Source organism: Doryrhamphus excisus, chromosome 5 (genome assembly GCF_030265055.1).
Source record: "Doryrhamphus excisus isolate RoL2022-K1 chromosome 5, RoL_Dexc_1.0, whole genome shotgun sequence".
Lineage (NCBI taxonomy): Eukaryota > Metazoa > Chordata > Actinopteri > Syngnathiformes > Syngnathidae > Doryrhamphus > Doryrhamphus excisus.
In genome coordinates, this window is record NC_080470.1 from 3089448 (window position 1) to 3150395 (window position 60948).

General features: G+C 38.0%; 3 protein-coding genes across 9 annotated transcripts in view; all 3 read right to left on the bottom strand.

The window, feature by feature from the left end:
- The window catches only part of mllt1a (MLLT1 super elongation complex subunit a), a 25526-nt gene extending 18830 nt beyond the window's left edge, over positions 1–6696 (bottom strand). For all 6 annotated transcript variants that reach the window (XM_058072918.1, XM_058072917.1, XM_058072916.1 and 3 more), the window contains exon 1: positions 6561–6696. In XM_058072918.1, the coding sequence (XP_057928901.1) occupies positions 6561–6572 (12 nt within the window). In that variant the 5' untranslated portion in view covers positions 6573–6696. The remainder of the gene's footprint in view (positions 1–6560) is intronic.
- Positions 6697–11947: 5251 nt separating this feature from the next.
- acer1 (alkaline ceramidase 1) lies at positions 11948–21700 on the bottom strand. 2 transcript variants are annotated; one of them, XR_009129859.1, is made up of 8 exons: positions 21627–21700; positions 19186–19298; positions 18946–19060; positions 17032–17170; positions 16386–16523; positions 14570–14707; positions 13532–14497; positions 11948–13118 (listed from the first exon to the last, which is right to left on the bottom strand). XR_009129859.1 is itself a non-coding variant. In XM_058073342.1 (7 exons), exons 1-7 carry the CDS (start codon positions 21631–21633, stop codon positions 14320–14322), a joined length of 828 nt encoding a protein of 275 aa, XP_057929325.1. In that variant the 5' UTR covers positions 21634–21700; the 3' UTR covers positions 11948–14319. The 2 variants fall into 2 exon arrangements, 1 of the variants encoding a protein (XP_057929325.1); XM_058073342.1 differs by having other exon boundaries at positions 11948–14497.
- A 2261-nt stretch (positions 21701–23961) lies between these two features.
- myo1f (myosin IF) lies at positions 23962–59724 on the bottom strand. The gene is made up of 28 exons (XM_058073840.1): positions 59573–59724; positions 56905–57033; positions 55347–55436; positions 53829–53923; positions 53670–53757; positions 53510–53599; positions 51565–51696; positions 51300–51434; positions 48942–49074; positions 48500–48696; positions 48344–48424; positions 46242–46328; positions 45993–46079; positions 44719–44886; positions 41473–41558; positions 41287–41368; positions 40353–40459; positions 40176–40274; positions 39955–40099; positions 39767–39881; positions 37555–37724; positions 35885–36030; positions 32649–32795; positions 32420–32568; positions 31366–31428; positions 29866–30067; positions 26832–26992; positions 23962–24656 (listed from the first exon to the last, which is right to left on the bottom strand). Exons 1-28 carry the CDS (start codon positions 59573–59575, stop codon positions 24580–24582), a joined length of 3264 nt encoding a protein of 1087 aa, XP_057929823.1. The 5' UTR covers positions 59576–59724; the 3' UTR covers positions 23962–24579.
- Between the last annotated feature and the right edge of the window lie 1224 nt (positions 59725–60948).

Consider the following 60948-nt stretch of genomic DNA (forward strand, 5'->3'; position numbering starts at 1 on the left):
CCGTTTTACGCATATATCGGATTTATATCCGGTATATGCGTAAATCGGATTTTATCCGTTATAAAAAGGCACTTCCTTGACTATGTTTCCAATGTACCTGGACGCGCAGGCAACGCTGCAAACGCTGCAAATGACGTCGTATAGCGGCCTGTCACGATTCGGCGAATCGGAGCGCCACGATGCGGCCATCCGATATATGCGAGGGAAATTTCATGGAAATGCATTGGAACGGGACTGGAGATTTTGTCCGAAATAGGCAAAATCCGTTATAAAAAATCCGATATATGCAATGAATTTTTATTGGAAATGCATTACAGAAAAATGGTTCTTTTTTATCTGTCCGTTGTGAGCGAATTTCCGATATACGTATCCGAGTCCGATATATCCGAGGTTTACTGTATATCTATCTATCTATCTATCTATCTATCTATCTATCTATCTATCTATCTATACGTATATATATATATATATACACACACATATACACATACATACACACATACATGCATACACACAACACCTCATTACTACACATGTCTGAAAAGGAGCAGGAAGAAGCGATAAGGATCGCGGATAATGGCCAAAAAATGTTTAAAACATTGCCAATATAGTTAATAAAGGTTTTATGATAGTGACAGTTTGACCCCAGAACGGACTAATTCAATTCCCATGACTCTGTATGTGAAGGATGAACTCTAAATGTTGTATAAATTGGCAGCCTAACAGTGTCCTGGAAGCGATTGTGCTCCACATTTGGATTCTTTCCACTCTAATAGAAAGAATTGTGAATTTTCTTTGTTGAAGGTAGTAGCTCGATTCCCATGGGAGGCATGTGAATGGCGGCTGAATACACGCAAGACGAGAAACTGGTGTCTCCCACTCCCAGTGGAACGGAACGGGAGTTGATTGGCTGCACAAGCCGGTAAGATCTCCAAAGATTTGTCCGGAGGGGGGAGAGAGAGAGAGAGCACATTGCTGCGATATCTTTCTCGGCCAAGAACGACAGCAAATGATACCATGCTGGTATGACAGAAGCATATGAGCAGGGGTGGGGGGGTGGGGGGGGGGGGGGTGTACGGTACGGTACATAGTGGAGTCAGAAGGCTATGTCATGTAGTGCAGCAAGGGGATAGGGAGTCAGTCGACACGATAAGCAACAGAAAGGCACTTCAAGTCCACGGAAGGAGAGAAGAATGTAAGGATTTGGCTCCAGCGGCGAGTTGCTTGTGAACAGGGATTGAGTTTGGGGGGGGGGGGGTTGAGATGAGCACTCTACTCTCTCTACTGACTATCACACAGCAACAACACACACATGCATGCAAACACACACACACACACACACCTGGCACACTGCCTGCCCATTCTGTGGCAGTAATGCCCCCCCTAAAGTCCAGACTCCACCCCACCCTAGCGTGGAGTCCCAGTAACCACCAGCGCCACCCCTCATTCTGCTGATCTGCGACTAAGTGATTAGCTGTCACATCTTCCGAAATAATAACAATATAGAGTCATTTATCCCGCAGCAAACTGCTTCGACAAATATACCGTAATTTCCGGACTATGAGCGCACCCGATTATAAGCCTCACCCGCTACATTTTTTTGTGGAAAACAGATTTTTGTACACACACAAGCCGCAACTGTATATAAGCTGCATGTGCCCACATTAAAATATGTAAACATATTTACAAAGAAAGACGGTACACAGAGAGTTTTAATAATATAACTTAATAATAATAATCTAACTTTCTTCACAGGCGGCACGGCGGTCGAGTGGTTAGCGCGCAGACCTCACAGCAAGGAGACCAGGGTTCTATTCCACCCCCGGCCATCTCTGTGTGGAGTTTGCATGTTCTCCCCGTGCATGCGTGGGTCCAAAAACATGCTAGGTTAATTGGCGACTCCAAAAATTGTCCATAGGTATGAATGTGAGTGTGAATGGTTGTTTGTCTATATGTGCCCTGTGATTGGCTGGTGACCAGTCCAGGGTGTACCCCGCCTCTCGCCCGAAGACAGCTGGGATAGGCTCCAGCACCCCCGCAACCCTCGTGAGGATAAGCGGTAGAAAATGGATGGATGAATGAATGAATGAGTTCTCCTCCTATTTTGTGTGGAAGTGGTAACTTTTTGGCTTCTTATTTTGTCTTTCCCCTCCCTCGGCCATCTCTGTGCGGAGTTTGCATGTTCTCCCCGTGCATGCGTGGGTTTTCTCCGGGTACTCCGGTTTCCTCCCACATTCCAAAAACATGCTAGGTTAATTAGCGACTCCAAATTATCCATAGGTATGAATGTGAGTGTGAATGGTTGTTTGTCTGTATGTGCCCTGTGATTGGCTGGCGACCGGTCCACGGTGTACCCCGCCTCCTGCCCAAAGACAGCTGGGATAGGCTCCAGCACCCCCGCGACCCTCGTGAGGAAAAAGCGGTAGAAAATGAATGAAATCTATTTTTTTAAACTCGTATTGGTTGAGTGTTAAGTCGATGAGTGATGAGTTTAGCAGCTCCGTTTCCTTCTTTATCGGAAATGCAAAGTTGAAATCTATTTTTTTTAAACTCGTATTGGTTGAGTGTTAAGTCGATGAGTTTAGCCGCTCTGTTTCCTTCTTTATCGGAAAAGCAAAGTTGAAATCTATTTTTTTAACTCATATCGGTTGAGTGTTAAGTCGATGAGTGATGAGTTTAGCCGGTCTGTTTCCTTCTTTATCGGAAATGCAAAGTTGAAATCTATTTTCTTTTTAAACTCGTATTGGTTGAGTGTTAAGTCGATGAGTGATGAGTTTAGCAGCTCTGTTTCCTTCTTTATCGGAAATGCAAAGTTGAAATCTATTTTTTTAACTCATATTGGTTGAGTGTTAAGTCGATGAGTGATGAGTTTAGCAGCTTCTGTTTCCTTCTTTATCGGACAGCTCGATTTGCTTTTAGCTTGAAAGCTGCGTCATATGCCTTTTCTTTTTGCATTTTCCATGATTAGGGTATGTTCACGCTAATTTAATTTATGCACAAGACAAGAAGTTGCAGTCTTCCTCGACACATATATATTCCACCGGTCTTAATCTTACCTTTTCTACTCAAGAGCCCCTGGCGGGTGTTAGAAAAATTACATAAATTGGCCGCATCACTGAATAAGCCACAGGGTTGAAAGTTTGGGAAAAAAGTAGCGGCTTATAGTCCGGAATTTACAGTACTTATAGTGATGAAAGACTTTCTACTCATCAATGAGATAAAGACGAAAAGCAAAAGAAAAGCAGAAAATTAGTAATAAGTGTGTGTGTGGGGGGGGTGTGGGCACGACAAGCTACACGACTAATCATCCTGTCATTCCAACCGCAGTGCTCTCACACACGTCTCGTGACAGCCGTATGGTTTGCACAGTGATGTGAAACAGGATAACGCAACCAATGAAGTGCACGGAGGAGAAGCAAAACAAAACAGCGAGCAAACTGCTACCTTGTCAAGTGGCTACAAAACATTTAGCTCACTGCCATTGTTACAGAAGTGATCGACTAATCATCAAAAAATGTAGTCAAGATCGTATCACTATCAGTATTTCCCATACATTTCTTCATTTGTGATGGCTCGCTACAAATACATCTGGACCGCCACAGATACAACACTGATTTTTTTTTTTTAATTGCTTGTGCGTGTTAGAAGGTGCATAAACTCTGTTTTACCTGTCCATAAAAAAACACTGAATCTCCAATTTGGTAGGAGTTTTACATCTTGGGCCAATTATGCAAATGAGCCAATATCATTTACAACCAACATTAGCAACCAACACCACAGATAGATCACAATACTGTGGGAATGGATCAATTATTTTGGTAAGCTTTTTATAACAATGACTCAAAAACTCCCCAAAAATGTGTACCACCACTATTTTGCAGGGTGGAATTGAACCCCCCAAAAAGTGTACGAGGATCATACTAATTATACACACTGAAATGAAAATTACCACAATATGTTGAATTTAGAGATGCTGCTAATATCATTTACCCGCTGCAACCAACACCACAGATAGATCACAATACTGTGGGAAACATACTGTACAGTATGTGGTATGGATCAATTATTTTGGTAAGCTTTTTATAACAATGACTCAAAAACTCCCCCAAAAATGTGTACCACCACTATTTTGCTGGGTGGAAATGAACCCCAAAAAAAGTGTACGAGGATCATACTAATTATACACACTGAAATGAAAATTATGGGTTTTATCTCAAGCGAAGTTGACGACATGTTTTAAAAAAGACATTATTATAAAGCACTACACTTCAACAGTCCTTTAAGCCCAGCCTAAATGACACATCCAAAGCTTTATTACATTATCTTTTGAGCGTACGATGGCCCTCTACAGTCTTTGCCAGCTTTCCACAGCATGCTGCTGACTCCACTGAGCTTTACCCGCTCGCCCCAGGATTTTTGTTTTCCACTGCATACAGTGCCCCTCAGTGTAGCTCGGTTGTCATAGAAATATCGAAGGAAACTGCTGGTGCCGTCATCCTCGACGTGACATAAAAAAATCTGGCATCTTGGAAAGCCTTCAAGATGAGTGTTGCCCCATCCAGCTCCCCCCTGGAACCCATTATCGGCAATCGGGCGTAAGGAGGAATTATGGCGTCTCTAAATTCAACATATTGTGGTTTATACATGCATCTTAAATGAGATGTCCAGTGAATTCAAAATGGGACACAACAATACAGGGATATTATTCTTTATATAAGTCATTCCAGACGCTAATGGAAAAGATTAGGGCGTTCAATGCGTGCACCAATTAAGCATCACTCAACTTCCTGTTGGGTGTATCTGTGCATCTCCTGATTGCAATCGCATTTAGTGACATCATACCTGGTGTTACCCTAGGCAGGCAGTCAGACAGAGACCCATCTTTCTGGTGCTATGCCATTGGTGGGCAAACTGCAACCCGGGGGCCACATTAGGCCATCCAGGCATGTTATTAAGATAAGATAAGATATGCCTTTATTCGTCCCTCAGTGGGGAAATTAGCATTGCACAGCAGCAAGACTACAGAATCAGTTAAGCAGTACAAAATACACAATATCGAAAAATAAACAATATAAACAACCCAAGTGTTAACAAAATCAACAGTTTTTCCCAGAGTCATATACAATACAGTATGTAGATAATATGAAACGAGATGAGATATATGACCAGTCTATACACTGAGATCTTGCTAGAGAGTTAATATGAGGCATTATAGAAATACTTCACATAGAACTTAGTATATTGCATTTAGAGCCCACTTTGACATTTCCAGATTCCTTTCTATCCAAACAACACACACGATGCAAAAATAATCTACTTATTGAACCATGTGAGCATACAAACAAAATATACTCACAATACCCATTCCACAAGGCATGCTGGTTAGCCTGTGGTACTCTTTCTCCCAACGTTTTTCAGCGTTTGTTGCATTTTTGCTAGATTCCAAACTATATCGAGGTCATCAGAGAAGGAAACAATGTTGTAGTTTTCATAATTCATATTGTTATTGCAGCTGGACTACCCAGCATGCCTTGCGGGCATTCGGTAAGAACAGTTTTAAGTTTGTTTAGCGCTGAGTTGTTGATTTAAGTGATGCGTTGTGTTTTCATTTTGATTCGTATATAGACAGCCTCGTCAACAAATTTTCTTAGGACCGCTGTCCTATGCCATACAAACCCATAGGATGTAATGCATGTCTGGATGAAATTGTCATTGTATGTGTAATGGATGTAACTAATAAGGGTAATTACTATTGTTTCAATGATTAAGCACTGTGTAGTATACTTGGGAAAGGTGTGACAACAAACCACTCATTGTGTGTATTTTGGACTGATTTGGCCAGTAAAAGCATGTCAATCAAGCATGAGTGAGGTTCAAGTTTTTCCACATTAAGATTTTCCTGCATACTCAATACTTCTATATTGTAAAAAAAAAAGTGCACACGGGTTAACCATTAACCAAATGTTAGCAAATATTAGTATGATATTACAAAATAGCATAGTGGTAGTTGGGTTTCTTTGCCCAGTATGGCAGGTTTCAGGCCACCACCCTGGCTAAGCAGCACAGCTAGGAAGGGACGAGCCTTTTCCCGGCGCCTTGTCGCGGCTCCTTAGCCTTTAGCCATCGGCCGACACTCCACTGGTAGGTGGACTAGCTTAGCTTAGCTGGGCACCACCGCCAGCCAAAAAATGTTTTCCGGGTAATTTTTAATTGAATTCGACTTTAAACCCAAGCAGAGGAGGATATATATACCGGGTGTGTGTATCTTTGTGTGCTAGTTTTGTAGCTTCACCTATGCAGTGGTGCTGAATGGAGCGGCACAGTGAAGCTAGTTAGCGGTAAATGCCGATGTATGAGTGGCCAGCTAGCATAGCTCCAGAGCCAAACAACTACGACTTCTATAGCAGCAGGAGCGGCGTTTTTTTTCCCCCCCTCTTCCAGCGACTACAACCGAGGATTCATTCCTGCCCTGCCAGCGAGAAAGCCGCCGGTATTTTTTTTATTTTATTTTTTTGCGCTAAAAGTTCAGAGTCCAAAAGGAACGAGAAAAGCCACGGTACCTGATTCTCCATGTTTTCTCTGGCCTCAGTGGTTGTTGTATTTATTTACAGCGGCGTTTTTGGAGCGTCTACCCTGCCTCGGCTCCTCATTGTGTGTCAATCCAGCCGAGAAGCGGAAGGCAGACGACTCCCCTCCCCGTCCAGACGGTCCGCTGGCAGGCAACCAAAACAGAAAGCTCTCTCAGCCAATGGAAGAGCGGGGATTTCCGGTGTTCTTGAAAACAGCCAATCAAAGTCACCAAGAGGCGGGCTTTTACATTTCCTGCAAATACAAATAAAGGTTTTTGTGATGGTATTCTCGAGTGACAGGGCATATGTCCCAATGGCTGCAGCGCTGATTCAATTGTAAAAAAGCACATGGTTGTTAATTGATAATGAATTATTAATAGTACTATAATCAATGCATGCTATTAACGCTTCGAACTCATTGTTTCATTTATACTTAAAATGTTGTGGTTATACTACACTATTTTGACATTTTAATGTGAAAAAAATAGCTTTCCATGCTTGGCGGGGTGAGATTGTAATAATATTCCAATGCACAGTTATGGAGAGAAATTATGTATTCAGAAAATCGACTAATGCACTTTATTTATTGATGAGCAATCCTCTTTATGGTGCAAACAGGAAACACCATTTCAGTATATTTATAAGTGCACTGAAGGTTTTGATAGTCTGTATTAAACAATATTATGACCCAGCAGTGGCGGAGTCAGACATTTTTCATTGGAGCGGCCAAGGTGAGACAATGACTCACATAAGTTGATAACTGAAATGTCTGGATGGCCATGGTTTGAACACCCCTGCACGAATCGGAGTTTATCAGGATCAGCATTGTAATTGCCAATAAGGATGCACTATTGTAAAAAAGGTCTTCATATTCACATGCTCGGTCAAAAGGAGAAGGCCCAACGTGGTCAAGTCCCTGCGGTGCCACACTTTGAAGTGAGATTATTGGGCCTCAGCTTTGGCCCGCAAGGTCACCACTCTCTCACTGGCTATGGCTTCCTGTCTAAATAATCCAGTTTGCCTCCGAGTCAAAGCAGAGGAGAAGAAATCCCACCTTGGCTTTCAGACAAGGTGTCTGACTTGCATTGAGACATCAAGTCCTTAATCCTTCTTTTCTTTTGCAAAGAATGGAACAAAGTGAAATAGACCATTTGTATAAAATGTTGACTTACGTGTTTTTCATAAGTTGTGCTTTTCTTTCATTGTATTTAATTATAACGGTCATTATTATTGTTATTATTATTAGGTTTCTTTGCAGTTACATAAGGAGTGTGGTTGGTATCCATTTTCACTTGAAGTTACAAACAATTTTGTTCATTTTTGGCCCTTTGTATTGAGTTGTGGACTCCTATAGAGCAGCTACACACAATAACCAGCACAGAAAGCTTTCTACATCTTCCAGAATCTGCACCTATTCCAGCTGTATATCTTTGGTTTTCCCAAACAGTCTGTTTTAGGGTGGAATCGAACTCGGGTCTCCTAGCTGTGAGGCCTGCGTGCTAACCACTCGACCGCCGTGCATCCCCAACCTTGTTATGCATCTTCAAAAATGAACCAAATAACATGAGAGTCATCACACAGCAACTTAACACCCAAATTGTATACTGTACAAACACTATATTCATTCATTCATTTTCTCCCACTTTTCCTCACGAGGGTCGCGGCGGGGGTGCTGGAGCCTATTCCAGCTGTCTTCGGGCAAGAGGCGGGGTACACCCTGGACTGGTGGCCAGTCAATCACAGGGCACATATAGACAAACAACCATTCACACTCACATTCATATTATTAGGTTTCTTTGCAGTTACATAAGGAGTGTGGTTGGTCTCCATTTTCACTTGAAGTTACAAATGTGGTTCCTTCCCTTAAATAGGACCTATTTTGTTCATTTTCGGCCCTTTGTATTGAGTTGTGGACTCCTATAGAGCAGCTACACACAATAACCCGCACAGAAAGCTTTCTACATCTTCCAGAATCTGCACCTATTCCAGCTGTATTTCCTTGGTTTTCCCAAACAGTCTGTTTTAACTTTGAATTCTTACCCATGGCCCGCCTCTGGGCACGCCCACTCCACTCTGATTGGTCACACTCCCAAAACAAAGCAGGGCAGGCAGATACATTGTAATCGGGGGTCCTCTGGCTCACTGTGACATCACAGTGAAACGATTCTAGAAAAAAAAACGTTCTTAAACTGAGCGTTCAGAGCCAACCTAAACTTTTTTCAGATTATCTGAAACTTTGGCTTTGTTTAACACGAGAATACAATATTTATAATTTTCATAATAATAATTATTATTATATAATTATAAATATAATTATAAATATATTTATAAATATATTTATAAATATATTTATAAATATATTTATATATTTATATATTTATATATTTATTATTATTATTATTATTATTATTATTATTATTATTATTATTATTATTATTATTATTATTATTATTATTATTATTATTATTAGGGCAGCACGGCGGTCGAGTGGTTAGCGTGCAGACCTCACAGCTAGGAGCAAGGAGGACCAGGGTTCGATTCCACCCTCGGCCATCTCAGTATGGAGTTTGCTTCGGTTTCCCCCCCACATTCCAAAAACATGCTAGGTTAATTGGCCAAATTGGCCATAGGTATGAATGTAAGTGTGAATGGTTGTTTGTCTATATGTGCCCTGTGATTGGCTGGCCACCAGTCCAGGGTGTACCCCGCCTCTCGCCCGAAAACAGCTGGGATAGGCTCCAGCACCCCCGCGACCCTCGTGAGGAAAAAGCGTTAGAATGAATTATTATTATTATTATTATTATTATTATTATTATTATTATTATTATTATTATTATTATTATTATTATTATTATTATTATTATTATTATTATTATTATAGGTCAGAAAAGTGGAAAAAAGCATAATGGGTCCCCTTTAAAAAGCCACTAAAGTCACCAACCCTCCAGTCACATTTACAGTGTTGTGGCTTTTGTATTATAAGTCACATGGTTACATTCGCACACATCTGAAAAGGAGTGGGAAGAAGCCAAACTTATTTAATCCTACCCCTTCTCCGCCACAAATTCAAAAACGAATACAGAAATAGACTTGAGTCCCGCATTATTGAGGTAGACTGTCCTCCAATAACAATAACTATAAGTCAAGTCTCATATAATATTTTAGGGGTCACAGACGCCACCGGAAACTATTTACCATCACTAATGCAGCCTTCATAGTTAAGTCCTAAATTATTCAGCATCAGCATCACTGACCTCTGAGTCTGGAACTCATTGATGCTAACGTGCATTTCATCTCCACTATTTATTTTGAACGCTGAAAATTGGATCGCCTCCCGGTCTCCATTATTTATCTTGCATGATTATGAGCTATATTTCCTTACTGGTGATGATGATGGAAATATTGAAAATGATACTATATACATAAGATTGACTCAAGAAACTAGAGTACTTGTTATAATAATGTTATTCTAATCTATATTCACAATTTGCATTGACTTGCAACAAGGTTTTGATGACTTCTCCTCATTTCAGCAGTTTTTTTTCCCTTAGAGAAAAGCAAGAATAGAATGTGTGGTGATGGAAAACCTTGTGTTTTAAGAAAAGGGAGTGGAGTCTTTGATGTGAGATTATTGGGCCTCAGCTACGGCTCAAAAGGTCACCGCTCTCTCTCGCTGCCTGTCAGAAAATGCTGACTGAGTGAAGCTTCGGTGTCAGACTAGCAAGTGAGACGTCAACCTTTTGATCCTTTTTTGTTGCAGTATGGAAAGATAGGAAAATGACTTGGTCATTGTCACTGTATTATTAAATGATTCAATTCCTACATTCATTTTCTACCACTTATCCTCACAAAGGGGGGTGCTGGAGCCTATCCCAGCTGTTTTCGGGCGAGAGGCGGGGTACACCCTGGACTGGTCGCCGGCCAATCACAGGGCACATATAGACAAACAACCATTCACACTCACATTCATACCTATGGACAATTTGGAGTCGACAATTAACCTAGCATGTTTTTGGAATGTGGGAGGAAACCGGAGTACCCGGAGAAAACCCACGCATGCACAGGGAGAACATGCAAACTGCACACAGAGATGCCTGAGGGTGGAATTGAACTCGGGTCTCCTAGCTGTGAGGCCTGCGCGCTAACCACTCGATTCATTCATTCATTCATTTTCTACCGCTTATCCTCACGCGGGGGTGCTGGAGGCTATCCCAGCTGTTTTCGGGCGAGAGGCGGGGTACACCCTGGACTGGTGGCCAGCCAATCACAGGGCACATATAGACAAACAACCATTCACACTCACATTCATACCTATGGACAATTTGGAGTCACCAATTAACCTAGCATGTTTTTGGAATGTGGGCGGAGACCCGGAGTAATCCCACACATGCACGGGGAGAACATGCAAACTCCACACGGAGATGCCTGAGGGTGAAATTGAACTCGGGTCTCCTAGCTATGAGGCTATGAGAATATTCATTCATTCATTCATTTTCTACCACGCAGAGATGGCCAAGGGTGGGGAAAGACAAAATAAGAAGCCAAAAAGTTACCACTTCCACACAAAATAGGAGGAGAACTCATTCATTCATTCATTTTCTACCGCTTATCCTCACGAGGGTTGCGAGGGGTGCTGGAGCCTATCCCAGCTGTCTTCGGGCGAGAGGCGGGGTACACCCTAGACTGGTGGCCGGCCAATCACAGGGCACATATAGACAAACAACCATTCACACTCACATTCATACCTATGGACAATTTGGAATCACCAATTAACCTAGCATGTTTTTGGAATGTGGGAGGAAACCGGAGTACCCGGAGAAAACCCACGCATGCACAGGAAGAACATGCAAACTCCACACAGCGATACCTGAGGGTGGAATTGAACTCCGGTCTCCTAGCTGTGAGGCCTGCGCTCTAACCACTCGATTCATTAATTCATTCATTTTCTACCACTTTTTTCCTCACGAGGGTCTCGGGGGTGCTGGAGCCTATCCCAGCTGTCTTTGGGCGAGAGGCGGGGTACACCCTGGACTGGTCGCCGGCCAATCACAGGGCACATATAGACAAACAACCATTCACACTCACATTCATACCTATGGACAATTTGGAGTCGCCAATTAACCTAGCATGTTTTTGGAATGTGGGAGGAAACCGGAGTACCCGGAGAAAACCCACGCATGCACGGGGAGAACAAACTCCACACAGCGATGCCTGAGGGTGGAATTGAACTCGGGTCTCCTAGCTGTGAGGCCTGCGCGCTAACCATGGATAGTCCTAGTGGTTATTTTCATCACCACTTATATATACTTCAGGAAGAAATGCATGAGTGCTAAAAAGCTTGAAGCTCCAGAGTACATTTATTTTGTTGTAATGCCACATTAGAACCGTAAGGGGTCACTGTTGAGCTTCTGTAATGCTGGAGTTTCTTTAAACCTTTCCCTATTGAGGACACCATATAGAAAAGCCACACTTTGGACAATATTATTCACATTATGATGTCTATAAGAAGTACATAAACACACACCAATTTTGGATTGCAGGAGGTTATTTTCATGCACAACAATTCAGCAGTACACGGTATATTATATTATTAATATATGAGGTATATTAAACACATTTTTCCCGTGTGGTTTCAGTATTGCGATGTCAAAACGGAAAAACATTACACGTGGAATTGAATAAGTGTACGGAGCTATAACGGTATTGACCATAAATAAAATACAAACAAGATATTCACGACATAATATAACATAGTTTCACCTCTTGTTGCAGTCATACAAAGTAGTATAGTACAGTATAGTATAGTACTATAGTACTATAGTATTGTTATGATTTGTAAACATACCAAACAAGGCAAACTCTCAGTACAAACTGACTTTCACCAGAAGACATTGGCGTATGAGGAAATGCATTCATTTTGTACACTGCGATTACTTCAGCCCCTCATTGGAAATGTGCTTTGTTAGCATCATTTACGATGGTAAACTATTATACTGTATAAAAGGCACTATCTATGCCGAGTTGGTCAAATTAAGCAAATAATTGCATTTCATTCATTCATTTTCTACCGCTTATCAACAAAAAGGATCGCGGGGGGTGCTGGAGCCTATCCCAGCTGTCTTCGGGCGAGAGGCGGGGCACATATAGACAAACAACCATTCACACTCACATATGGACAATTTGGAGTCGCCAATTAACCTAGCATGTTTTTGGAATGTGGGAGGAAACCGGAGTACCCGGAGAAAACCCACACATGCACAGGGAGAACATGCAAACTCCACACAGAGATGGAGGGTGGAATCGAACTCGGGTCTCCTAGCTGTGAGGCCTGCGTGCTAACCACTCGTCCGCCGTGCATCCCCAACCTTGTTATGCATCTTCAAAATGAACCAAATAACATGAGAGTCATCACACAGCAACTTAACACCCAAATTGTATACTGTACAAACACTATATTCATTCATTCATTTTCTAACACTTTTCCTCACGAGGGTCGCGGGGGTGCTGGAGCCTATTCCAGCTGTCTTCGGGCAAGAGGCGGGGTACACCCTGGACTGGTGGCCAGCCAATCACAGGGCACATATAGACAAACAACCATTCACACTCACATTCATACCTATGGACAATTTGGAGTCGCTAATTAACCTAGCATGTTTTTGGAATGTGGGAGGAAACCGGAGTACCCGGAGAAAACCCACGCATGCACGGGGAGAACATGCAAACTCCACACAGAGATGGCCGAGCGGAGAATCGAACCCGGGTCTCCTAGCTGTGAGACCTGGAAAAACAGCAACAGAGTCAACTATAATGGGTAATATGAATGGAAAGATGACTGTAGGGGTGTTATTTCATGTCTAGAGGGCTCTATAAATATTCATCCATTTTCTACCGCTTATCCTCACGAGGGTCGCGGGGGTGCTGGAGCCTATTCCAGCTGTCTTCGGGCGAGAGGCGGGGTACACCCTGGACTGGTGGCCAGCCAATCACAGGGCGCATATAGACAAACAACCATTCACACTCACATTCATACCTATGGACAATTTGGAGTCGCTAATTAACCTAGCATGTTTTTGGAATGTGGGAGGAAACCGGAGTACCCGGAGAAAACCCACGCATGCACGGGGAGAACATGCAAACTCCACACAGAGATGGCCGAGCGGAGAATCGAACCCGGGTCTCCTAGCTGTGAGACCTGGAAAAACAGCAACAGAGTCAACTATAATGGGTAATATGAATGGAAAGATGACTGTAGGGGTGTTATTTCATGTCTAGAGGGCTCTATAAATATTCATCCATTTTCTACCGCTTATCCTCACGAGGGTCGCGGGGGTGCTGGAGCCTATCCCAGCTGTCTTTGGGCGAGAGGCGGGGTACACCCTGGACTGGTGGCCAGCCAATCACAGGGCACATATAGACAAACAACCATTCACACTCACATTCATACCTATGGACAATTTGGAGTCGCTAATTAACCTAGCATGTTTTTGGAATGTGGGAGGAAACCGGAGTACCCGGAGAAAACCCACGCATGCACGGGGAGAACATGCAAACTCCACACAGAGACGGCCGAGGGTGGAATCGAACTCGGGTCTCCAAGCTGTGTGGCCAACGCAATTTACAATGGGGGTTAAATCACCGTGAGTGTACATAATGAAGTGTCAATCATATGACATTTTCGAGCTGATTTTTTTTCCAGTGCTGATTCATCACAGTAGTTATGATTGACAGGGTGTGTTGCTATGCTAGTTATTTAGCATCGCTTTAATGTCTTGCTTGTGCCTTTCAGGACAATATGAGGTAATCCAAGCGCCCACTTATCACAGGGCCAGTACTGCAGTCCAGGCATTGAGTAGGGGATCTCGTAGTTGGCATCCAGGTAAGCGACGAGTGTCGTCGCATACGCAACAGCTATCGCGATCAAAATGTGCCTGAGGGGATCAAAAGTCGAGGTTGGTTTGGGAAATGTAATAAGGCATAAACACGCAGAACATAAGACTTACCATATACCGTGCAGGTAACAGAAGTTCAGCCTCTGCCAAAATCCACAGCCAAAACGATCACTAATCCAGCAGGAGATAGCCAGTATCCACCAAGCCACCGACAGCTTGGCTAGTCTTAAAACCTTCTGGTCCGTGCAGCTAAATAGACAGGATCATAAGGACTGATGAATCACTATTCCCTCGTATAGTCGTGTTTAAACGATGCCAGAGTTTCAGATAATGAGGTTTTCGCATTTGGAAGTGATCCAAGAAAAAAGTTTGGGATGGCTCAAAACGCTCGGTTTCAGAGGGCGGTGCCAAACTGTTCCTTTGTGATGTCACAGAGGAGCAGGCTTCCCTATGGCAATCTCTACTGATTCTCTTATGATTCTGTGTTTACATTGCTAGCATTCATTCATTCATTTTCTACCACTTATCCTCACGAGGGTGGCAGGCGTGCTGGAGCCTATCCCAGCTGTCTTCGGAGCACCCTGGACTGGTGGCTAGCAATGGCTTATAAAAAGTGTTTCTTCGGGTGTAAGGGAAAGACACATTTGTTTACGATTTCTAGCGATGCTACCATTAGTGGTTGGAGTTCCTGATTACCTACCATTCATTCATTCATTCATTTTCTACCGCTTATCCTCACAGGGGTCGCGGGGGGTGCTGGAGCCTATCCCAGCTGTCTTCGGGCGAGAGGTGGGGTACGCCCTGGACTGGTAGCCAGCCAATCACAGGGCACATATAGACAAACAACCATTCACACTCAGATTCATACCTATGGACAATTTGGAGTCGCTAATTAACCTAGCATGTTTTTGGAATGTGGGAGGAAACCGGAGTACCCGGAGAAAACCCACGCATGCACGGGGAGAACATGCAAACTCCACACAGAGACAGCCGAGGGTGGAATTGAACTCAGGTCTCTTAGCTGTGAGGCCTGCGTGCAAACCACTTGTCCACCGTGCAGCATTTGAAGCTGCTAATACATTCAAATACTGTCCTGTCTATTCATCAAATACAGTAACAATGGGCATATTTCAGATATAGCTGCCTATGGTGATTAATCAAGATTAATTCATTTAAAAAGTGTGATTCAAAATTGTAATCACTTGACAGCACTCGTAAGAATTTATCTAAACGTCACAACATAGGTCAAATATTTACGTGTACCATTGTGTGGAGTTTGCATGTTCTCCCCGTGCATGCGTGGGTTTTCTCCGGGTGCTCCGGTTTCCTCCCACATTCCAAAAACATGCTAGGTTAATTAGCAACTCCAAATGGTCCATAGGTATGAATGTGAGTGTGAATGGTTGTTTGTCTATATGTGCCCTGTGATTGGCTGGCCACCAGTCCAGGGTGTACCATCCCGCCTCTTGCCCGAAGACAGCTGGGATAGGCTCCAGCACCCCTTGGGACCCTCGTGAGGATAAGCGGTAGAAAATGGACGAATCAATGAGTTCTCCTCCTATTTTGTGTGGAAGTGGTAACTTTTTGGCTTCTTATTTTGTCTTTCCCCACCCTTGGCCATCTCTGTGTGGAGTTTGCATGTTCTCCCCGTGCATGCGTGGGTTTTTTTCCGGGTACTCCGGTTTCCTCCCACATTCCAAAAAAAACATGCTAGGTTAATTAGCGACTCCAAATTGTCCATAGGTATGAATGTGAGTGTGAATGGTTGTTTGTCTATATGTGCCCTGTGATTGGCTGGCCACCAGTCCAGGGTGTACCATCCCGCCTCTTGCCCGAAGACAGCTGGGATAGGCTCCAGCACCCCTTGCGACCCTCGTGAGGATAAGCGGTAGAAAATGAATGAATGAATGAATGAATATTCTCATACCTTTTCATCTCAATGGCGAGGATGTAGAGCAGGTGGAGGCCAAAGCAGTTGAGAGCGTAGGCATTGGCTGTTGGTCTGACAAAGGAGGTGACTGAAGTGACGACTGTAAACGCCAGGACGAGTCTTGCGAAAGTGGACCTGTTGATTGATCGATTGATTGATTCATTCATTCATTGATTCATTGATTCATTGATTCATTGATTCATTCATTCATTCATTCATTATTCAAGTGTTCCCTGATGCCAAAATGATGCTGAACTGGACAACAAGATGAAAGCTCGTCGGCTCGTGCTGCTTAATTCTCATCTGAGAACCACGGTTCGATCCCCGGGCGTGTGCAGAAACAAACCAGTCGAGTTACACAAGCCGTCTTGGGGTTAAATATTTATGAAGGTTGGGCGGAGTTCCATTCTAACGAGCCCCTTTTTTGTCAGTTTCAGCTTAGAACGGTCGTACTGTGTTGTGTTTTGTTGACACTGACTCAAGTCGGAGCTGTCAGACAGGCTCCTCAGCCAGCGCAGGTTAGGTTTCGGAGCGCTCTCGCCTCGAATGAATAAAAAGCTTTTATCAGAAGGTATTAAGAGTAACTGAGCACAACTGTTGTGTGTCAGAATGTGTCATAGTTGTTTATTCGATGTTGCGTTACCTGTTTTTAATAAAAGACGGGAACAGCCTGCGTGGGAACCATATGGCGTACCCCACCGCCAACGCCCACAAGATTGACAACTCATCCAGCATCTGGCCCACAAAGCTGAGAGTCATGTGAAAGTAGGCAGAGAAAAGTCCTACAGGAAGAGAACACATCATTTTCATTTATTAATAATTAAGATTTCGGTCCACTAAGTGGGAAATTAAACAATTCAATTCAAATGGAGTGCAGTTCTTGGTACAACCTGCAGAGGCGCTGTTAGTTCAGTCTAAACTAAAGACAGGAATAAAGCAGCATTAAGCATTCACAGCTTCACAAATTAGTGTTATTTTGGTCCAAAAAAATTCACTTTTTCCTCAAAATAAGGTATTTTTTCTGCAGAAAAAAACATGTATTTTATCATTTGTGATAATAAGTGTAGAATATACAGCATACATGTACCATTGTTTAAAAATAGTTTATGTTTTTTTGCCTCAGTGAAAAGATTTTTTCATCCAGCGTTCAGATTTCACACTATGTTCAGCAGTCCTTGAACGCACCTGAGTGGAGGCAGCCCCAAAACATTCATTCATTCATTCATTTTCTACCGCTTTTTCCTCACAAGGGTCGCGGGGGTGCTGGAGCCTATCCCAGCTGTCTTCGGGCGAGAGGCGGGGTACACCCTGGACTGGTCGCCAGCCAATCACAGGGCACATATAGACAAACAACCATTCACACTCACATTCATACCTATGGACAATTTGGAGTCGCTAATTAACCTAGCATGTTTTTGGAATGTGGGAGGAAACCGGAGTACCCGGAGAAAACCCACGCATGCACGGGGAGAACATACAAACTCCACAGAGAGACGGCCGAGGGTGGAATTGAACCCTGTGAGGTCTGCGCGCTAACCACTCGACCACCGTGCTGCCGCCCCAAAACATATTCAATTAATTCCAACATAGCAGTATGGGAGAAGTGTGTCAATAAATCGATGAACACACGTCACAGCACACAAAAATGGTGCATTCAAGGGCCACTGAAGAAAGTGCAAAATCTCAATGCTTGACAAAAAAAAACATGTGAAACCTGCTTTTTTTTAATGGTATATGTATGCCAAATATTTTACCTACATTATGACCTTTGGATAAATTATTATTAGAGCTGTCAAATGATAACAATTTTGAATGAGATTAATCACAGTTTTTAAATGAATTAATCGTGATTAATCACCATAGGCAACTATGTCTGAAATATGCCAATTGTTACTGTATTTAATGAACAGAAAATAAATGACAGGACAGTATTTGGATGTATTAACAAACGCTTCAAACACTGCATGGCAATCAAGTGGTTAGCATGCAGGCCTCACAGCTAGGACAGCCGAGTTCAATTCCACCCTCGGCCATCTCTGTGTGGAATTTGCATGTTCTCCCCGTGCATGCGTGGGTTTTCTCCGGGTACTCCGGTTTCCTCCCACATTCCAAAAACATGCTAGGTTAATTAGCGACTCCAAATTGTCCATAGGTATGAATGTGAGTGTGAATGGTTGTTTGTCTATATGTGCAGCCTGTGATTGGCTGGCCACCAGTCCAGGGTGTACCCCGCCTCTCGCCCGAAGACAGCTGTGATAGGCTCCAGCACCCCCGTGACCCTCGTGAGGAAAAGTGGTAGAAAATGAATGAATGAATATAGTATTTGTACAGTATAAAATTTGGGTGTTAAGTTGCTGTGTGATGACTCTCATGTTATATAGTTCATTTTGAAGATGCATAACAAAGTTGGGATGGGATAGGCTCCAGCACCCCCGCGACCCTCGTGAGGAAAAGCGGTAGAAAATGAATGAATGAATTCTAACCAAAAGGAATCATTCCATGATACCGGTGTGCCTCAGGGATCGGATGCGGACCCACTTCACAGTAGCAAACTTACCCACAAATAACATCATAATCCAGACCAGGTGGATGGCTAAGTTCCTCTCTTTGGCATAAGGATGCAGCAGGTAGAGCATGATAGGCGCTATAATGAAGAAAATGAAGCTGCTCGTCTGCAAAGAGGGGAAAAAAACCAAACAATTTCTCCTTAAAACAAACAAACCCAGTGAACGTCCCATTCATTTTGTTAGACTATAACATTGTTTGTTATGAATATGAAGATGAACATGAATCTCACAGTGTTGAAGAACTCCACCACGTGTTCCGAGTGTTTGTAGTTGTCTTCACACCAATCTATCTCTGAACTCTCGTAGGAGAAAACTCCAGCCATTCTTTCACTTGAGTAGAAACCTAGTCCAGGGTCCGGGTACACAACAATATGAACAATAAACCCATCACAAATACTAAAAACATAGAGTGGGGACTATCAAATCAAAATCAAATCAACTTTATTTGTATAGCACTTTTCCTGCATAGTTAAATTACCAAAAAATTAAATTAAATTACCACAATTAAAAGGAAAAAACAAAGAAACATAAGAAAGCCCCTCCTTAAAAACAAAACACTGGAGTTAAAAGCTGAAGACTAAGAGCATACAATAGGACTAAAAAGATAAAAACAAAACACTGGAGTTAAAAGCTGAAGAATAAGAGTAAAAAAATAGGACTAAAAAGATAAAAAGAAAACACTGGAGTTAAAAGCTGAAGACTAAGAGCAAAAAAAATAGGACTAAAAAAATAAAAATATAACACTGGAATTAAAAGCTGAAGACTAAGAGCAAAAAAATAGGACTAAAAAGATAAAAACATAACACTGGAATTAAAAGCTGAAGACTAAGAGCATAAAATAGGACTAAAAAGATAAAAACAAAACACTGGAATTAAAAGCTGACGACTAAGAGCAGAAAAATAGGACTAAAAAGATAAAAACATAACACTGGAATTAAAAGCTGAAGACTAAGAGCAAAAAAATAGGACTAAAAAGATAAAAACAGAACACTGGAGTTAAAAGCTGAAGACTAAGAGCAAAAAAATAGGACTAAAAAGATAAAAAGAAAACACTGGAGTTAAAAGCTGAAGACTAAGAGCAAAAAAAATAGGACTAAAAAAATAAAAACAAAACACTGGAATTAAAAGCTGAAGACTAAGAGCAAAAAAATAGGACTAAAAAGATAAAAACATAACACTGGAATTAAAAGCTGAAGACTAAGAGCATAAAATAGGACTAAAAAGATAAAAACAAAACACTGGAATTAAAAGCTGACGACTAAGAGCAGAAAAATAGGACTAAAAAGATAAAAACATAACACTGGAGTTAAAAGCTGAAGACTAAGAGCATAAAATAGGAATAAAAAGATAAAAACATAACACTGGAATTAAAAGCTGAAGACTAAGAGCATAAAATAGGACTAAAAAGATAAAAACATAACACTGGACTTAAAAGCTGAAGACTAAAAGCATAAAATAGGACTAAAAAGATAAAAACAAAACACTGGAGTTAAAAGCTGAAGACTAAGAGCAAAAAAATAGGACTAAAAAGATAAAAACACAACACTGGAGTTAAAAGCTGACGACTAAGAGCAAAAAAATAGGACTAAAAAGATAAAAACAAAACACTGGAATTAAAAGCTGAAGACTAAGAGCAAAAAATAGGACTAAAAAGATAAAAACAAAACACTGGAATTAAAAGCTAAAGACTAAGAGCAAAAAAATAGGACTAAAAAGATAAAAACAAAACACTGGAATTAAAAGCTGAAGACTAAGCGAAAAAATAGGACTAAAAAGATAAAAACATAACACTGGAGTTAAAAGCTGAAGACTAAGAGCAAAAAAATAGGACTAAAAAGATAAAAACAAAACACTGGACTTAAAAGCTGAAGACTAAGAGCATAAAATAGGACTAAAAAGATAAAAACATAACACTGGAGTTAAAAGCTGAAGACTAAGAGCAAAAAAATAGGACTAAAAAGATAAAAACACAACACTGGAGTTAAAAGCTGACGACTAAGAGCAAAAAAATAGGACTAAAAAGATAAAAACAAAACATTGGAATTAAAAGCTGAACACTAAGAGCAAAAAAACAGGACTAAAAAGATAAAAACAAAACACTGGAGTTAAAAGCTGAAGACTAAGAGCATAAAATAGGACTAAAAAGATAAAAACAAAACACTGGAATTAAAAGCTGAAGACTAAGCAAAAAAATAGGACTAAAAAGATAAAAACATAAGAAAAGTTTAAGAATATTAGTTAAAAGCCTGATTAAAAAGGTGTGTCTTTAATCTTTTTTTTTTTTTTTAAACTAGGTGACCGACACTTTGTTGGTGGTTTATGGAAATCAATAACAACTCTCCCTTCTGTTCCGTGTATTCAAATATGAGAAATTTGAATATAAAATGTACTTTCGCAAAACCTGAATGAAAAATACATTTATATCTATGATACCCAAATCAAAGCCGTGCTGATTTGGTTTGAAAAAACATATAATGCAAATATTATAATAATATTTATCATAGCGACCCATAATAAATAATATTAATACAAGCAGTAATGTTAGAATTATGGTAAATATCAGGCTAAAATGTTATCAGAAATATACATACAAATGTTTCTACTATAAATAAAGCATATATAGAAATATAATATAGTAGATACATATATACTATATTGGAATATGTGTTACCTCCCATGCTGTTGCTCCCTCTTCCAGTGCTTCCAGTCTGGTCTCCAGGTGACTCAACCCAGGTGTATTTTAGCAGGGTGGAGCCTCCAGAGCTGAGGCACCACACTGTGATGTCGCAGTTCACATCATCAACAATATAGACCGACCCCCTCCCCTCCCTTAAAAAAAAATAATGTTTGCATACGTAATAAAAGACAAACATTATAGCGTTCAAAAGTGATGAGGTTAATAACAGGTGAGGCAGGTATCACCTCTCTGCACAGGTCTTTTTTTTTTGGCGGGGAAGAGGATGGACCGGTCCGTCTACTTCTGCTATGCGTGTGTGTGCGTGTAGCAAGTATTACTCATATAATCTATCTATTTGCAGTCTGTTACTTTCAAGGGATTTCCAGGTTTTGCAGGTAGCTGCCAAGTATGTTAGTAGTAACATTGGAGTTATGCTAGCTTGGCCCAGCAACAACATGTACTGTAGATCTGATTGAAATCATAAGACCAGTTGAAAAATTGCTACAATATGCATCCACTAAAAGTCAAGTTGGGTGGCACGACGCTCGGAGACCAGGGTTCAATTCCCCCATTGGCATTCTACATGCTAGGTTAATTGGTGACTCCAAATTGTCCATACAGGTATGAATGTGAGTGTGAATGGTTGTTTGTCTATATGTGCCCTGTGATGATGATGGCTTGGTTTGTTTGACAGATGAGGAACAGTATCACAAGTGACACGATAATTGATAATTCATACCTATCTACCTGTATGTAATAATACTGGTATATAATGGTGTTTGATGCAGTTGATCAAAGTGATGATGATGGCAGGGTTTGTTTGACAAATGAGGAACAGTATCACCAGTGACATTTTGATGAGTTGGTACAGCTAGGAGACCCGAGTTCGATTCCATTCTCGGCCATCTCTGTGTGGAGTTTGCATGTTCTCCCCGTGCATGCATGGGTTTTCTCCGCCAATTAACCTAGCATGTTTTTGGAATGTGGGAGGAAATACCCGGAGTACCCCCCCCCCCCCCCACACACACACGATAATTGATATTTCATACCTATCTACCTGTATGTAATAATACTGGTATATAATGGTGTTTGATGCAGTTGATCAAAGTGATGATGATGGCTTGGTTTGTTTGACAGATGAGGAACAGTATCACAAGTGACATTTTGATGAGTTGGTACAGCTAGGAGACCGGAGTTCGATTCCACCCTCGGCCATCTCCGTGTGGAGTTTGCATGTTCTCCCCGTGCATGCGTGGGTTTTCTCCGGGTACTCCGGTTTCCTCCCACATTCCAAAAACATGCTAGGTTAATTAGCGACTCCAAATTGTCCATAGGTATGAATGTGAGTGTGAATGGTTGTTTGTCTATATGTGCCCTGTGATTGGTCGGCCACCAGTCCAGGGTGTACCCCGCCTTTTGCCCAAAAGACAGCTGGGATAGGCTCCAGCACCCCCTGCAACCCTCGTGAGGAAAAAGCGGTAGAAAATGAATGAATGAATGAATGAAGTCAAGTTGACGCCAAAAAATTACAGAGGATCCGATTGGCTGTCGGTCCTCGACCCAAAGCAGTTGGTACAGCTAGGAGACCCGAGTTCGATTCCACCCTCGGCCATCTCTGTGTGGAGTTTGGAGTTTTACAAGAATCTTATTTATGTCTTAAATGACTTGTTTTATGTTATTACATCTATTTTATTGGGTGATATGAGTGTAAGGGTGACTATAGGGGTGTTATTTCATGTCTAGAGAGCTCTAATAATGTTAAAACAAATGTATGTAGGAGGTCGTAACGGGTTTTCTATGCTCTAACTACAAATACATTCAATTTATAAATTTATATTAAATTAATATAAATAAATATTAATATTAATTAATTAATAATTATAATAAATAAAATAATAAAATAATAAAATAATAAAATAATAAAATAATAAAATAATAAAATAATAAAATAATAAAATAATAAAATAATAAAATAATAAAATATAAATATAAAAAATAAATATACAATATAATAAAAATAATAAATAAATAAAATATTAAAAACAATAAATAAATAAATACAATTTAAAAAATAATAAAATTAATTAATTAATATCAATAAATAAATATAAAACAAATAAATTAATTAATTAATAAATATTACATTTATAAATAAGAAATCCTACTTGGCGGAAAATTTAAATATCACGGTCGGGTCTAAAACTAATGAACCACGATACAGCATTCAAAATAGCATAATAGAATCATTAAACACCAAGTTTGACGCATTAAGAAACAATTCCAGGCGTTGTATTGTAACAAAACATCACATTTTACCCAAAACTTAAGGGAAATTATTTGTGACACAATGCCTTCTGCAATCGCTGCAAATACGTGGGGTTGCAAATGCTCAGTACTTTAATTATACATACAGTATATTTAAAAAAAACAAAAAACGACAAATCAAAATCTACAATATTCTGGTATTAAAAATGAGGCAAGATAAATGTATGAATTGGGAATGGCTCTTCACTAAAAGCGTCCATTAATCCAGAGATGTTTGTTACAGTACAAATGTTTTTACATACAGTACAATACAATACAGTATTGAAAGAAAACATAATGCTAATGCAAACATGCATTTGGTAACACTGGCAACAGCATAATGCAATGCGGTAATTAGGCTGGTTATTCTCAACGGACTGTAATTTAAGATTAAGGTCATATTGTATAGAAGAAAACGAGGTGTCAATCGGGAGACGAGTCAAAGATCTTGTTACTAAGTCCTTTTGAACAGCAAAGTGCGAGACGACAACACAGATGAAACCTGACACATCGCAGGATCTGCGTTTTACAGTCATGACAATAACAGCAATGGCTCCTGTCTCCAAAGGGAGGAGGCGTGTCCAACTTAAACGGCCATTTTTCCATCATGCTTAAATGTCCACCAAGCAACCAGGAAAAATGTTTATATCTTTTCCACATAGTTACCAGGGAAGAGACCTTCTTTTCCTCTAATCCTGCCAGTCCACCATCCTGATGGATCTAGAGAAGGATAGAATTAAAACGTAAATCAGATGTTACTACCCCTGACAAGCGCAGCACAAAGCGCATCACAAAGCTAATGTTAGCATACAAGCTTTTTGTTGCTATTTTCATGGGTAGATGCATATATAAGCACCACTATCGTGCTAGGCTTTAGCATGCTACCGTTAGCAAGTTAACATTGCTAGCATGCTAATATTAGCATAGTAGCGCTTTTAGCGGTTTTCATTAAAATTGAACACTATCATGCTAAGTGTTAGCATGCTAACATTAGCATTGCCACATGCTAACATAGCATAAAAGCATATTTAGCCATTTTCATAGGTAGACACTATTATGCTAGGTGTTAGCATACTAATATTATAACCTTTATTGTCATTGCACAAAAACACAGTAGTGAAATTGCCAACGAAATGTCGTTGCCTGGCTCCCATGTTAGCATTGCCAGCGTTTTTTGCAATTTATATGAATACAAACTTAAGCAGACACTAACATAAGCATACTAGCATTTTATACAATTTAGGCATAAACATAAACTTAAGCAGGCACATAGCACTATTATACTAGGTGCTAGCATGCCAACATTAGCATAGTAGCACTTTTAGCTGTTTTCATGGGTTGACACTAATATTGAACATTATCATGCTAGGTGTTAGCATGCTAACATTAGTATTGCCGCATGCTAACATAGCATAAAAGCATATTCAGCCATTTTCATAGGTAGGCACTATTTTGCTAGGTGTTAGCATACTAATATTATAATGTTAGCATTGCCAGCGTTTTTGCAATTTATATGAATAAAAACTTAAGCAGACACTAACATAAGCAGACTAGCATTTTATGCAATTTAGGCATGAATATAAACTTAAGCAGACACATAGCACTATTATACTAGGTGCTAGCATGCCAACATTAGCGTCGTACCATGGTAGCATACAGTAGTTAAACAAACATTTTTAGCATTTTCAAAAGTAGGCACTTTTACAAACACTTAGCATTATTCTATTAGGTGTTAGCATGTTAGCATTATTGAAGTCATTCAAACCCTTGAATTAAAACATAAGTCAGACGTTACTACCCCTGACAAAGCCCAACGCAAAGCCCAACGCAAAGTGCAGCACAAAGCTAACATTGGCATACTACCGTTTTGCTGCTATTTTCATGGGTAGACACATATATAAACACCACTATCATGCTAGGCTTTAGAATGCTAACTTTAGCAAGTTAACATTGCTAACATGCTAATATTAGCATAGTAGTATTTTTAGCTGTTTTCATGGGTAGACACTTATATGAACACTAAGCACTATCATGCAAGTTGTTAGCATGCTAACATTAGCATGTCAGCATTGCTGCATGATAACATGATAAAGCATATTTACCCGTTTTCATAGGTAGAAACTATGATGCTAGGTGTTACCATGCTAATATTATAATGTTAGCATTGCTAGCGTTTTTTGCAACTTATATGAACCTATATGAATATAAACTTAAGCAGACACATAGCACTATTATACTAGGTGCTAGCATGCGGACATTAGCATGGTGCCATGGTAACATACAGCAATTATACAAACATTTTTAGCATTTTCCGAAGTAGGCACTTATACAAACACTTAGCATTATTATGTTAGGTGTTAGCATGTTAGCATTATTTCAGTCATTCAAACGCTTCCACGGTTTGTTTTCAAGGTATGTGGTCAAGGAATATAAATATGTAGATAAAATGAAAGTGGGGCGGCACGGCGGTCTAGTGGTTAGCACGCAGACCTCACAGCAAGGAGACCAGGGTTCAATTCCACCCTCGGTCATCTCTGTGTAGAGTTTGCATGTTCTCCCCGTGCATGCGTGCATGCTGCAATTTTCATATGCAGACACATATATAAACACCACTATCATGCTAGGCTTTAGAATGCTAACTTTAGCAAGTTAACATTGTTAGCATGCTAATATTAGCATAGTAGCATTTTTAGCTGTTTTCATGGGTAGACACTTATATGAACACTAAACACTATCATGCTAGTTATTAGCATGCTAACATTAGCATGTCAGCATTGCTGCATGAAAACATAGCATAAAAGCATATTTAGCCATTTTCATGTCTGCGTTCTCTGAGTGCTTTTCCGGTATTGTGGTACTGCATGTTCTTTACAGCCACTCTCCAGGTCCACGCACCTTCTTTGACAAGGTCAAACACATCGTTGAACTCGAAGCTGATCTCGTCGGTGTCCTGGCCACTGTACTGATATAAAGCCCTACAGCGCGGTCCCTGAGGGCGAGGCTGGGGTTTGGGAGCAGGAGGGGGACGCTGACCAATACTCTGTTTCCTCTGTTTTCTGTCAAAAGGAGAGAAAGTTCATTTCACTTTTTGTAATTCCTGTGCCTTTTCTATATCAGAATAAGAATGCAATTTAGTCATGTAAAGTCCATTCAATGAAGGTTGAGCTGGAGCCTATCCCAGCTAGTTGTTAGCATGCTAACATTAGCATGTCAGCATTGCTGCATGATAACATGATAACAAAGCATATTTAGCCATTTTCATAGGTAGAAACTATTATGCTCATATTATAGACACATAGCACTCTTATACTAGGTGCTAGCATGCCAACATTGGCGTCGTACCATGGTAACATACAGTAGTTATACAAACATTTTTAGCATTTTCAAAAGTAGGCACTTTTACAAACACTTAGCATGATTATGTTAGGTGTTAGCATGTTAGCATTATTTAAGTCATTCAAACCTTTGAATTAAAACAAAGCGCAACACAAAGCGCAGCACAAAGCGCAACGCAAAGTGCATCGCAAAGCTAACATTAGCATACTACCGTTTTGCTACTATATTCATGGGTAGACACATATATAAACACCACTATCATGCTAGGCTTTAGAATGCTAACTTTAGCAAGTTAACATTGCTAGCATGCTAATGATAGTATCATTTTTAGCTGTTTTTTATGGGTAGACACTTAAATGAACACTAAGCACTATAATGCTAGTTGTTAGCATGCAAACATTAGCATGTCAGCATTGCTGCATGATAACATGATAACAAAGCATATTTAGCCATTTTCATATGTAGAAACTATTATGCTAGGTGTTAGCATGCTCATATTATAATGTTAGCATTGCTAGCGTTTTTGGCAACTTATATGAACCAATATGAATATAAACTTAAGCAGACACATAACACTATTATACTAGGTGTTAGCATGCCAACATTGGCGTCGTACCATGGTAACATACAGTAGCTATACAAACATGTTTAGCATTTTCAGAAGTAGGCGCTTATACAAACACTTAGCATTATTATATTAGGTGTTAGCATGTTAGCATTATTTAAGTCATTCAAACCTTTGAATTAAAACAAAGCACAACACAAAGCGCAGCACAAAGCGCAGCACAAAGCGCAACGCAAAGCTAACATTAGCATACTACCGTTTTGCTGCTATTTTCATGGGTAGACACATATATAAACACCACTATCATGCTAGGCTTTAGAATGCTAACTTTAGCAAGTTAACGTTGCTAGCATGCTAATATTAGCATAGTAGGATTTTTAGCTGTTTTTCATGGGTAGACACTTAAATGAACACTAAGCACTATCATGCTAGTTGTTAGCATGCTAACATTAGCATGTCAGCATTGCTGCATGATAACATGATAACAAAGCATATTTAGCCATTTTCATATGTAGAAACTATTATGCTAGGTGTTAGCATGCTCATATTATAATGTTAGCATTGCTAGCGTTTTTTGCAACTTATATGAACCTATATGAATATAAACTTAAGCAGACACATAGCACTATTATACTAGGTGTTAGCATGCCAACATTGGCGTCGTACCATGGTAACATACAGTAGCTATACAAACATTTTTAGCATTTTCAGAAGTAGGCGCTTATACAAACACTTAGCATTATTATATTAGGTGTTAGTATGTTAGCATTATTTAAGTCATTCAAATATTTGAATTAAAACAAAGCGCAACAAGAAGCGCAACACAAAGCGCAGCACAAAGCGCAACGCAAAGTGCATCGCAAAGCTAACATTAGCATACTACCGTTTTGCTTCTATTTTCATGGGTAGACACATATATAAACACCACTACCATGCTAGGCTTTAGAATGCTAACTTTAGCAAGTTAACATTGCTAGCATGCTAATATTAGCATAGTAGCATTTTTAGCTGTTTTTCATGGGTAGACACTTAAATGAACACTAAGCACTATCATGCTAGTTGTTAGCATGCTAACATTAGCATGTCAGCATTGCTGCATGATAACATGATAACAAAACATATTTAGCCATTTTCATAGGTAGAAACTATTATGCTAGGTGTTAGCATGCTAATATTATAATGTTAGCATTGCTAGCGTTTTTCACAACTTATATGAACTTATATGAATATAGACTTAAGCAGACACATAGCACAATTATACTAGGTGTTAACATGCCAACATTGGCGTCGTACCATGGTAACATACAGTAGCTATACAAACATTTTTAGCATTTTCAGAAGTAGGCGCTAATACAAACACTTAGCATTATTATATTAGGTGTTAGCATGTTAGCATTATTTAAGTCATTCAAACACTTGAATTAAAACATAGGTCAGATGTTACTACCCCTGACAAAGCGTAACACAAAGCGTGTTACTAAGCACTATCATGCTAGTTGTTAGCATGCTAACATTAGCATGTCAGCATTGCTGCATGATAACATGATAACAAACATATTTAGCCATTTTCATAGGTAGAAACTATTATGCTAGGTGTTAGCATGCTAATATTATGATGTTAGCATTGCTAGCGTTTTTTGCAACTATATGAACCTATATGAATATAAACTTAAGCAGACACATAGCACTATTATACTAGGTGTTAGCATGCCAACATTAGCATAGTACCAGGGTAATATACAGTAATTATACAAACTTTTTTTGCATTTTCCGAAGTAGGCACTTATACAAACACTTAGCATTATTATGTTAGGTGTTAGCATGTTAGCATTATTTCAGTCATTGGCATGCTATTAAAGATGTCTTAGGACAGATTGGCTGTAGTTTTATTGACTTTGACCATTTTTTTCTGTTAATTAAATATTTATTTTGAATGTGACTTTTCACCCATACTAAACAGTCCAGTTAAGTCTCAGCTGGGGTGATCAATAACCCCGCCCCCAACTTCCTATTTCCTATTTCTCTCACCCTGACATGCCCTCATCCGGCACATTAAGGAAGTCCATGTTCCCCTGGTTATTGTGGTTGTGGGTTGACGCTCTGGCAGTTCTCTGAAAGCCCAGTTTGGGTAGGGCCGTTTGTGGAGGCCGGCTCTGTTTGTGCGGGGAGGAGTATGTGATGTCTGATTGTTTGGGTCCTCTGGAGAACTGCTTTGCTCCATTCTGGTAAGCTGTGGAAAAAGCACAATAGATTTTTTTTTTTGTCCCACCCAACAAGGAACCCTTACAGCAGATCATTGTATGCACATAAAGGAAGTATAATACAATGGAGTTAAATTCTTCAAAGGTTGGACAATCTTTGAAAAATGCAACAAACCTCATGAAATATGCCGGCCTACCTTATGACTAGGGATGTCCGATATTGGCTATTTTGCCGAAAATAGATATCCCGATATTGTCCAACTCTCAATTTCCAATACCAATATCAGCCGATACAGATACCGATATGTGTAACATATCTCCTGTGGTGTGTTGTATACATCATTTTATAAATATCGGTTTTCATGATCGGGAAAAAATAGCGGTTGATATCAGGAAAAAAAAATTTTTTTCAGAAAAAAAATCAGATACCTATATCTGAAAAAAACAATTTTTTTTCAGAAAAAAAAAATCAGATACCAATATCTGAAATAAATATTTTTTTCAGAAAAAAATCAGATAACAATATCTGAAAAATAGATTTTTTCAGAAAAAAATCAGATACTGATATCAACAAATAATACATTTTTATGCTGATATTGGTATCTGATTTTTTTCTGAAAACAATATTTTTTTTCAGATATAGGTATCTGATTTTTTTCTGAAAAATGTAGATACCAATATCTGAAAAATAGATTTTTTTCAGAAAAAAATCAGATACTGATATCAACAAATATTACATTTTTATGCTGATATCGGTATCTGATTTTTTTCTGAAAAAAAATTTTTTTTTCAAATATAGATATCTGAATTTTTTTCGGAATTTTTTTCTGATTTTTTTCTGAAAAAATATTTTTTTTCAGATATAGATATCTGATTTTTTTTCTGAATTTTTTTTCGATTTTTTTCTGAAAAATATGTTTTTTTCAGATATAGGTATCAGATTTGTTTTCTGAAAAAAAAAATCAGAAAAAATAGGTATATAGGTATCTGAAAAAAATCCGATACCTATATCTGAAAAAAAATCAGAAAAAAATAGGTATATAGGTATCTGAAAAAATCAGATACCTATATCTGAAGAAAAGAAAAATTCAGAAAAAATTCAGAAAAAAAAATTACACACCGCTATCAACCAATATTACATTTTTATGCTGATATCGGATCCTGATATCAGGAACATTAAGATTCCAGCAGCAACATATGTATGTGGCATACAGGACAGTCATAATAATAATAGCGCCACAGCATACAGAGTCAAAATAAAAAATAGAATAATAAAGTAAGACTGAAAACAGTCATTATTGTGCATCGTCCATTAATAAAAATATACCTCTGCTGGCTTTGTGATTTTGTCCTCCACCACGTGACTGTGGACCACCCTTCCGAGTTGGTTCTGAAAAATGTGTTTAAATACTTGAAATGTATATAAATGTTTATTAGATTTGTCATTATTTATGTCGACTTACTGGAAGACATGGGTAGCCCATTCAGCATAAAAATGTAATATTTGTTGATATCGGTATCTGATTTTTTTTTACATCTATTTTTCAGATATTGGTATCTGATTTTTTTCTGAAAAAATATGTTTTTCAGATATTGTTATCTGATTTTTTCTGAAAAAAATATATTTTTTCAGATATAGGTATCTAATTTTTATTCTGAATTTTTTTTCTGATTTTTTTCTGAAAAAAAATATTTTTTCAGATATAGGTATCTGATTTTTTTTCTGAAAACTTTTTTTCAGATTTTTTTCTGAATTTCTTTTCAGATATAGGTATCTGATTTTTTTTCTGAAAAATACATTTTTTCAGAGAAAAATAGGTATAGGTATCTGAAAAAAATCAGATACCTATATCTGAAAAAAAGAATTTTCTGAAAAAAATTCAGAAAAAAAATTCAGAAAAAAATTAGATACCTATATCTGAAAAAAAAATTTCAGAAAAAAATCAGATACCAATATCTGAAAAAAATATTTTTTTCAGATATAGGTATCTGATTTTTTTCCTGAAAACTTTTTTTCAGATTTTATTCTGAATTTTTTTTCAGATATAGGTATCTGATTTTTTTCTGAAAAAATACATTTTTTCTGAAAAATATATAGGTATCTGAAAAAAATCAGATACCTATATCTGAAAAAAAAGATTTTTCAGAAAAAAATCAGGAAAAAAATTCAGAAAAAAATAGATACCTATATCTGAAAAAAAAATTCAGAGAAAAATCAGATACCAATATCTGAAAAAAAATCTTTTTTCAGAAAAAAATCAGATACCAATATCTGAAAAATATATTTTTAAAAAATCAGATACCGATATCAACAAATATTAAATTTTTATGCTGAATGGGCAGACTAATGACTAGATTTGTCATTATTTATGTCGACTTACTGGAAGACATGGGTAGCCCATTCCCTATTGTGATGGTGAGCGTCTTCCCTGCAGGCTTGAGCTGGGCCTGGTCCCCCATTCCATTCTGGAACACCACCACCCTGGAGCCCCCTCCGCCCCAACCTTCTTTCTTCACTCTGAACTCCAGTCTGGGTGGGAAGGATGAGTGAGTGTTTACGTGCATGTAGTATACATAAAAAAACTACTTCCTGTGTGTTTTTTTTCCCACCTGTCGGTGAAAGATATTGGCAGTTTCCTCCTGGTCAGGTCCTCGTAGCGTTTGGACAACAAGCTGAGGAACTCCGTCTTGAAGTTGGACTCCAGCAGACTGTCGTACTGCGTCTCATGCAGGATAAAAAAATCATCCTGTCTCGTACTGAAGAAACACACTGTGCTTTTATTTGACTAACAAATATGTACAATTTGCTTCAATATGCATATTTGCTGACCCATACTTGGCCTTAGTCAAACACAAAACAACAATAATTTAATCATTAATGTTTAAAAAAACATAATGGAGTGAGAGTGAGCGACTATATTAGCAAGGTAATCGGCTGCTAACAAGGATGCTTTGTGATAAAAATGTATGAAGACCACAGTGGGACTAAGAATCCGACAAGACGCATGTCATAGTGGACGCTAACTGGATAACGTATGCAAACTGAGGCAAAATTGTGGTGTACATTTTCCACCTTAAGCCAAACGAGGCCTACCAAACGCAAGCCAAACACATATACACACACATGTATGTATATATACTATATATATATTCATTCATTTTCTACCGCTTTTTCCTCACGAGGGTCGCGGGGGTGCTGGAGCCTATCCCAGCTGTCTTCGGGCGAGAGGCGGGGTACACCCTGGACTGGTGGCCAGCCAATCACAGGGTACATATAGACATATAGACAACCATTCACACTCACCTATATATATATATATGTATATGTATATATATATATACACATACATACATATATATACATATATCCATACATATATATACACATACATATATACATACATACATATATACATACATACATATACATACATATATACATATATATACATACATATATATACATACATATATACATACATATACACATATACACACATATACATACATATATACATATATACACATAAATATATACATATACGTACATATATACACATATACATATATATACATATACACATACAGTGAAGAAAATAAGTATTTGAACACCCTGCTATTTTGCTATTTCTCCCACTTAGAAATCATGGAGGGGTCTGAAATTTTCATCGTAGGTGCATGTCCACTGTGAGAGAGATAAACTAAAAAGAAAAATCCAGAAATCACAATGCATGATTTTTTAACAATTTATTTGTGTGATACAGCTGCAAATAAGTATTTGAACACCTGTGTATCATCTAGAATTCTGACCCTGAAAGACCTGTTAGTCTGCCCATTAGAAGTCCACCTGCACTCCATGTATCATCCTGAATCAGATGCACCTGTTTGAGGTCGTTAGCTGCATAAAGACACCTGTCCACCCCATACAATCAGTAAGACTTTAACTTGTAACATGGCGAAGACCAAAGAGCTGTCCAAAGACACCAGAGACAAAATTGTACACCTCCACAAGGCTGGAAAGGGCTACGGAGCAATTACCAAGCAGCTTGGTGAAAAAAGGTCCACTGTTGGAGCTATCATTAGAAAATGGAAGAAGCTAAACATGACGGTCAATCTCAATCGGAGTGGAGCCCCATGCAAGATATCACCTCGTGGGGTCTCAATGATTCTAAGAAAGGTGAGGAATCAGCCCAGAACTACACGACAGGACTTGGTCAATGACCTGAAAAGAGCTGGGACCACCGTTTCCAAGGTTACTGTAGGTAATACACTAAGACGTCATGATGTGAAATCATGCATGGCACGAAAGGTTCCCCTGCTTAAACCAGCACATGTCAAGGCCCGTCTTAAGTTTGCATATGACCATTTGGATGATACAGAGGAGTCATGGGAGAAAGTTTTATGGTCAGATGAGACCAAAATAGAACTTTTTGGTCATAATTCCAATAAGCGTGTTTGGAGGAAGAAGAATGAAGAGTACAATCCGAAGAACACCATCCCTACTGTGAAGCATGGGGGTGGTAGCATCATGCTTTGGGGGTGTTTTTCTGCACATGGGACAGGACGAGTGCACTGCATTAAAGAGAGGATGACTGGGGCCGTGTATTGTGAGATTTTGGGGAACAACCTCCTTCCCTCTGTCAGAGCATTGAAGATGGGTCGTGGCTGGGTCTTCCAACACGACAACGACCCGAAGCACACAGCCAGGAAAACCAAGGAGTGGCTCCGTAAGAAGCATATCAAGGTTCTAGCATGGCCCAGCCAGTCTCCAGACCTGAACCCAATCGAAAATCTTTGGAGGGAGCTCAAACTCCGTGTTTCTCAGCGACAGCCCAGAAACCTGACTGATCTAGAGAAGATCTGTGTGGAGGAGTGGGCCAAGATCCCTCCTGCAGTGTGTGCAAACCTGGTGAAAAACTACAGGAAACGTTTGACCTCTGTAATAGCAAACAAAGGCTACTGTACCAAATATTAACATTCATTTTCTCAGGTGTTCAAATACTTATTTGCAGCTGTATCACACAAATAAATTGTTAAAAAATCATGCATTGTGATTTCTGGATTTTTCTTTTTAGTTTATCTCTCTCACAGTGGACATGCACCTACGATGAAAATTTCAGACCCCTCCATGATTTCTAAGTGGGAGAAATAGCAAAATAGCAGGGTGTTCAAATACTTATTTTCTTCACTGTATATATACATACATATATACACATACATACATATATACATATACATATACACACATATATATACACATACATACATATATACATATACATATACACACATATATATATATACACATACATACATACATATATACATACGTATATATATATATTTACATACATATACATACATATATGCATATATACACATATACATACATATATACATATATATACATATACATATATATACACATATATACACATATACATATACACACATATATACACATATACATATGCACACATATATATACATATATACACACACACACATATATATACACATATACACACATATATATACATATACACACACACATATATATATATATACATATACACATATATATACATATACACACATATATACACACACATACACACATATATACATATACTATACACACACATACACATATATACATATACACACACACACACACACACATATATACATATACACACACACACACACACACACATATATATATATATATATATATATATATATATATATATATATATATATATATATATATATATATATATATATATATATATATATATATATATATATATATATATATATGACTGGGATGCAAAACAATTCACCTGAGCGAGATGCCACCGATGCTCCCAAACTCCAGTTTTCGCTTTAGCACCTCCTTTATTTGCCCTTTCTCCGGACCTTTCTTGACTTTCTCTCGACCAATCAGATAGATGCCCTTGGGGGTCAGGATCAAATCTCTCTTGATGGACTATTTTGTGAGGAAAAGAGGAAGTGAGAAAAATGAGCAATGCCAGAAAGGAGAAGAAGCTGGGAAGTGTAGTAACTGGGTGAAGTTCAAACAGTAAGTGTTTCAAGATGGGGTGCGTTCACACAAGTCCTATACTCCCAACTCAAGATCAGAGAATAGTACTGAATTTCGAAGTACTATACAAAAAGTATACAAAACTGTGGTGAGACCATCCATGTTGTTTGGTCTAGAGCAGGGGTCTCAAACTCGCGGCCCACAGGACACTAGTTTGAGGCCCCCCGCCTTGATATGAAAGTTTAATGTTAGTGCGGCCCGCGCAAGTTTGATATGGATGCTGTATGGTATCATGTACCCAGAAAAAATTATTACGTTTGATTAATGTTCATGTTAAAGGTTAAATAACTGTTAATAGTTATCCTCCCTATCCGTGTGGAAGTGGTAAGTTTTTGGCTATTTAAGTTGAAAGGAAATAACTTGAAGGCTACCGTTTAGGTCCCTAGCTCTCTAGTTTGCGAGTTAGCATGTGTCTCAAGACCCTGCGGTTGCGCAATATGTTGTAAATAAAAAAAAGTATAAATGTGACTATAGTCGTGTTTTGTCATGTCTACAGGGCTCTAATAATGCTTTGTTCATTTTAATCTGAAAAAAATAATTTGTCTACCCACCAACTATATGTGGTTTCTTAAGTTTTTATTATTTGCAGTTTTATTATTATTATTATTATTATTATATTTATTTATTTTTTACAGATTGACTGATTTTCTTTATTCTTGATTTGTTTATTTAGTTTTCCTCTTATTTTGTGTAGAAAAATAAAAATTAAGATATTTGAGAACAGTGGAATGTTTTATCAGAGCTTTTCTTGTAGAAAATTGGAACCAAAGCAAAGGTTATTAATTTTTCTGTTTTTCATAAATGCGTTTTTTTTTTTGAAAACCTGAGGCGGCCCAGTCTCGCCCAGACCCTAGCTCCAGTGGCCCCCAAGTAAATTGAGTTTGAGACCCCTGGTCTAGAGACAGTGCCCCTGAGGAAAAATACAGGAAGCAGAACTGGAGATAGCAGAGATGAGGATGCTGAGGTTCAAATTGGGAGTGACCAGGATGGATAGGATCAGGAATTAATCCATCAGAGGCACATTACAAGTTAGAGGCATTGGAGACAAAGTCACAGAGGCCAGACTGAGATGGTTGGGACAAGTCCAGAGGAGACCTAGTGAATATATTAAAATATATTATACGTAGAAGAAGACCAAAGAGGAGGTTTATGGATGTAGTGAAGGAGGACATGAGGGTAGACAGATGCGGAAGACAGGGATGGATGGAGGAGATTGATTTGCCAAAAGAGAAAAAAGAAGAAGATATTCAATTCGAGTGACGAGTGGACCAAAAATGTAAAACAGATACTTGGTGGTCAAGTCCAGCCTTGACCAAAACGAACCATGCTAGCAGAGCAATTGGACTCTAGAACAAAAATGTGTGAGCGCACCCGAAGTTCAATATTTGGTATGTTCATCCAAAGTTTCACCTTGAACCTTCGATCAAACTTGTTGACCGAGTCCGCAAAGTCAACACGCTCCCTCTTGGCTAGGAACTGCCTCAGCTCAGGTCTCTGTTCTAGACCCAGGTAGTCTCCGACAAAGTTCCTGTTGATGCTGTTTTTCCTCCTCTGTTTGGAGTTGTATAGGATGTCCGAAGCTGTTGGGGTCAGAATGGACAAGACATAATGATGAACTAGGGCCTTCGGGGACAGGGTCAGGTTCTATAAAAGCAATCTTCACTCGATAAATGTACTGCAAAAAAAGGTCAGTAAGGATAATTCATAATGCCGCCTACAGAGAACATACTAACTCCTTATTTCTAAAATCACAAATACTTCAACTTGCTGATATAGTTAATCTTCAAACAGCTAAAATAATGCTAAATAAGGCTAAAAATAACCAATTAGCTAAAAATTATTTGAAACACTTCTATGCTAGGACTACATTATGCTAGCCATAGCATTTCAGTATGTGGAATCAAACTATGGAATGGATTGAATAAGGAAATCAAACAATGCACAACGATGAGCCAATTCAAGAAACAATACAAGCAGTTGATGTTTGCTAAATACAAGGATGAAGAGTCTTGAACCAGTCATGATGTGCTATATATATCACTACTACTACTACTACTACTACTACTACTATATCACTACTGACACTTACTATGGTACCCATTATGTCATTGGATGGTCATATCACCTTGTACTTTGGTACAGGACAAAAAATTAAATTAAATTAAATTAAATTAAATTAAATTAAATTAAATTAAATTAAATTAAATTAAATTAAATTAAATTAAATTAAATTAAATTAAATTAAATTAAATTAAATTAAATTAAATTAAATTAAATTAAATTAAATTAAATTAAATTAAAATTGTTAATTTAAACAATAAAATAAAATAAAATGACATTAAATTAAATTACAACTGTTAATTTAAACAATTAAATTAAATTAAATTAAATTAAATTAAATTAAATTAAATTAAATTAAATTAAATTAAATTAAATTAAATTAAATTAAATTAAATTAAATTAAATTAAATTAAATTAAATTAAATTATTAATTATTATTAATTGTTAATTTAAACAATTAAATAAAAATAAAAATAAAAATAAAAATAAAAATAAAAATTAAAAATAAAAATAAAAATAAAAATAAAAATAAAAATAAAAATAAAAATAAAAATAAAAAAATAAAATAAAAATAAAAATAAAAATTAAATTAAATTAAATTAAATTAAATTAAATTAAATTAAATTAAATTAAATTAAATTAAATTAAATTAAATTAAATTAAATTTAATTGTTTAATTAAACAATTTAATTAAATTAAATTAAATTAAATTAAATTAAATTAAATTAAATTAAATTAAATTAAATTAAATTAAATTAAATTAAATTAAATTAAATTAAATTAAATTAAATTAAATTAAATTAAATTAAATTAAATTAAATTAAATTAAATTAAATTAAATTAAATTGTTTAATTAAACAATTAAATTAAATTAAATTAAATTAAATTAAATTAAATTAAATTAAATTAAATTAAATTAAATTAAATTAAATTAAATTAAATTAAATTGTTTAATTAAACAATTAAATTAAATTGTTTAAATTGTTTAATTGTTTAATTGTTTAATTAAATTGTTTAATTAAACAATTAAATTAAATTTAATTTAATTTAATTTAATTTAATTTAATTTAATTTAATTTAATTTAATTTAATTTAATTTAATTTAATTTAATTTAATTTAATTTAATTTAATTTAATTTAATTTAATTTAATTTAATTTAATTTAATTTAATTTAATTTAATTTAATTTAGAAAGCAGGAAGTGAACAAATGTAACAGTTACTGATTGTAAAAGTACCAGATGGAGGGGTAGGATTTAATAAGCTTTGCTTCTTCCTACTCCTTTTGGACATGTGGAACTGGGAACTGATTATGTGATGCATTCAATTGTAATCTGATGCATGTTCAAATGAAATAAAACCATTACCATTATCATTTTAATTATCATTATCATTATCATTATCATTATCATTAGCATTAGCATTAGCATTAGCATTAGCATTAGCATTACCATTACCATTACCATTACCATTACCATTACCATTACCATTACCATTACCATTACCATTACCAAGACCAATGTGACAGTCAATGCGTCATTGCCGCATGGTTTGAAACCCACCCTCTTCTCTCATCTGTTCATACTTCTTCCTGGCACTGTATCTTCTCCACGCCTTCTGAATGGTCCTGGCGAAAGTGTCAAACTTCCTCTCCCTCATTTCCTCAAGAAGGAACAGCTAGGAAGAACACATTCAGGTTCTTACACACAGACATCTATATAAGTCTATAGTCTGAAGTCGTGTTTATTACCGATTCTGGGTTTTTAACAAAGATTTTGGTGCGGCCCATCTGGTATTGGTCCATATCCATATTAACAGAACGGAGGAGGTGAAGGACCCCCTGCTGCTCCGGACCCCTCCAATGAGGCCATGTTTGATCAGTCAGAATGGCATACCTGGTAAGGTATGGATCAGTTGCAAAAACTGAAAATAATCAAACTATACTACTCGGTGGGTTTCTTTTGTTCAGACCTTTGCAGGAATTTAGTGAAGACCCTGCGGTACGCAAAACCAGCTCTTCGTACACGGATGTTTTCTCGAAGTCCCAGGTATTCCACTTGATGCTTAACTCTGAAAAAAAAAACACAGCAAAAGATGAACAAAAAATGGGTTATGTTTGTGTGTGTGAGTCCAGGTTTTGACACTAACCTGCTCTCCTCCCAGTCTTTGGGCCTTTTAGTCTCGTTGGGTTTGATACAGCGGATATAGTGGGGGGTACACCTCATTAGCGTGTTCACCAGGTCGTTCGCTTGTCTCTGTGTGCAAAGTAAAAGTCTGGACCAACTGGTTCAAGACTCTTCATCCTTGGATTTAGCAAACATCAACCGCTTGATACATTATATCATTGGATGGTCATATCACCTCGTACTTCGGTACAGGACAAAAATTAAATTAAATTAAATTAAATTAAATTAAATTAAATTAAATTAAATTAAATTAAATTAAATTAAATTAAATTAAATTAAATTAAATTAAATTAAATTAAATTAAATTAAACCAGGAAAGCAGGAAGTGAACAAATGTGACAGTTACTGATTGTAAAAGTACTAGATGGAGGGGTTATTAAATTAAATTAAATTAAATTAAATTAAATTAAATTAAATTAAATTAAATTAAATTAAATTAAATTAAATTAAATTAAATTAAATTTAATTTAATTTAATTTAATTTAATTTAATTTAATTTAATTTAATTTAATTTAATTTAATTTAATTTAATTTAATTAATCCTTGTATTTAGCAAACATCAACTGCTTGATACAAGGATGAAGAGTCTTGAACCAGTCATGATGTGCTATATATATCAATACCACTATTATTTAATTAAATTAAATTAAGAAAGCAGGAAGTGAACAAATGTAACTGTTACTGATTATAAAAGTACCAGATGGAGGGGTAGGATTTAATAAGCTTTGCTTCTTCCTACTCCTTTTGGACATGTGGAACTGGGAACTGATTATGTGATGCATTCAATTGTAATCTGATGCATGTTCAAATGAAATAAAACCATTACCATTACCATTACCATTACTTTTGTCTTTGTTGTTTAAAAGAATGCAAAATAGGTTATTCCATTTTTTTACCTTGATCTTGGAGCCGGCGGTAGTTGGCCTGCTTTTCTTGTCCGTGTTGAGGTTTTCGGGGAACAAGCTGCGAATGAAGTCACTGTGGCGGCAATATTCAGTAATATATATTCAATATTCAAGTAAACGTAGCTGCAGTGAGCGTGTTATATTATTATATATCGTATATTGCCGGTGAAGACCTACTGTTCACTGCTTTGCATCAACTCGATAAGGTCAGGGAAAAGAACGTCACGGTTTCTCTCACAGAAGCCGTTGATATCATACGACACCTGAGATGACAACAGAGCCTTAATGCTAATACTACAGGATCAATGGAATTACAGTGATCAAACGGTAGCTAGCAATATACAACACAAGTACTACTACAAGTTTAAAATTAAAAACATACATTTTAATGTTTTCTCATAATGCATCTAATTCAAGCAAAGCATTCATTAGTACCTGCCGGGGTGCTGCAATGACGTCAGCCTCCCTCTGGGCTTCCCTGGGGGACAGAGGCAGCATTGCGATGCCATCCATCCATCCATAGTACCACTTGTCCTCCAATGAAATGCTTTTATACTCGTATTGGTACTTGTGCTATATATTTCCCAGCGACCTTTGAGTGTTAAGTTGCTGTGTGATGAGTTTAGCGTTTTTTTTGTAAAATGACAAAATCAGAGTATTATACTGTCTAATGACCTCCTGCAATTTTCAATGGGTTGTTTTCATAGCTCATGATTGGCTCCTGTCAAATCTTTGTCACGGATTTGTGCCACAATATGCTATTTTATGTCATTTTATAATCCGGTGTGGCTTATATATATACACATTTTTTTCCTTTACATTTAGTAAGTGCAGCTTAGACACTGGGATTAATGGTAATTAAAATTAAAAAAATTAAAATTTAAAAAAATTAAAAAAAAATTAAAAATTAAAAAAAATTAAAAAAAATTAAAAAAATTAAAAAAAAAATTAAAAAAAATTAAAACATTTAAAAAATTTAAAAAAATTTAAAAATTTAAAAAATTTAAAAAAAATTTAAAATTTAAAAATTATTTTTTTAAAAAATTTATTAAATTTAAAAAAATAATTAAATTAATTAAATTAATTAAATTAATTAAATTAATTAAATTAATTAAATTAATTAAATTAAAATTGTTACATGGTTGAATACGGCCTATTATTAGATAGAAAATATTCACATCTGGGGAAATATTATGTATGTTTAGCCTAAATTAAGCATACAAAATGTCTAAACAAACTAAAATACAAATATAAGGCATTCAAGAGACGCATTCTGAGACATGGATGAACTGTAGCTTTCTCTACTGGTCACTAGGTGTCAGTAGTGTTGCCGGGGCCAACATAACGGGGGGCACAATAATCAATAATAATAATTTTGCGGCCTTTATGTACACAAAGCTGAACTCCGAAACTCGGACGTCAATTCCTGTTCACTTTTATTTCAGGTACACTAAAGTGTTCATGTGTTGAGGGCTCTATTAATGTTAAAAAAAATGTATTTAGAAGGTCGTCAACTTATAAATGTTCCAGTTATAAACAAGGAATTCTACTTTGTGGAAAGTCGGTTATCACAGTCGGGTCTGGAAGGGATTACTGTATAGCGTTTTACAGTAAAACTGTTTACCTTGTCAAAGCTTCAAGGTCCAGACCACATCAAGATCAAACCCGTCACACACCAAAAGCCTTAATTATTTGGTAATTCTAAACAGATTGTATCCAAACTTTGTGGAGTTTTTGGTGGAAACTGACCTTGACTTTAAGGGAATCATTCAGTCAAAAATCATGGACATGGACTCAAATTACTTCTGCATATTTTGGCAATATACCCTCACACATTATAGGGACAAAAGTTTGGGAATGAAGACGTGAAGGCCATACAATGTAGGTCTAGTGGTTAGCGCGCAGACCTCACAGCTAGGAGACCCGAGTTCAATTCCACTCTCGGCTGTCTCTGTGTGGAGTTTGCATGTTCTCCCCGTGCATGCTTGGGTTTTCTCCGCCAATTAACCTAGCATGTTTTTGGAATGTGGGAGGAAATACCTGGAGTACCTGGAGTACCTGGAGTACCCAGAGTACCCTGATTACCCGGAATACCCCCCCTACACACACACACACACACGATAATTGATAATTCATACCTGTATGTAATAATACTGGTATATAATGGTGTTTGATGCAGTTGCAAGTGATGATGATGGCTGGGTTTGTTTGACAGATGAGGAACAGTATTACAAGTGACATTTTGATAAGTTGGTACTGTATTGCGGAGACAGGAATCACAAACTTTGGGTAGTATGGATGATTTTTCTAATTTACAATATGACTTTATCTCTAGGGCTGCACGGTGCTTGAGTGGTTACCGCGCAGGCCTCACAGCGAGGAGACTCGAGTTCAATCCACCCATCTCTGTGTGGAGTTGGAAAAAATTGTCGTACCACCTCTTTGGGACATTTGGCCTTCCTGGTAAATTGTGCTATTATAATATAGGAATTAGCATGCTAATGTTACTAGTATACTAGCATTTTTTTGTTATTTTCATTGATAGACACATACTATAAACACCAATATCATGCTAGATGTTAATATATTAGCATTGCTACCATGATAACATGTTAACATATGTTAGCATTGCGGCTGCACGGCGGACTACTAGTTAGCACGTAGGCCTCACAGCGAGGAGAAACGAGTACAATTCCACCCTCGACGTTGTGGGTTTTCTCCGGGTACTCCGGTTTCCTCCCACATTCCAAAAACATGCTAGGTTAATTAGCGACTCCAAATTGTCCATAGGTATGAATGTGAGTGTGAATGGTTGTTTGTCTACGTATATGTGTCCTGTGATTGGCTGGCCACCAGTCCAGGGTGTACCCCGCCTCTCGTCCGAAGACAGCTGGGATAGGCTCCAGCACCCCCCGCGACCCTCGTGAGGATAAGCGGTCGAAAATGGATGAATGAATGAGATCTCCTCCTATTTTGTGTGGAAGTGGTAACTTTTTGGCTTCTTATTTTGTCTTTCCCCAACCCTTGGGCAACTCTGTGTGGAGTTTGCATGTTCTCCCTGTGCATGCGTGAGTTTTCTCCGGGTACTCCGGTTTCCTCCCACATTCCAAAAACATGCTAGGTTAATTAGCGACTCCAAATTGTCCATAGGTATGAATGTGAGTGTGAATGGTTGTTTGTCTATATGTGCCCTGTGATTGGCTGGCCACCAGTCCAGGGTGTACCCCGCCTCTTGCCCGAAGACAGCTGGGATAGGCTCCAGCACCCCCACGACCCTCGTGAGAATAAGCGGCATAGAAAATAAATGAATGAATGAATGACATTTGACTGACTAATGACATAACTGTACACAAGTGAAAGCATCTTCTGAGACAGAAATAGTTTTTCTCCATCTACCAAACTGTGTCATGTGACAAGAAGTACCTTTCCAGCGTAGTGATGTATAACAAAGCCTGAGTTCCAGCTGTTGAAATGCTCGTGCGTTCCTACGGCGGCCTGCAGTTTCTGCAGCAGAGTACCATCTGCACCCTCGCCTTTGGCATGCATGGTGGCACACACATCATCCAGAACACTCATCACACCTGGAGGATTCTGAATACAGCAGGAAGGAATACAATATATTAGCAAGAACATAGTGAGCGGATTTTATCGGGGGGAAAAGTGGCCGCGTGTTGTTGTGGGGAAACACTTCTATGCTAGGACTACGTTATGCTAGCCATAGCATTTCAGTATGTGGAATCAAACTATGGAATGGATTGAGTAAGGAAATCAAACAATGCACAACGATGAGCCAATTCAAGAAACAATACAAGCAGTTGATGTTTGCTAAATACAAGGATGAAGAGTCTTGAACCAGTCATGATGTGCTATATATATCACTATATTGACACTTACTATGGTACCCATTATGGCATTGGATGCTCATATCACCTCGTACTTCAGTACGTGACGAAAATAAAATAAAAAATTAATTAATTTAAAAAATTTAAATTTTTAAATTTTTAAATTGTGAAATTGTGAAATTGTGAAATTTTTAAATTGTAAAATTTTTAAATTTTTAAATTTTTAAATTTTTAAATTTTTAAATTTTTAAATTTTTAAATTTTTAAATTTTTAAATTTTTAAATTTTTAAATTTTTTAATTTTTTAATTTTTTAATTTAAAATTTTTAAATTTTTACATTTAAAATTTTTAAATTTTTACATTTAAAATTTAAAAAATTAAAAATTTTAAAATTTTAAAATTTTAAAATTTTAAAATTTTAAAATTTTAAAATTTAAAAATTTTAAAATTTTTAAATTTTAAAATTTTAAAATTTTAAAATTTTAAAATTTAAAAATTTAAAAATTTAAAAATTTTAAAATTTTAAAATTTTTAAATTTTTAAATTTTTAAATTTTTAAATTTTTAAATTTTTAAATTTTTAAATTTTTACATTTTTACATTTTTACATTTTTACATTTTAAAATTTTTAAAATGTTTAAATTTTTAAATTTTTTTTTATTATTTTTTTAATTTTTTAATTTTTTAATTTTTTAATTTTTTAATTTTTTAATTTTTTAATTTTTTAATTTTTTAATTTTTTAATTTTTTATTTTTTTAATTTTTTAATTTTTTAATTTTTTAATTTTAAAAATTTAATATTTGGGTCCATGTAAACATGGCTATTGTTGTTAAAGAGATTATTAACAATCTTACCAATTTATTTTCAATTAGGTCGCATACAATCTTGTTGTTGAAGTATTGAATGGGTGTCCACTTGATGCCCTCTTGAACGTACTCCTCCTGCAGCGGGATAAGAAGAGAACTGGAACTGGACTGTAATCGCATGTCGTAGCATTACCGAGATGCCATGCAAAAACGTTTTTTAGCCTCTCATGTGTCATTTTTGAGGTTTCAGGTGAACATTAGTGTCAATGCATCACACTCAGGATTATCAATAAATACCTGCTCAGCCTTCAGAGTCAATTCGATGAAGATTTGTTGCAGTTTCTCATTGACAAAGTTGATACAGAACTGTTCAAATCCATTTCTCTAAACAAAGAAATGCAAATCCAGTCAGTCAATCACCCTTGAAATGGAAAAAGCTGGTCGTAGTAAAGTCACCTATATTGTACTGGCTGGCCATTAAGCATCTTTACAATGTATATACTTTTATTTAGATATTTTATACAAACAACCATTCACACTCACATTCATACCTATGGACAATTTGGAGTCGCTAATTAACCTAGCATGTTTTTGGAATGTGGGAGGAAACCGGAGAACCCGAGGAAAACCCACGCATGCACGGGGAGAACATGCAAACTCCACACAGAGATGGCCGAGGATGGAATTGAACTTGGGTCTCCTAGCTGTGAAGCCTGTGTGCTAACCACCCGGCCGCTGTGCAGCCCTGGTTCAGTATATTTTTCATCAAAATAGTAGTCATGCCAAAATGTTGTGTTGCTGCTGGATGTTCACAGTATCTGAGTGATACTGTCGTGGGGGTGCTGGAGCCTATCCCAGCTGTCTTTTGAGCGAAAGGCGGGCTACACCCTGGACTGGTGGCCAGCCAATCACAGGGCACATATAGACAAACAACCATTCACACTCACATTCATACCTATGGACAATTTGGCGTCGCTAATTAACCTAGCATGTTTTTGGAATGTGGGAGGAAACCGGAGTACCCGGAGAAAACCCACGCATGCATGGGGAGAACATGCTAACTCCACACAGAGATGGCCGAGAGTGGAATTGAACCGTGGGCTCCTAGCTGTGAGGTCTGCACGCTAACCACTCGACCTCAGTGCCGCAAGTAGTATCCAATATTAATAAAAAAAACCATATTTTGTAACCATTACAAACTTTCTATCAATATTAGAGCCCTGTAGACATAAAATAGCACCCCTATAGTCACATTTACACTCATTTTATCCGATATAGTCAATAAATGATCACAAAAAATAAATAAATGTCTTACTGTACGCGTGGACAGGAAGTGATGTCAGAGATTCAGTTCATTTAGAAAATTTTAATGCTTAATTTTGGCAAAGAATATGTAAAATGCTATTTAGGACTAATAATAGGTCATAGTCCTCACAGGAGACCAGGGTTCAATTCCACCCTCGGCCATCTCTGTGTGGAGTTTGCATGTTCTCCCCGTGCATGCGTGGGTTTTCTCCGGGTACTCCGGTTTCCTCCCACATTCCAAAAACATGCTAGGTTAATTGGCGACTCCAAATTGTCCATAGGTATGAATGTGAGTGTGAATGGTTGTTTGTCTATATGTGCCCTGTGATTGGCTGGCCACCAGTCCAGGGTGTACCCCGCCTGTCGCCCGAAGACAGCTGGGATAGGCTCCAGCACCCCCGCGACTTTCGTGAAGGAAAAAGTGGTAGAAAATGAATGAATGAATATACTCGGCTGCACGGCGGTCGAGTGGTTAGCGCACAGACCTCACAGCTAGGAGACCAGGGTTCAATTCCACCCTCGGCCATCTCTGTGTGGAGTTTGCATGTTCTCCCCGTGCATGCGTGGGTTTTCTCCGGGTACTCCGGTTTCCTCCCACATTCCAAAAACAGGTTACATTTGTTCACTTCCTGCTTTCCTAATATAATTTAAGTATTTGTTTTTTCAATTTTTAATTTTTTTGTTTATTTTTATTTATTTATTTATTTATTTTTCTTTGACATACAATATGATAATATGATATGACCATGATGACCACTATGATATGAAGGGGCGGCACGGCGGTCGAGTGGTTAGGGCGCAGACCTCAAAGCTAGGAGACCACGGTTCAATTCCACCCTCGGCCATTTTGGGCCTCTCGCCCAAAGACAGCTGCGATAGGCTCCAGCACCCCCGCAACTTTTGTGAAGGAAAAAGTGGTAGAAAATGAATGAATGAATGAATGAATATACTCGGCTGCACGGCGGTCGAGTGGTTAGCGCGCAGACCTCACAGCTAGGAGAACCGAATTCAATCAAGATATTTTGTGTGTTTTTGTGCAATGACAATAAAGGAAGTCTAATAAAGGACAAAAGGAACCTGAAGTTGATATTTACCTGGAATATTTCAAAACCATATATATCCAGTACGCCGATGCTGAATTCTTCATGCGGTTTTTGGATGGCTTTATTAATGGCCTGGACAGGAGAGAAAGAGAGAATTAAAAAAAAAAACAAAGAGATAAAAAAATGCAAATTTGTAAGTCAGACTACCTCCACCAGGTAGTCAAAGAGTCGTGCGTAGAGGGCTTTAGCCAGGGCGTCTCTGGTGTAGGTGGCTTGCTCTTGGTTCAACGTCACGTTGATGGACTCGGACTTGCCTCCCCACTTGGAGTCCATTTTCCGACTGGTCAGCTTCTCCTGCAGACGGTTGGGGTCGATGGCCAGCAGGTAGGCTGGGAAGGCGAGCACTGGTGGACCATGAAGAATACGCATTCAAATGTATTCTATTTGTGGATGCGAGTTAAAATCCTAATATTGGCTCAGCGGTGAGAAAACAAACAAGTGATGGTGGCTTGTAATTTTAATCACATGCCATGGGGGCAAAAAAAGACAATTAATTTATTCACCAGGGAACGCATGTGTACCTGCATGCTTGATTGAATGTGTGTGTTTGTGTATAACCGGTGTGTGTTTGTCACGTTTTGTCACTCACAGTCCATGCTTTCCACTTGCCCGTAATTCCCTGCTTCTACGAAGCTGATGTTCCCCAGGTGGAGGATGCCGGCAACGATCTGCAGCACCTGGGCCTGTATGTCACCTGGGATCCCGATCACCTGCATGGCTTCCTGGAGACCACACGGCACAAATAATGAACGGGTACCACTGTGGAGACCTGTTATCTATTAACGTCTCCACCAGCCGCTTCATTAGGTACACTCGCATATATTGGTATATATATTTGCAGGTGTACCTAAAGTAGTGACCATTATTGAAAATACAGTATATCCAGGGGGTGTCCGTTCTAAAAATATCATTTAACAAGAAAAGTGAAAAAAAAAAAAAAATTTAAATGGCATAAATGGGAAAAAAAATCAGCTGTAATTTTACAATAATAAATATTCAGAGAAAAAAGTTGTAATCCAATGAAAAAAAGTTTAGAATATGGTGAGGAAAAATAATTTTGGAATAATTTTGGGAATAAAGTCGTCATTAGAAATAAAAATGTATAAAATTAATAAAAAAAAATAGATTTGGAACATTGAATAAACCAGCAGGAAAGGGGGGAAAATACAGTATATCCAGGGGGGGACCGTTCTAAAAATATCATTTAACAAAAAAAGTAAAAAAAAAAAAAAAAAAAAATTTAAATGGCATAAATGGGAAAAAAAATCTGCTGTAATTTTACAATAATAAATATTCAAAAAAAAGTTATAATCCAATGAGAAAAGGTTTTCGAGACTAAGATCATAATATGGTGATAAAAAATAATTTTGGTTGCAAAAAGTTGATGTATTGGAAAAAAACCCACACAAAAACAAAACAACAAATACAGTTTTGGAAAATTAAGTTGAGGAAAAAGTTATAATATAATAAAAAATGACAAAATATTATGGGAACAAAGTCGTCATTAGAAATAAAAATGTATAAAATTAATTTAAAAAAATTGATTTGGAACATTGAATAAACCAGCAGGAAAGGGGGGAAAATATAGTATATCAGTATATCCAGGGGGTGTCCATTCTAAAAATATCATTTAACAAGAAAAGTAAAAAATAAAAAAAAACATTTTAAATGGCATAAATGGAAAAAAATCAGCTGTAATTTTACAATAATAAATATTCAGAGAAAAAAGTTGTAATTTAATGAGAAAAAGTTTTACGAGACTAAGATCATAATATGGTGATAAAAAATAATGTAATTTTGGTTGCAAAAAGTTGATGTATTGAAAAAAAAAACACAAAAACAAAAAAACAACAAATAAAGTTTTGAAAAATTAAGTTGCGGAAAAAGTTATAATATAACAGTCTCCAGTCTAAAAATATCATTTAACAAGAAAAGTAAAAAAAAAAAAAAAATGTAAATGACATAAATGGGAAAAAAAATTCAGCTGTAATTTTACAATAATAAATATTCTGAGAAAAAAGTTGTAATCTAATGAAAAAAGTTTTATGAGACTAAGATCATAATATGGATAAATGGATAAAAAATTGATGTATTGAAAAAAACACACAAAAACAAAAAAACAACAAATAAAGTTTTGGAAAATTAAGTTGCGGAAAAAGTTATAATATAATAAAAAAAAGACAAAATATTATGGGAATAAAGTCGTCATTAGAAATAAAAATGTATAAAATTAATACAAAAAATAGGTTTGGAACATTGAATAAACCAGCAGGAAAGAGGGAAAAAAAGTCGTATGTTAACTAGAAAAAAGTGCAATTTTCCTAGAATAAACTCGTAATATTATGAGGAAAAATAATAATAATTATTAATCATTATTTAGTAGCACAGAGTTGAAATATTAAAGAAAAATTTTACAATAATAAATATTCAAAGAAAAAAGTTATAATCCAATGAGAAAAGGTTTTCGAGACTAAGATCATAATATGGTGATAAAAAATAATGTAATTTTAGTTGCAAAAAGTTGATTAAAAAAAAACACACAAAAACAAAACAACAAATAAAGTTTTGGAAAATTAAGTTGCTGAAAAAGTTATAATATAATAAAAAAAAGACAAAATATTATGGGAATAAAGTTGTCATTAGAAATAAAAATGTATAAAATTATTTTTTTTTAAAATACATTTGGAACATTGAATAAACCAGCAGCAAAGAGGGAAAAAATTGTATTTTAACTAGAAAAAAAATGCAATTTTCCTAGAATAAACTCATAATATTATGAGGAAAAATAATAATTATTATTAATCATTATTTAGTAGCACAGAGTTGAAATATTAAAGAAAAAATATGAGCGCTTATATTGATGTAATGAGGGGAAAAAAAGGAAGCAAACACGTGTTGAAAACAAAATAAAATGCAAAATATGCAAAAAAAAAAAAATGTTGTGTACCATAGTTTCATGGAAATCTTTGCTGTCATTGGTTCCGTCCACTTTGTAGGTTCCAGACTGGTTGAGGTAGAAGTAGTAGTCCGGGGTCATGACGCCGAGGCCCTCTTTCTGCTGAGCACTAGTGCCCTCTATCAGCTGGAAGACGGAAATGCAGTGGTTTGGGAGGAAATGAACCATGTTGAAGAAGCATGAGTATGAAGTATGAAGTATGACAGGAGGAAAATTATTCATCAAAATTATTCATCATGCTTGTCCTTCGGCCAACCTGATAGTAAATGTGGAAGTTTCTTTCGTTGTCATTCTGGCTCACCACCCTCGACTTCTCCAGCAGAAAGTTGGAGATTTTGCCCCCGTCGGGCTCCCCGCCTCTGCTGAATTGAATCTCAAAGTATTTGCCCTGGTAGATGAATGACATAGTTGAAGTAGTTAGTCAGTAGTTTACAATAAATAGGGTGCTATAAACACAAAAAAACGTGCTCTATGTGGCTCAAGAGTTGCTGTGCAGCAACAGGAAACAATGGGACGTCATGTTAGGTGAAAGTATTGCCTTTAGCGTTTAACGTTTTTATGGTCGTATGACTAATAGAGTATGAGGACTCCACCTTTTAGTCATAAGTTTCCACTCCAAAGATTAAGAATGCTGATTTAGCCTACTAAAACTGAAACTGCCCACGTTGACATGTTTACCCTCAGGCAGCACGGTGGTCTAGTGGTTAGCGTGCAGACCTCACAGCTAGGAGACCAGGATCAATTCCACCCTCGGATATCTCTGTGTGGAGTTTGCATGTTCTCCCCGTGCATGCGTGGGTTTTCTCCGGGTACTCCGGGTTTCCTCCCACATTCCAAAAACATGCTAGGTTAATTAGCGACTCCAAATTGTCCATAGGTATGAATGTGAGTGTGAATGGTTGTTTGTCTATATGTGCCCTGTGATTGGCTGGCCACCAGTCCAGGGTGTACCCCGCCTCTCGCCCCAAGACAGCTGGAATAGGCTCCAGCACCCCCGCGACCCTCGTGAGGATAAGCAGTAGAAAATGAATGAATGAGTTCTCCTCCTATTTTGTGTGGAAGTGGTAACTTTTTGGCTTCTTATTTTGTCTTTCCCCACCCTCGGCCATCTCTGTGTGGAGTTTGCATGTTCTCCCCGTGCATGCGTGGGTTTTCTCCGGGTACTCCGGGTTTCCTCCCACATTCCAAAAAAAAACATGCTAGGTTAATTAGCGACTCCAAATTGTCCATAGGTATGAATGTGAGTGTGAATGGTTGTTTGTCTATATGTGCCCTGTGATTGGCTGGCCACCAGTCCAGGGTGTACCCCGAGTCTCTTGTTTGAAGACAGCTGGGATAGGCTCCAGCATCCCCCACGACAGTATCACTCGGATACTGTGAACATCCAGCAGCAACACAACATTTTGGCATGACTACTATTTTGATGAAAAATATACTGAACCAGGGCTTCAAGGCGGCCGGGTGGTTAGCATACAGGCCTCACAGCTAGGAGACCTGAGTTCAATTCCATCCTCGGCCATCTCTGTGTGGAGTTTGCATGTTCTCCCCGTGCATGCGTGGGTTTTCTCCGGGTACTCCGGTTTCCTCCCACATTCCAAAAAAAACCATGCTAGGTTAATTAGCGACTCCAAATTGTCCATCGGTATGAATGTGAGTGTGAATGGTTGTTTGTCTATATGTGCCCTGTGATTGGCTGGCCACCAGTCCAGGGTGTACCCCGCCTCTCGCCCAAAGACAGCTGGGATAGGCTCCAGCACCCCCCGCGACCCTCGTGAGGAAAAAGCGGTAGAAAATGAATGAATGAATGATTTACTCCCAGCAAAGCATTTTAGCGGTTATGGCTGCCGAGGATGCTGCAATGACGTCAGCCTCCCTCTGAGCTCCTCTGGTGGAGAGCATACAAGCATATTCAAGAGTCAAATTGCATATTGAGTACTAAAATTTGCAATGTTGGCAGGTCTGCCCCGCTATTTGAGAAGCACCGATTTAGTCCCAGCAAAGCATTTTAGAACTTATGGCTTCTGGGGACACTGCAATGACGTCAGCCTCCCTCTGGGCTCCTTTGGTGGAGAGCATACAAGCATATTCAAGAGTCAAATTGCATGTTGAGTACTAAAATTTGCAATGTTATGATATGTTATAATCTTAATACAAATACGTTAGTATTTTACACATCATAAAACAGTAGTAGTAGTACTCACAAAGCGACTAGAATTGTTGTTGCGGACGGTTTTAGCATTCCCAAAGGCTTCTAGGAGAGGGTTGGACTGAAGGATGATGTCTTTTACGTGCTGGAAGACAACAACAAGGTGAAAGTTACAATGTCAATACTTCACAAACACACTTGACGCAGTAATTTACTTGAACTTTAGCTCCTCCTCCAGATACTTTGGATATGTAGCCCATGATGTATTTGGCAGCCACGGTCTTTCCTGCACCGCTCTCACCGCTACGAAAAGTACACGAAAAAGGTAAAAGACCGAAAATAGAAAGACTGTGTGATGTAATAAATGTGGTCACCTGATAATAACACATTGATTTTCTCCATCAATCAACATGTTTCGGTACGTGTTGTCAGTCAAGGCGTAGATGTGGGGTGGGTTCTCATACTGGGCCTACACACATATATATGTAAAGAACCACATAATAATAATAATAATAATAATAATGGCGGCAAGGTGGACGAGTGGTTAGCGCGCAGACCTCACAGCTAGGAGACCAGGGTTCAATTCCACCCTCGGATATGTGCATGCGTGGGTTTTCTCCGGGTACTCCGGTTTCCTCCCACATTCCAAAAAACATGCTAGGTTAATTAGCGACTCCAAATTGTCCATAGGTATGAATATGAGTGTGAATGGTTGTTTGTCTATATGTGCCCTGTGATTGGCTGGCCACCAGTCCAGGGTGTACCCCGCCTCTCGCCCAAAGACAGCTGGGATAGGCTCCAGCACCCCCCGCGAACCTTGTGAGGATAAGCGGTAGAAAATGGATAAATGAATGAATGAGTTCTCCTCCTATTTTGTGTGGAAGTGGTAACTTTTTGGCTTCTTATTTTGTCTTTCCCCACCCACGGGCATCTCTGTGTGGAGTTTGCATGTTCTCCCCGTGCATGCGTGGGTTTTCTCCGGGTACTCTGGTTTCCTCCCACATTCCAAAAACATGCTAGGTTAATTAGCGACTCCAAATTGTCCATAGGTATGAATGTGAGTGTGAATGGTTGTTTGTCTATATGTGCCCTGTGATTGGCTGGCCAATTGGAATGTGGGCGGAAACAGGAGTACCCGGAAACTCCACACAGAGATGGCTGAGGGTGGAATTGAACACGGGTCTCCTAGCTGTGAGGCCTGCATGCTAACCGCCGTGCAGCCCCAAACTTGTTATGCATCTTCAAAATGAACCAAATAACATTAGAGTCATCACACAGCAACTTAACACCCAAATCCAAACCCACTCGAGAACCACTCGATTCATTCATTCATTCATTCATTTTCTACCGCTTATCCTCACGTGGGTCGCGAGGGGTGCTGGAGCCTATCCCAGCTGTCTTCAGGCGAGAGGCGGGGTACACCCTGGACTGGTCGCCAGCCAATCACAGGGCACATATAGACAAACAACCATTCACACTCACATTCATACCTATGGACAATTTGGAGTCGCTAATTAACCTAGCATGTTTTTGGAATGTGGGTAGTACGCGGAGAAAACCCACGCATGCACGGGGTAGAACATGCAAACTCCACACAGAGATAGCCGAGGGTGGAATTGAACATGGGTCTCATAGCTGTGAGGCCTGCGTGCTAACCAACCAACCCCAACCTTGTTATGCATCTTCAAAATGAACCAAATAACATTAGAGTCATCACACAGCAACTTAACACCCACATTGTATACTAGGGAATATACAAACATGTACCAATATGACATAGGTTGGATTGCAAGGTTCAGTTGTACTTTTTTGTGAAATACTATATGGATGCTAGGAGGATGTGACTTGTATTTACTTGTACTTCATATGCGACAGATGCGAGTGTAACTCACTGCTCCCTGGTACAGTTCCACTTCTCGTTCAGTGAAGTAGGGCATCTGTTTGAACGGGTTGACTGATATCAGCACGGGACCGATGTACGTCTATACAGCACAGTTAAGAAGCATAAAGGAACTAGACACAAGTCATTTCTGCTTTCATATAATCCAGTGTTATATGATTATAACAATATTAATAATGTCCGAATGTGTCCGCGTGTTTGAGACCCCTGACCTAAACAGTAGCCTTCAAGTTATTTCCTTTCAACTTAAATAGCCCAAAAAAACTTACCACTTCCACACGGATAGGGAGGATAACTATTAACAGTTATTTAACCTTTAACAGGAACATTAATCAAACGTAATATTTTTTTCTGGGTACATGATAGCAGGGTCTTGAGACACATGCTAACTCGCAAACTAGAGAGCTAGCGACCTAAACGGTAGCCTTCAAGTTATTTCCTTTCAACTTAAATCGCCAAAAAACTTACCACTTCCACACGGATAGGGAGGATAACTATTAACAGTTATTTAACCTTTAACATGAACATTAATCAAACGTAATCATTTTTTCCGGGTACATGATAGCAGGGTCTTGAGACACATGCTAACTCGCAAACTAGAGAGCTAGCGACCTAAACGGTAGCCTTCAAGTTATTTCCTTTCAACTTAAATAGCCCAAAAAACTTACCACTTCCACACGGATAGGGAGGATAACTATTAACAGTTATTTAACCTTTAACATGAACATTAATCAAACGTAATAATTTTTTCCGGGTACACGATAGCAGGGTCTTGAGACACATGCTAACTCGCAAACTAGAGAGCTAGCGACCTAAACGGTAGCCTTCAAGTTATTTCCTTTCAACTTAAATAGCCCAAAAAACTTACCACTTCCACACGGATAGGGAGGATAACTATTAACAGTTATTTAACCTTTAACATGAACATTAATCAAACTTATAATTTTTTCCAGGTACATGATAGCAGGGTCTTGAGACACATGCTAACTCGCAAACTAGAGAGCTAGCGACCTAAACGGTAGCCTTCAAGTTATTTCCTTTCAACTTAAATCGCCAAAAAACTTACCACTTCCACACGGATAGGGAGGATAACTATTAACAGTTATTTAACCTTTAACATGAACATGAATCAAACGTAATCATTTTTTCCGGGTACATGATAGCAGGGTCTTGAGACACATGCTAACTCGCAAACTAGAGAGCGAGCGATCTAAACGGTAGCCTTCAAGTTATTTCCTTTCAACTTAAATAGCCCAAAAACTTACCACTTCCACACGGATAGGGAGGGTAACTATTAACAGTTATTTAACCTTTAACATGAACATTAATCAAACGTAATAATTTTTTCTGGGTACATGATACCATACAGCATCCATATCAAACTTGCGCGGTGCCGCACGAACATTAAACTTTCATATCAAGGCGGGGGGCCTCAAACTAGTGTCCTGCAGGTACGCCACTCTTTCCGAAAGAGTAGTGAAACAGAGAAATACCAACAGATCTGTGGCGGCACATCAAAACAAAGCAAAGTACAACACAGTCAAGGATACAAAAATGTAGTCGTCCATGTATCTTTTCTTCAGGTTCTCCACAATGGCGTCCTCTGTGATCTTGGACAGGAGGACCATGTCGTCCACTCCACTTTGTTTGACATTTTGACTCTGCCAGTGGTATTTTGCCTAAATCATGGAACACACACAAATACACAGGAAATGATCAGGCTACTTATTCTCATAGTGACATTTCCCAAAAGCACCATTGCACCATGCCACGGTACGAGACATTAAAATCCGCTTCCAAAAATGTCAACTTCCTCCAACACTGATGTAAAAATACCATAAATGTGTATTTTTTTCCACTCTACATGAGTCAGTCTGCCTTTGAATGACAGTGATTCCACTCTTGTAGGTCTAAAGAGAATTTATTTGACTCCCTTGACATGAACTGTCAACTGTAGAGCCTTATAAAGATGGCCGTGTCCTAAACGGTTCAAGTTCAAGTTATTTCCTTTAAACTTAAATAGCCAAAAAACTTACCACTTCCACACTGATAGGGAGGATAAGTATTAAATGTTATTTAACCTTTAACATGAACATTAATCAAACATAATACTTTTTTCTGGATATATGATACCATACAGCATCCATATCAAACTTGCGCGGTGCCGCACTAACATTAAACTTTCATATCAAGGCGGGGGCCTCAAACTAGTGTCCTGCGGGCCACATTTGGCCCGTGGGCCGCGTGTTTGAGACCCCTGATTTACAACATATTGCGCAACTGAAGGGTCTTGAGACACACGCTAACTCGCAAACTAGAGAGTTAGCCACCTAAACGGTAGCCTTCAAGTTATTTCCTTTAAACTTAAATAGCCAAAAAACTTACCACTTCCACACTGATAGGGAGGATAAGTATTAACTGTTATTTAACCTTTAACATGAACATTAATGAAACGTAATAATTTTTTCCGGGTACATGATACCATACAGCATCCATATCAAACTTGCGCGGTGCCGCACTAACATTAAGCTTTCATATCAAGGCGGGGGCCTCAAACTAGTGTCCTGCGGGCCACATTTGGCCCGCGGGGCCGCATGTTGGAGACCCCTGACCTAAACGGTAGCCTTCAAGTTATTTCCTTTAAACTTAAATAGCCAAAAAACTTACCACTTCCACACGGATAAGGAGGATAACTATTAACAGTTATTTAACCTTTAACATGAACATTAATCAAACGTAATAATTTTTTTCTGGGTACATGAAACATTACATGTAACATTAAAGTTTCATATCAAGGCGGGGGCCTCAAACTAGTGTCCTGTGGGCCACATTTGGCCCGCGGGGCCACGTGTTTGAGACCCCTGAACTATAAAGTCACCATGTTATGGTATTGTTTTCAGTGAGATTGAAAAATAAATGTGAGAAAAATATATTTTTTAAATACCTCAAATTAAATAATCACAATTCACAATGTATAGATGCATAGTACGATGTATGTACTGCGATCTCGCAAGTGTGAAGACATTTGAGAATTTGAGGAGGAAGTGTTGTGCCCTCGCTCGTCTTCCACTTCCCCCTCTGTCAACTGGTTGCAAGCTTCTTGTGAAACTCAGCAGAAATTGGTTACGGGTTGTCGCTTTGCCTTCCTGCATCTGTTTGCAACGCTCTCTTTGCAATTTGTGCAAAAGAAATATTGTAAATATGTAATGCGACGGTTCCATCCGTACAGGATGAATTATTAATTATGTAGTAACACTGTCTGAATATTATCAGTTCATAATTCGGACACATTTAATGCACAGTCACAAAAAAAGTTGTTTGTTAGAAATAGAACACAATTTAAAAAAAAAACGTAAACATCTTAATTATGCTTTGACATATTACTAAAATAGTTCCACTAATAATGTGCACATACAAACGGCTGCTTTAGAAGCATTTATTCATTATTCATTAAACGTTCACGTCAAGGCGGGGGCCTCAAACTAGTGCCGCGTGTTTGAGACCCCTGACCTAAACGGTAGCCTTCAAGTTATTTCCTTTCAACTTAAAAAGCCCAAAACTTACCACTTCCACACGGATAGGGAGGATAACTATTAACAGTTATTTAACCTTTAACATGAATATTAATCAAATGTCATAATTTTTGTGACACATTTAATGCACAGTCACAAAAAAAGATGCTTGTTTGGTAGAAATAGAACACAATTAAAAAAAAAACGTAATTATAATTAATTATGCTTTGACATATTACTAAAATAGTTCCAGTAATAATGTGCACATACAAACGGCTGCTTTAGAAGCATTTATTCATGAAACTTTCATGTCAAGGCGGGGGCCTCAAACTAGTGTCCTGCGGGCCACATTTGGCCCGCGGGCCGCGTGTTTGAGACCCCTGACCTAAACGGTAGCCTTCAAGTTATTTCCTTTCAACTTAAAAAGCCAAAAACTTACCACTTCCACACGGATAGGGAGGATAACTATTAACAGTTATTTAACCTTAGAAGCATTTATTCATTATTCAGAAAACAGTATATAGTATATACAGTATATATATACAGTATATATACAGTATATATATAAGTATATACAGTATATATACAGTATATAGAAAAAATAGGCCCAAAAATAAGCATCACGGAGTGCTCTATCCATCCCTGAATGACACCCACAACACACCGCCATGGCTGAAATTACTCAAAACAATTAAAGGTACAGTACCATCGTCTCAGTAGACCTCTGTTGTTCCGGTCCAGTCAGGTCCACGCTTCCCCGTGAGTGGATTTGGGTTCAAAATCTGTCACACCGCCATCCTGAAGCAGTAAAGGCCAGAGGTGCCCGCCATGTACAAGACATCCAGTAAAGCTTTTGAGTTCCTCATACGCTCACAAAACCCTGTGTGTGAAACAAGAACTGCTCGAAGGTGACACACACACACACAGTATTGCACACCCACACACACACACACACACACACACACACACACACACACACACACACACTTACCACATAAGCTAAAGTCGTGACTTCTCCATTTCGGTCACACTCCACTCCATCAGGTGAAGGTTGAGATTACCTCTCGTCTAAGCCCGGTGCTGACGGTAACATTCATTCTGGACTGGTCGCCAGCCAATCACAGGGCACATATAGACAAACAACCATTCACACTCACATTCATACCTATGGACAATTTGGAGTCGCTAATTAACCTAGCATGTTTTTGGAATGTGGGAGGAAACCGGAGTACCCGGAGAAAACCCACGCATGCACGGGGAGAACATGCAAACTGGTAAACTGGTAAATTGTGCTATTATAATATAGCAATTAGCATGCTAATGTTACTAGTATACTAGCATTGTTTTGTTATTTTAATTGGTAGACACATATAAACACCACTATCATGCTAGGTGTTAATATGTTAGCATTGCTACCATGATAATATGTTAACATATGTTAGCATTGCAGCTGCATGGTACCTAGTGGTTAGCATGTAGGCCTCACAGCAAGGAGACCCGAGTACAATTCCACTCTCGGCTTTTCCATGTTCTCCCCATGCTTGCATGGGTTTTCTCCGGGTACTCCGGTTTCCTCCCACATTCCAAAAACATGCTAGGTTAATTAGCGACTCCAAATTGTCCATAGGTATGAATGTGAGTGTGAATGGTTGTTTGTCTATATGTGCCCTGTGATTGGCTGGCCACCAGTCCAGGGTGTACCCCGCCTCTCGCCCGAAGACAGCTGGGATAGGCTCCAGCACCCCCATGACCCTCGTGAGGATAAGCGGGAGAAAATGAATGAATGAATGTTAGCATTGCGAGCATGATAAAATGTTAACACCAAGTAGCATTTTTAGCCATTTTCATGTATAGGCATTTGAAGGCTTAGCACTATCATGCTAGGTGTTAGCATGCTAACAACCTAATGTTAGCATTGCTAGCATGCTGACATTACCATATTAGCAATTTTGATGAATGCAGTATGAACTTAAGCAGACACTTGGTGCTAGCATGCTAGGTGGTAGCATGGTAATGTTAGGATATACTAACATTTTTAGCATTTTCAGAAGTAGACATTTATAGAATCACTTTTATGATTCT

Excerpts from the sequence above, each read along its gene's own strand:
- acer1 (XM_058073342.1), bottom strand. Across the intron at positions 17,171-18,945 it reads GATTATGATGTTATTTGTGG|GACTTTTCTCTGCCTACTTT; the intron begins GTAAGTTTGCTA and ends CTCTTCCTGTAG. Across the intron at positions 16,524-17,031 it reads CCGTCTTTTATTAAAAACAG|GTCCACTTTCGCAAGACTCG; the intron begins GTAACGCAACAT and ends ATCAATCAACAG.
- myo1f (XM_058073840.1), bottom strand. Across the intron at positions 53,924-55,346 it reads TGGAACTGTACCAGGGAGCA|GCCCAGTATGAGAACCCACC; the intron begins GTGAGTTACACT and ends ATATGTGTGTAG. Across the intron at positions 39,882-39,954 it reads TTGTTAAAAACCCAGAATCG|CTGTTCCTTCTTGAGGAAAT; the intron begins GTAATAAACACG and ends TGTTCTTCCTAG.